This window comes from Gossypium raimondii, chromosome 3 (assembly GCF_025698545.1).
Source record: "Gossypium raimondii isolate GPD5lz chromosome 3, ASM2569854v1, whole genome shotgun sequence".
Lineage (NCBI taxonomy): Eukaryota > Viridiplantae > Streptophyta > Magnoliopsida > Malvales > Malvaceae > Gossypium > Gossypium raimondii.
The window spans coordinates 46232029-46304117 of record NC_068567.1 but is presented as its reverse complement, the minus strand read 5'-3'; the positions used below and the strand labels follow the sequence as shown (position 1 = coordinate 46304117).

Genomic DNA, 72089 nt, shown 5'->3' with positions numbered 1-72089 from the left:
AGAATTAAGTGACTGAATCCTTATTTAAATCAAATACGGTGGTAAAATAAAATAAAAGTAAAATCCTATAGAATTATAATTCTTTTATTTTATTTTAGAATAAGGTTTTTTTTAAACCTTATTAAACTCCATCTATTTGATATTGATTAGAATAAGGAGTTTCACTCCTATTAGAATAAGGTTTTACAAGCCTATAAATAGACATAGTCTATTTCTCTTGTAATGAATTTGAATTCGACATAGTGAATTTTCTTCTCCTCTATCCGTGGTTTTTTCTCGAAAGGGTTTCTACGTAAAATCTCTGTGTTCTTTATTTTTCTATTTCTAATTTCTTTGGAATATATTGTCATTATCGATATTCTATTTTCACAAACTGGTATCCGAGCTTCTGAGTTGTTTATTTCAATCACGGTAATGACATCTTTGAAGTATGAAATTCCGTTGCTGGATCGCAACACCAGATTTACGTTGTGGCAGATAAATATGCAGGCAGTTCTTGAACAGATGGACTTAGAGGAAGCCCTACTAGGGGTAGATAAGATGCCTTCAATATTGACGGAGGAAGAAAAGAAGCGCAATGATCAAAAGGCGTTAACATAGTTACATCTGCATTTGTCTAACAAAATTTTACAGGATGTGATGAAGGAGAAGACCGCTGTTGGATTATGGAAGAGGTTGGAACAGATATGTATGTCGAAAACTCTAACTAGCAATTTGCATATTAACCAACGTCTTTATGCTCATCGTTTGGAGGAAGGTGCATCTGTGCACGAACACTTAACAGTGTTCAAAGAAATTCTCTCAAACTTGAAGGCCATGGAGGTTCAGTATGATAAGGAAGATCTAGGGTTGATTCTACTTTGTTCGTTGCCCCCGTCTTATTCAACCTTTAGAGATACAATTTTATATAGCCGCGAGTCTCTCACAGTTGATGAGGTTTATGATTCTTTAACCTCGTATGATAAGATGAAACATCCTGTGGTTAAAACTGACTCTCAGGGAGAGGGTCTTATTATTCGTGGGAGACAAGATCGAAATGCTGATGATGATCATGAAAGGATACAGGAACGGAATCCTCGCAGTAAATCTAAAGGTAGATCGAAATCTTCAAACAGAGGTAAAACTTGTAACTTCTGTAAGAAGAAATGGCACATTAAATCTTAGTGCTATAAGCTACAGAACAAGATCAAAAGGGAGGCTACGAATCAAAATGGAAAACAACTAGAAAATTTTGGTAAAGCTGATGTTGTAGAAGACTACAACGATAGTGAACTTCTAGTCACTTCTGTCAATAATTCTAAAGCGAGTGAGGAGTAGATCCTTAATTCGGGTTGCACCTTCTACATAACTCCCAATAGGGATTGGTTTACAACTTACGAAATAGTGTCTGAAGGTGTTGTTTTGATGGGAAATAATGCTTCATGTAGAATTACAGGTGTTGGAAAATTTAAAGTTAAGATGTTTGATGGAGTTGTCAGAACACTTAGTGACGTACGACATGTTCTAGAATCGAAAAGAAATTTAATTTCATTGAGTACTCTTGATTCAAAAGGGTACAAATACACAGCTGAAAGTGGTGTTTTGAAGTTTTCTAAAGGTTCCCTCGTTGTGATGAAAGGGCAGAGAAAGACTGCCAAGTTATATGTTTTGCAGGGTTCTACTGTTACTGGTGATGCAACTGTCGCATCCTCTTCCTTATCAGATGATGATATTACTAAACTTTGGCATATGCGCCTAGGGCATATGAGTGAGAATGGTATGGCAGAATTAAGCAAAAGAGGACTTCTTGATGGGCAAGGAATTTGCAAACTGAAGTTCTGTGAGCACTGTATTTTTGGGAAGCAAAAGAGAGTTCGATTTACCAGAGGAATCCATAACACGAAGGGAACATTGGAATATATTCATTCTAATCTGTGGGGGCCATCCAAAGTACCTTCGAGAGGTGAAGCTAATTATATGCTAACTTTTATTAATGATTTTTCTAGAAAAGTGCGGGAGTTCTTCCAAAAGCATAAAAGTGATGTGTTTTTCACATTTAAGTCTTGGAAAACCATGATTGAAAAATAGACGGGAAATGAAATAAAATATCTCTGCACAGACAATGGCTTAGAGTTTTGTTCTGATGAGTTTAATAAATTGTGCAAGTTAGAAGGGATCGTGAGACACTTGACAGTTCGTCATACTCCACAGCAAAACGGTAGAATGAATGAATAGAACGATCATGGAGAAGGTTTGATGTATGTTGTCAAATGCCAACTTACCAAAGTCATTTTGGGCCGAAGCAGCGTCTACTGCATTTTTTTGATCAACCGATCTTCATCCGTTGCCATTGAGAAGAATACTCCACAAGAGGTATGGTCTGATAATCCTGCTGACTATTCTGATTTGAAGGTTTTTGGTAGTCCTGCATATGCTTATGTTGATAATGGAAAATTGGAACCGAGATCCATTAAATGTGTTTTTCTTGGTTATAAAACTGGTGTAAAAGGGTATAAGTTGTGGTGTCCTAAAAATATAAAAGTTGTAATTAGCAGAAATGTTGTTTTTGATGAAACTACTATGCTATCTAACTTATCTCTTAAAGACTCTTTCAATAAAGAAAATCAAAAGCAGGTGGAGCATCAGATTAATACAGAATCTACAATAGAGTCGATTACTGAAGTCAGTACAAAAATTCAAAATATAGTTACTTCTTCACCACAATACTCTATCGCCAAAAACAGAACTAGAAGAGAAATTAAACCTCCAAAGAAGTATGTTGAGGTTGACCTAGTTGCTTCCATCTAATTATTCTGAGGCGGTTAGTTGTGAGAACTCAGAAAAGTAGATATTTGCTATGCAAGAGGAGATTGAATCACTCCACAGAAATAAAACGTGGGATCTTGTGAAACTTCCTGAAGGTAAAAAGGTTGTTCGTTGTAAATGGGTGTTTAAATAGAAATAGGGGACTCTAGGAGTTGAAGAACCCAGATATAAAGCAAGGCTTGCTGCAAAAGATTACAGTCAAATTCCAAGAGTGGACTTCACAGATGTGTTCTCCCCAGTTGTGAAGCATAGTTCGATTTAAGCTTTGCTTGGTATTGTGGCCATGCATAATTTGGAGCTTGAGCAGTTAGATGTAAAAACTGCATTTTTGCATGGTGAACTTGAGGAAGATATTTACATGCAACAACCAGAGGGTTTTACAGTCTCAGAAAAAGAGAACTATGTTTGCTTGCTGAAAAAGTCCCTTTACGGTTTGAAACAGTCACCAAGACAGTGGTATAAAAGGTTTGATTCCTTTATGACTTCTCATGATTTTAAAAGAAGTATCTTTGACAGTTATGTTTACTTTAAGAAAAACAGTGATGGTTCTTTTGTGTATCTACTCCTTTACGTTGATGACTTGTTGATAGTAGCAAAAGATAAAGGAGAGATAAGAAAGGTCAAAGGCCAGCTAAGTAAAGAATTTGAGATGAAAGATTTGGGACCAGCAAAGAAGATACTTCGTATGGAGATTCTCAGAGATAAAAAAGCAAGTAAATTGTACTTAAGTTAGAAGGGGTACATTGAGAAAGTTCTTTGCAGATTCAATATGCATAATACTAAGCTTGTTAGTACTCCTTTAGCAGCCCATTTTAGACTTTCATCGGCTTTGTCTCTACAATTAGATATAAGATTGAGTACATGTCACATGTTCCATACTCTAGTGCAGTGGGATCTCTCATGTATGCTATGGTTTGTTCTCGTCCAGATTTATCATATGCAGTCAGTGCAGTTAGTAGATACATGGCGAATCCCGATAAAGAACATTGGAAAGCAGTTCAGTGGATTTTAAGATCCTTACGAGGTACTACTGATGTTTGCTTACAGTTTGGAATATAGAGATAGGATCATTGGGTATGTTGATGCTGATTTTGCTGGAGACCTTGGTAGAAGAAAATTTCTCACAGGTTATGCCTTTACAATTGGAGGTTGTGCAATTAGTTGAAAAGCCACTTTGCAAACTACAGTTGCTTTGTCTACCACTGAAGCTGAGTACATGGCGATTAGTGAGGCTTGTAAAAAAGCTATTTGGTTGAAATGACTCTTTGGTGAACTCAATGAAGACCTTCAAATCAATACAGTATTTTGTGACAGTCAGAGTGCCATCTTCCTTATAAAAGATCAAATGTTTCATGAGAGAACAAAACTCATTGATGTTCGGTATCATTTTGTTCGCGATATTATTGCTCGTGGTGATATTGTTGTGAGCAAAATTAGTACTCATGAAAATCTTGCAGATAGGATGACTAGGTCACTTCCTATAACCAAGTTTGAGCATTGCTTAGACTTGGTTGGTGTTCATTGTTGAAGTTAAACCCTTAAGGGGTTTTATGGAAGAGGTGGAGAAATTGTTCGTTGAGAGTTCGAGATGAAGAATTTGTTCATTAAAAATTCGTGTCAAGGTGGAGATTGTTAGAATTAAGTGACCTGAATCCTTATTTAAATCAAATACTGTGGTAAACTAAAATAAAAGTAAAATCCCTATAGAATTATAGTTCTTTTATTTTATTTTAGAATAAGGTTTTTTTAAACCTTATTAAACTCCATCTATTTGATATTGATTAGAATAATGAGTTTCACTGCTATTAAAATAATGTTTTACAAGCCTATAAATAGACATAGTCTATTTCTCTTGTAATGAATTTGAATTCGACATAGTGAATTTTCTTCTCCTCTGCCCGTGATTTTTTCCCGAAAGGGTTTTCACGTAAAATCTTTGTGTTCTTTATTTTTTTATTTTTAATTTTTTTAAGATATATTATCATTATCGATATTTTATTTTAACAATTTGGTTTAATGATAATGACATGTCAGACCTGGTGTTTCATTAAGGCATTTTTTGGGTGGAAAATAGCGTATTCTCATATTAGAACTAAAGGTGCTCATGGTAAGGCGGCCTTACCTACCAAATATGGGAGGGTTTGGGTAAAAATATAGACCCAAAATATGGGCTTGGGCAAAAAAAGAGGCCGTTTAGAAAGCGGGTCAGACCTCGAGCACCACTTTTTCGGCAAGGCCCGGCCCTACCGATATAATAAATATATTTATTTTTTAATTTTAAAATATTTTTTACATATTAATTTTTTTTAATTTTAAAATATTTTAAAATACTTTTTAATTTTTTTATTTTTAAAATATTTTTAAAATACTTTTTTAATTTTTTAAATTTTAAAATATTTTTAAAATACTTTTTTAATTTTTAAAATTTTTAAAATAAAAATGGGCCGGGCCGGGCCCGAACTTATGATTTTTTTCCCGGGCCGGGCCTGGACAAAATCTTAAGCCCATATTTCGTGCCGGGCAGGGCCCGAACCTAGGACCCGGACCGAAATTTTTTTATGGGCCCGGCTCATGAGCACCTCTAATTAAAACCAATCCAGGGTTTTAGGCTAACATCACGTTCATTATTTCCCATATTTACTGAGCATTGGAAATCATAAACCTACTTTACAGGGTTATCATTAAACTGACGGTGCATTAAATTGATAGTCGATTCGTTGGAAGTAACCATTTAGGTTGGTTGTATCCTCTCCAAAATAGTTTCCTGTTTCCACCCTTTCTCTTGTTTCCTGCGTCATTTCTTAGTTCTCTACTCTCTCTCTCTCTCTCTCTAACTTGTCTTCTTTGTCTTTCATGGCAGTTACCACCTCTCTTTTTTCCACACGATTCCCTATGTTTTTCTCTCTATGATGGCTTTTGAATCGGTCGCGCCTTTTCATGTTGATTCACTTGGTGAAGGGGACGTCGGGGTTGAAATCAACTCCTTTAACGATGAATTGGAGAGAAGGTTGCAAGAAAATATTTGTTGACATTCTTTTGTTGGGAGAACAATATTAGATACTCCATTGTAGTTGGACTGATGGTACACATTCTGGGAAAAGCCTCGTTGAATCAGGTAGGGTTTGAATGCCATGAGCTGGATACAAACTTCTTCCTCTTCATCTTCGAAGACAAAAATGATGTTAAGGAAGTTCTGAAGGTGGCGTCGATATCAGTTTTGGATTCTCATATTATACTGAAATAATGGCTTGCGAATAATAAAGCTGAGGACACTAACCTCTGAACTTCTGATTTTTGGGTTCAAATACATAATGTTCCCAAGGATTTATGGAATGGACCAGGCAAAACTTGAGATTATTTTCCAAGGTTTTTTACAGTGTTTCGGAGTTTGACATGAGAGATTCTGATTTTGAGGCTAGTTTCAGTGAACATGGGTTTATGAGACTTAAAGCCATTCTCAAAGTTGATAAGCCTGTAACAAGAGGCTTCAAACTGATAATGCAAGGTAAGCCTGACTTGTTCATAATCTTAAAATATGAAAGTGCTTCGAAAATTTGTTATGCCTGTGGCTGTCTTGGCCATTTTTCTAATGCACGGCGCTTGATTGAGGAAATTAAGCGACAAAAACGTTATGGCTGCGAACTACATGCATCACCCATTTCCTTGGAGACCCCAAACCCCGGTACATACAAGAGGAAAAGAACTGATCCTCTATCTGTTGGCCCCATCATTCATGCAATTTGATTCATCGATCGTGATACATAAATCGATTTGGAAGCAAATATAGGTGAGGTCAAACCAGGTGTTTGGAAATTGCCATAGACTTTGTGTGATGCAGATTATGGATTTCTTAAAATAATTTTTTCGAACCGAACCACTGCTGGATAGTCGCCAATTACTGATGAACTTGAGTTTGAGGTAAAGGTACATTAATACTTATTAGTGCTATTTTTCTTTCTTAATTTTATACTAAATCGTTATTTTATGTATAGATTATGTTCGAAGCTTAGAGATTTATAATTGCAGGCATTGATCCTAAAAAGGAAGGAAAGTTGGGTAAAATGTTCAGGTACACTCCCTAATGATTTATTTAAGGACGATGATACCGAGACACCTGAAGAAAATGAAGAAGAAAATACAGATGATGAAGTTCATATGTCAAGTCAAGTAGGACATGACATTGATGGGGACAACCAAACTCATAAACTTCAACTTGAGCCTCAAGAACATGTGCAACAGCTACATCAGAAAAGAAAACCCGTGGAATCGAGATCTTTTCCTATTAAGACTAGAAAAAAGTAATCCTTAAAGCAAATTAGAAGGGACACAGAATTAGCAAGACAAACTGATAAATTATGCAGTGCTGCAGACAAAATGAGATTCAGTCGAACTCCTATCATGGATCCATATAAAATTCCACAAAGGAGAAAGTTTCAAGAACTAGTTAACTTTATTTTATCTCGTTGAAGTTGTTAGTGAACTATGTTTTTATCAATATCTCTTGATAGAAGAGTTTGGTGGTTTATGATGAAAATAGAGGATAGTTTTAAATTTTCTAGTCTCCATGGCCATTAACTAATACGTGTTATCATACGTTTCGAAGTTCCTTTTATTTTCAATAGTTATGTTTAGGTGCTAAATGTCATCTGACACTTATTAGTTTATTTAATCTCAAAAGTTGTTGCTTCATAATTTGGTGGAAATTTTGGAGGTTCATTTATTTTAGTATATTTTCCCTTTTATCGTAGCCACTAATAATTTTGAAGAATTTACCTTCAAAAAAAAAATGTTTAACATTATTAGGAAGTTTTGAAATATTTAGCATTAATCATTATATTATATAAATAGCATAAATATTTTGGGTATTTATAGGTAAAAAAAAAAGACCATTAGCTCTTTTAAAATTTTTTACCTGTGCAACGGTCGTTTGAACGTTGAGGATAAACGCCGTCCAACTTGATATGCTTTCCGTTTCCCTTTTCAAAATTTTTTATATTGTTTTAAAATAAGGTCTAAAAAATTTTCTTTCTCACATAGATTTAAAGATATATTTATTATGTTTCCCTTTCCAATAAACTGAATTCAACATCTATTAGCCAACTTATCTTTTCTCTCTTTAAACTCACTTTATTACTTTTCACAATTCTAATATAAATTTTCTAATTTCTCATTTTGAATATCCTATTTCTTCTTCTTCTTTTTTCTTCTTATATAAACATAAGACTATTTCTCTCTACATGACAACATGGGATGGGAGTTATAAAATTATTTCACAATTTTGAAAAAATTCTATTCAATAAGTCTATTTTTTTTCTAAACAAAATAGTTATAAACATTAACATTTTCAAAATGATAAATTTTAAAAATCAGTATTCTTTTTAAATTTTATAATAATTTCATCTAAAACAACGTAAGAGTGCAACATTTTCAAAAATTAATTAAAATAAAATAAAAACGTCATTTAATCTTAAATTATTATAAACATCTTTGATTAATCTTAAAATTTATATTAACAAAACTTTAAATTCAATGATAAAAATTAAAATAAAATATATTGATCTACATTAACTTTATTAATATTGATTACATTGATTGTTCCTATACTGTAATTTTTTATTAATAATTTTAATTTAATCTTATATAGGTTATTTATTAATATAGATTTAGTATGTCTATAAGATATATAAAGTATATATGATATTTTTGGTACTTGATTTTAGTATATATATTTGGCATAAAAGATAGATATAATTCTTAATTTCTTCCCTATACTTTATTAAGTTAGTCTCTTTAATTTTTTAAAGATCCTCATACCTTAAATTCAATAAGTTAGCCCAATTAATAAATTTTATTGTTAAATTATTAATTTAGGAATTAACAATTCAACCATTTCTATGTAACGAATTAACAAAAAATAATATTTCAATAATTTATATGCAATAGACTAACAAAATAAGTAGTTAAAGTTTATGCATTTACCACCAACTAAACTAATTTTTGAATTTTGATAAAATAAAGAAATATAATTCATAATTAAAAAATTGAAACTTATGTAATGTTAAAAGTCACGAATAAAGTCAAACTAAATATTTAAGGCAATGAAAATTAAAATTTTAATTTGATTCACAATTTAATAATTTTACACAATATTGTCGATTGAGTTTTAGCTCGGTTGGTATAGGCATTGTTACTAATGTAGGAGAACATGAGTTCAATGCGTTGAAACGCATTTATCCTCCTATTTAAGAGTTAGGGAAGGGCTATTGATAGTTCTAGACATTGTATCAAAAAAATCTTACACAGCATTAATAAATAAAATAGAAATATCTTATATAACGAATCAAATAAACCTAATTTGCAAAGCATGAATAAGATCAAATGCACAAATTGTGTTAACTAAGGGTTTTATTTTCTGTTTGAAATTTAGAATCAAGAGAGTATTCTTCTTTTCATCTTTTTATTTGGTGATAATATATACATAATAATGGGCGTTGAAACCATCAAATATAAATTCCTACGATAAAATAACAGTAATTAGCAGTATAGAGCAGTAGGGTCCAATCCAGAGAGACTGGCTATCTAATTTCACATTTTTCCGTTACCAGAATCGCTGTCGCGGTCACAATCGTGCCCACGACAATAAAAAAGGGGGTTTAAATTGAATAAGATAATAAAATAAGGAAATATGAAAAATAAAAACATATTCGAAAATGCAAAAATAAATTTAAGAAAATAAAATAAATTGATAAATAAAATATTTTTTAAGCTTAGCATTAGCCTCGGTGTACTCCAATTTTAAATCGATCCTTAAAATAGATCTTCTCTTCCAAGTAGTAAGCTAGTTATAGCGACCAAGAACGTCCCAACCGCCAACTTTTCCTTATGTAGTCGATCTCAGTACGACCTACAAACCGACTCTTGCCAAATTTCTAACTACGATACACATGTTTGCAATGTAAGATTTCGACGGCCTTGCGATCTAAAAAGTCCAACTCGAATCAACGGCCTCAATCGTGTGGGTGATTTAAATTCGATCTCTATCTCCATTGATGGAATCCAATTGACTTTTTCCACCTAGACACCCCAATTTGTTCGCGGGAATTCGAACACAGCACGGTTGATTCATCTTCCCAACTGTACACCAAACAACTCCAACCCAACGTACGTTGTTTTAATCGAAGCTGAATCAACTTTAAGGGACGAATTTGTACTATCCCATATACTGGAGAGATAGAAATTACTACGTTTAGAGGTTTTTTGAGCGGGTTTGTATCTCACGATTGTTTTGTTGGAGCAATTTTTGGGCTAAAGCTAAAAAAGGTTTAGTTAATCATGAAAAGAATCATGCTTGAAAGTAAATGGTTCAAGTGGAATTGTGGAAAATGGAAAGGGAAAGGGCCTTGGAAGGTAATGAAACCAAAAAGTTGAAAGTAAAAGAAAAAGAATTGAAAATGGTAAAATGAAAAGTGACGCAGGTAATGAAAAGGAAAAAAGAAAAGAATTTATTAAAGCCTAAAGCCAAGTGTGTGTAATTGGTTGTAGCCACTAGGTATTTATATACACTTTTAATGCTAAAATTTAGCTAAATTTTTCCTAAATATTACCACTAAATAATTCAAAATTTAAAAATCAAATTTAAACTAGAGATTAAATTTAAACTAATTACGAGTTGTAACAATATAAAAATCTTTCAATCTTTATCTAACCACTTTTGAATCTTCAATTTTTAATCAAGCCTTCCTCTTTCCTTTTATTCCAATTTAGCCCTTTTTGTAAAAGTTTGAATTCAACACACCACTTCATTCTTGATAAGAAAAATCTAAATTTAATAGCATTTTATTTTGATAATTAGTCAAAATAAATATATAAAAAATAAAATTTATCTTGCTAACAAATTCCCCTTTCTTAGCCAATGCTTGTCTTCAAGCATGATATCCATTAAAAATAATTCAACAATCCCTTTCAAAATCAAAACCCCTTTTTCTAATCAAGCATACTTCAAAAAATTAGGTGAATAAAAAATAAACAATTGCTAAACTCAATCAAAAAACATTTTATAAAATCTCGAACTGTATGTCAAATTCAACTATTTCATTAAATTTAGGCTTAATTAAACATGCGAAACGATCATACCCAATATATACTTTTATTTATATATTTTTATTATTTATATATATTTTATTTTTTTCAAACACAATCAAGTCTTTTGACGTGAAGTGAGATGACAACCCAAACACCTCACCCCGGTTACTCAACCCGACACGTTCCCTTTATTTAATTATTTCCAACGAATTCGAGATATAATCAAATCTTTTGACGTGAAACGAGATGACAACCCAAGCACCTCGTCACAGTTACTCAATTTCATATGTCCCTAATCGATTTATTTCTCAAGGCAGCTCGATTAGCGAAGTGTTACAAGCTTCGGCTCGTCACGAAATCTTTTGGCGCAAAATGAGATGATAACCTAAGCACCTCAGCCCGGTTACTCAACTTGGTCACATTTCCGAATCTTCACTCTTAACCAAACTATTAGCAAATTTATTTATTTATTTATTTAAATGAGTGCTCTCATTAGGCAAGTTCAAAAGAGCCAAAAATTTTCATGAAATATTGACTAAAGCATAACAATTTCAATTCTACAAAATATTCATTGATCAAGCAAGCAATAGTTATTCATGGTTCACCCACTTATTTAAATAAACTAAACATAAGAATTAGAGGTTTATTTCCGAAACGAATTAAGGAATTATTTAGCGAAACACATGCAAAGAAGAAATAGCATGACACATCCTACGAACCCCACTACTTAGACTACATTGCCCTCAATATGCAATTATAAAACAATAATGAATAGAAGGGTTAAGTGTACTCCCCGTGTTAATTTGGCGGAAGGTGGTTTAGGCAGTTCAGGTTGGTTCTGGTCGGTCTGGTATTGAGTGTATGTTTCAACAAATGGCAGTATTGAAATTTGACAAGGCATGTTCATGCCATGAATTAATTCTGACCTCCTAAAAAATGACTGTCTTCGTCCATGTTCCTGGAAAATAACACAATTAAACGAATTAAAATGATACTTTATTTAATTTTCAAACTAAACTAGAATTCAAAATTAAATAAAATAAATAAAAATAAATGTGGGTTGCCCCCCATAAAGTGCTTTTGTTTAACGTCGTTAGCTCGACGACCTGAATGTTATTCGTTTGGTTTTTCAACAATTAATTCTTCCATTATATGCACTTGGAAATCCTTCATTATTGGTGGATTAAGGCGTCTTTGAGCTTTCCCGTTCGGGTTTTCCTTTTCCTCTATCGAAATCTTTAAATGTTCCGGTTACGGTTTGAGTTCTAGTTTTGAAGCCTGCAAAATAAAAAGTAAGAGTTTAGTTTTAGAAGGAAAAATTTCAAAATATTTACCTTGACTTCTAGGAAATTGTGGAGTCTCCAATAGAATAACAGTTTCACGAATTGGTTTTTTGAACGTCATTAACTTCTCTAATTTATCCATCATATCGAGGTCTAAACTCTTGCAAAGTACAGTTTGTAACTCATTCTCTTCATGATACTCAAAATGAAATTTCGTTAGTGACTAATAATATCAACACTAGAAATATTCGACATTGTGTTGGGTTGGTGTATCTCCTCATAAACATTAAATTCCATAATGAGGGTTCCACTACGAACATCAATCTTTGAACGTGCGGTACTTAAGAATGATCTCCCGTGTAAAATATCAGAAGCATTTTTTGAGTGGTCGTCCTCCATATCAATGCTATAAAAGTCTGTAGGAAAAATTAGTTCATTTAACCTTACGAGGACATCTTCTAGTACCCCTTCTAGACATACGCATGACCTGTCTGCCAATTGAATAATCACCCCTATTTCTTTCAAAAGACCCATGTTTAGCAATTTAAAAATAGATAAAGTTATTACATTAATAGATGCTACTAAATCACACATTTTTTATACCAATATTACCTATTTTGCAGGATATAGAAAACATACCTTGATCCTTACACTTAGATGAAATTTTCCTTTGTAGTACTATAGAAACGTTTTCTCTCACATTTACCCATTCTTTTCCTCGGAGCTTCTTTTTGCCGGTGCACAATTCTTTTAAAAATTTTGCATAGCATGGAACCTGTTTAATTGCATCAAGGATTATTAATTTCTACCTTTCGGATTGTCTCAAGGATTTTTTTGCCTCTCGTTCCCTTTTAACTTGTGCGAGCCTTCTAGGGTATGGGGGAGGTACAACAAATTATTTATGAGGTGTCGTCTTATTCGGAGCTACTAGTTCGGCTTCTTGTTCAATGTCGTGGTCACAACTCGTGCCAAGCACTAGTTCTAACTCTATTTCTTCGTTTATAGTTATAGCATTCGTATTTGGACTTGATTTCGGCTCGGTTTGATATGGTAATTTTCCTTCGTTCTCCAAACGACTAACCGTGAGTGCTAGCTTACTTATTAGCTAATCCATTTCTTGGAGATGCACTTCGATATTTTGTTGGAACTTTTCGATACTAATGGCTAACCTTTCTACTGTGGTTTTGAGAAATGAATTTGGAGGTTGATACTGCTGAGGTGAAGGTTGTCTTGGTTGATATGTTTGATTGTATCGAGGGTTCGATTCATAGCTTAGATGTGGGTGGTCTCTTCACCCTACATTGTACGTGTTTGAGTATGGATCATAACGCCTTTGAGGTGGCCCAGGAAAGTTCCTAACGTCATCTACTTTTGTAGTTGTATCCCCAAGTAAAATTGGTCACGAGTCAGTAGGATGATCAAGCTTAGTACAAATCCTACACAACTGAGCTATACCAACTCAGTTTTTAGTGGTAAAAGAATAATGGTTTTGGAACCACAAATTTTGTCATTTCGACTTGTAAATATTATTTTTAGAATATTTATAAAGTCATTATAGTCGTATTAAAATTTGGTTAAGATATATTAATGTTTAGATAGTTAATTAAAGAAAAAGGACTAAATTGAAAAAGGTGCAAAACTTGCTAATTATAGAAATTAGGTGATGAAATGGTGTAATTATTAATTGAGGAAGGAATTAAGTGATAATTAAGCCCCAAATAATATAGTTGGAAGGAAAATTGATGGAAAATGACAAAATAATGAAATTATAATGGCAAACTTGTAATTTAGTTAAAATTAAAACAAAATTAAGTAAAAAGAAATAGGTTTCTTTTTCATTTTACATTTCCATAGCCAAAATTCATGGTTTTTCAAGCTAGAGGAATCATTCAAGTCTTTTACCTTTCATGTGAGTGTTTTTTATACCCATTTTTTGTAATTTTTATGTTTTTGAGATTGTTGCAACTAGGTCCAACTAGCCCGTACCTTTTTTTTTATTCTGTTAAAATTTTTGAAAGTTTTCATTGATGAATATTAGATTTTTTTGATGAATATCATGTACTTGGAGCTTTGATTGTGTTGTGTGATGATTTTGTAAAGTGATTTTTGTTAAATTTTGATTTTAGGATTAAATTGTGAAAGTGTCAAAATATTAGGGTTTGATAGCGAATTTTAGGTTTATTAAGGGATTTTTGAGGGCCTAGAATATTTGGATTGATCATTTATTTGAGAAAAATAGTTAATTTGATGACTTTCAAGTTAAGGGACTAAATTGCAAAAATAGCAAAAGTTTGGGGTAATTATGTAAATTCAAAAATTAAAAGGGTATTAATTGTAAAATGGATTGGAAATTAAATGTATGCTAATAAATAAGTAATTTTATATTTTAGATCAAGATCCCGTAGATACTCGTAGAAAAAGAAAAATAGTGGAATAGTCCCTGAACTTCTGCAATTACTATAATTCATTCCAGGTAAGTTCGTATGATTAAATTTTAACATTTGTATAAATTGGTGATTGGTATTATGTATATATTCTATTGTTGGAAATTAATTATTGTTTGAATTATAATATTGAATTGGATATTCGGTTTGATTTGAACGCAGGATTTGAGTACATTCGTGATTTGGTGTATGATGGGGTTTTGGAGTGGAGATGGTATTGGAGGTAGATATTGATATTTTACCCAAGTAAACCAAGGTTCAACATTTTTTGTGAACTCTCGTGTTTTACTTTCTATTTGGTGTGATTGGGTGGATCATCTCTTACGAGCTTCTGTTTAGCTTTCGAGCTTCTATTGGCTTATTCGGGAGGACTAGCTCCTATGAGCTTTTGTTGACTATGTAATCTTACCCGTAAGTCATTCTTATAATGGAAAATCTCGGTAATGTAACTTGTTTAATGCATTTGAAAAACATGTTAGTTGTTTTTATATTGATTTGAATACGGATGTATTTATCAGTTGAAGTTGTGAATGACAGGGAGTTCGCTTTGATGATTTTTATTGTTTGAATTATTATAGTTAGTTCGGTAAGATTTATCATTTAACTCATCGAACTTACTAAGCTCTATTAAGCTTACTTAAATTGTTTAATGTCATTTTGATTTGGTATTTTGGTTAGTATTTGAGTTTTTTAAGGTCCAAACAATTTGAAATGGTAAACTTGTGTTTCAAGGTTCATTTTGAGGCCACACGGCCTGAGACACGGGCGTGTGTCTCAGCCGTGTGTGACACACAACCATGCGACACGACCGTGTGTCCCTTGTTGGTTCAATGCATACAAGTCAGGCAGTTACACAGCCTAATACATGGCCTGGCACACGGGCGTGTGGCTTGGCCGTGTGACCCAAGTCAGTTAGTTACACGGGTATGGACATGGGTTAGGACACGACTGTGTGTCCCTATTTCTAATGTCCACACGACCTGAGACACGGATGTGTGACCCCTATAGTTTAAAATTTTTAACTCTTTTCCTAAAATTTCCAAATGTTTTCGATTTAGTCCCGGACTATTTTCAATGTATTTTTAGGGCCTCGAAGGGTCGATTAATGGAGATTATGAATGTATTTGAATGTAATTAGATTATGTTTGTATTGATGTATGAATTGAATTGTTTACTATTTTATTAGTCTAGTAATGCTCTATAACCCTGTTTCGGTGACGGATACAGGTTAGGGGTGTTACATTTAATGGTATCAAAGCTATGGTTTAGTCGATTCTCAAACTGAATGTAGCGTGTGAAACGTCTAGAAATACATGCCACATAATTTGCGATAATGTGATGTGTTTGATCCGATCTAACCTTTGTTTTCTTATAGATTGTAAAGATGTCAGACGGGTCTGCTTGTGCTGACAATGATGAGGTTAATAGTAACATACCAACTTCTGATTATGGGACGAGTAGTAATGTCTCGATTCTTCTAGCTCAGGAACATGAGCTTAAAAATATGTTATTTGGGTATATGAACCAGTGGTTCAACGAGTTTATGCAAGTGAAAAATCTAGCTCAACGACCTCCACCCCCTATTGACCTCCACCTCCTCTAGTGATTGAACCTAATAGACGCATTCCGATTGAGAAACATAGAAAGTGTGGTGCTAAAGAATTTCGGGGTAGATCAGAGGATGATATGGTTAAAGCTGAGTACTGGCTTCAAAACATATTACGAGTTTTTGAAGAAATGGCTTGCTCTCCTAATGACTTTCTTAGATGTGATGTTTCGTTATTAAAAGAGGAAGTGTATAATTGGTGGTCGACAATAATAGCTATGGTACCGAGGGAAAATTTTTTTTGGGAATTCTTTCAGACCGAGTTTAAAAAAAATATGTTGGGAAAAGGTAACTGGACAAGAAAAAGAGAGAATTTCTTGAGTTACGTTATGGAAATAGATTAGTAGCTGAATACGAGAGAGAATTTGTGCATATCAGCAAATATGCCAAAGAAATTGTGCCTACTGAAGAATAAATGTGTATTCGATTTTAAGATGGCCTAAATGATGAAATCTAAATGATGGTTAGAGGTAACGAAATACGAAAATTTGTTGTCTTGTCTGATCGTGCACAGAAAACAGAAGACGTGTACAACTGCAAGATACAATGGGATAGACAGATTCGAGAATTTCACAAGAGAGGTTCTTTCAAGTCGTTTTCTGCATCACTGGTGAAGAAGACTAAAGATGATTTTAGCCGAGCTACCTTAGTGTCTGAGTATTCGAACAAAAACAAGATGATTCAACATGAATTCAGAATACCTACTAAATCAGCTAATAGCGTAGGTAGTGTACAAAATACTCCGAAGCCCAATTGTAGATATTGCGGGAAATATCATCTTGGCGAGTGTAGAGGTAAATCGAGAGCCTGTTATAGATGTGGTTCAATTGATGATTTTATTCGTAGTTCTCCTAAAGAGCCAAAAGAGGATAAAAATTAGAAAGAAAAGTAAATGTCTACCTCTTAGAAAAGTAAACGTCCAGGCCAAAATAGTGCTACCGGGACTACTTGTATGGGAATGAAAGACACTGTCGTTTGGTCAGAGGCTATAGCACCTACGCCATTCGAGCCAAAGAGGAAGCTATTACTCCAGATGTGATTGCTTGTATATTCTATCTCTTTGATGTTACTATGAATGCATTGGTTGACCCTGGGTCAACTCATTCTGATATTTGCACTGCATTAGTAATGGAAAAAAAGTTACCTATTGAATCTATTGATTATGATGTTCAAGTTACTAATCTACTAGGTCAGAGTGTGATAGTTAATTTAGTTTCTTGTAATTGTCCACTGAAAGTTAAGGGCTGTGGATTCCTTGCTGATTTGATGTTGTTATCGTTTCGAGAATTTGATGTTACTCTAGGCATGGATTGGTTATCTTTACATGATGTTGTGGTAAACTGTAGACAGAAACAAACCAATTTGAAATGTCAGACAGGAGAGATGATTTCAGTTGAGTTTGAGAATCCAAAAGATGTTAAAATTATTTAAGCTTTTTCTACTTAGAGATTTATACGAAAAGGTAGCGAAGCATTTCTAGCATATATCTTTGATACCCAAGATTTAGAATCAAAGCTAGACTAGTTACCAGTTGTTAGTGAGTTCATTGATGTATTTCTTGAAGAGTTACCGGGTTTACCTCCTAATCGTGAAGTTGAGTTTGTGATTGATTTGGTTCCTGGAATTGCACCGATATCAATATCACCGTACCGTATGGCACCAGCTAAACAAAAAGAATTGAAAGCACAGTTGCAAAAGTTATTAGATCGAGGGTTTATTCGACCGAGCATGTTTATTCGACCGAGCATGTCTCCCTGGGTGCACCTGTATTGTTTGTGAAAAAGAAAGATGGCTCTTTAAGATTTTGTATAGACTATAGACAGTTGAACAGAGTCATGGTAAAAAATAAATACCATTTGCCACGTATCGACGATTTATTTGATCAATTGAAAGTTGTCATAATGTTTTTGAAGATAGATCTCAGATCCGTGTATTATCAATTGAAGGTTAAAGACTGCGATGTGTCAAAGACTGCTTTTAGAACTCGTTACTGTCATTATGAGTTTCTGGTAATGCCAGTTGGTTTGACTAATTCCCTTGCTGCTTTTATGGATTTGATGAATCGGGTTTTTCAACCTCATTTAGATAGATTCATTGTTGTGTTTATTGACAATATATTGATCTATTCCAAGACAGAATCCGAGCATGCTCAACATTTGAGATTCGTACTACAGACTTTGAGAGAAAAGTAGTTGTACGCAAAATTTAGTAAATGTGAATTTTGGCTTCACGAGGATGGATTTTGGGTAACATAGCATCGCCCGATGGGATTCGAGTTGATTCGAGTAAAGTTTCTACTGTGATGAATTGGAAGACTCCGAAAAATGTTTCAAAAGTGTGAAGTTTTTTAGGTTTAGCAAGTTATTATCGACGTTTTGTTAAAAACTTTTCGATTATTGTTTCGCCAATGACCAGATTATTATAGAAAAATGTTGAGTTTTTTTGCTCCGATAAGTGCCAACTTAGTTTTTATCAGTTGAAGAACATGTTGATGGAAGCTTCAATATTGACTCAGCCTGAATCTGGAGTAGCGTATGTTGTTTATAGTGATGCGTCTCTTAATGGTTTAGGCTGTGTACTGATGCAATTAGGGAAAGTAGTATCGTATGCTTCTCGGCAGTTAAAGTTCCATGAAAAGAATTATCCTACTCATGATCTCAAGCTAGCTACGATTGTATTCACTTTGAAGATTTGGAGACATTATTTATACGGCGAGAAATGTCACGTGTTTACATATCACAGAAGTTTAAAGTATTTGATGACTCAGAAAGAATTGAATTTTAGACAGAGACGGTGGTTAGAGTTACTGAAAGGTTACGATTTGGTTATTGATTATCATCCGGGAAAGGCTAATGTAGTTGCGGATGCACTTAGTCGAAAGTTGTCATTGTTTGCACTTCGAGCGTTGAACGTTCATTTAACTCTAAATGAAGATGGTTCTGTATTAGTGGATTTGAGAACGAAACCTCTGTTTCTACAACGAATTCGAGAATTGCAAAACAAAGATTTGAGTTTGATAATGACATGATAGTTGATTCAGAATCATTTGAGTTCGGAGTACAGTATTGATGATACTGATATATTGCGTTATCGTGGTAGAATTTGTGTTCCGAATAATCTAGAATTGAAATATGATATTATTTTTGAAGCTCATAGTAGTACTATTCTATTCATCCGGGTAGTACAAAGATGTATTGTGACTTGAAATAGATGTATTGGTGGCCAGGTATGAAACGAGAAATTTGTGAATTTGTACCTAAATGTTTGATTTGTTAGTAGGTGAAGGCAGAAAATTAAGTACTTTCGGGTTTACTACAATCGGTTATGATTTTGGAATAGAAGTGGAAGGGAGTCACGATGGATTTCGTATCTGGTTTACCTATAACTCAAAGAAAGAAAGATTCGATCTGGGTGATTGTCGACAAATTGACTAAATCGACACATTTTATTCCATTCAGAATAGACTTCACACTTGAGAAATTAGTGGAACTATATGCATCTGAGATTGTGAGATTACACAGAGTTTCGACATCTAGTATTTCAGATCGAGATCTAAGATTTACATCGAGATTTTGGAGCAAACTTCATGAGGCTTTAGGCACTAAGCTTAATTTCAGCATGACATTTCATCCTCAGAATGACGGGTAATCAGAACGAGTGATTCAAATTTTGGAAGATATGCTGAGATGTTGTATACTCGAATTTGAAAGTAACTGGGAAAAGTACTTATCGTTACCAGAATTTGCTTATAATAACAGTTATCAATCCAGTATAAAAATGGCACCGTTTGTAGCTCTTTACGGGAGAAAATGTAAAACACCGTTGTATTAGTCTCAACTGAGTGAATCCAAAATGGTGGGACTTTATTTGATCTTAGAAACATAAGATAAAGTTTGGATTATTCGGGATAGTTTGAAAGCTTCATCTAATCGTCAGAAATCGTACGCAGATCTGAAAAGAAAAGATATACAATTTGCTATTGGTGATCGAGTATTCTTAAAAGTCTCTCCTTGGAAGAAAGTGTTACGGTTCGACAGGAAAGGAAAGCTGAATCCGAGATTTATCGAACCGTATGAAATTGTTGAAAGAATCAACCATATAGCTTATAGATTAGCTTTGCCCTCTGAACTTCATAAAATCCATAATGTGTTCCACGTATCGATGCTGAGACGGTACAGATCTAATCCTTCACATGTGCTTCCTAATAGTGAGATTGAATTACAGTCAAATTTGACGTATTCGGAGGAACTAGTGAGAATTTTAGCTCGGGAAGTTAAAGAACTGCGGAATAAATGAGTACTGTTAGTAAAAGTCTTGTGGCGTAAATATGGGTCAGAAAAAGCTACTTGGGAAACCGAGGAATCAATGCCACTACAATATTCGAATCTGTTTTCAGGTAATAATTTCGAGGACGAAATTTCCTAAGGCGGAGAGTTGTAATAGCCCGATTTTCAGTGGTGACGGATTTTGGGACCAAAAATTTCATCGTGCTGACTTGTAAATATTATTTTTAAAATATTTATAGAATCATTATAGTTGTATTAAAATTTGGTTAAGAAATAATAATGTTTAGATAGTTAATTAAAGGAAAATGACTAAATTGGAAAAGGTGCAAAACTTGCTAATTATAGCAATTAAGTGATGAAATGGTGTAATTATTAATTGAGGAAGGACTTAAATGATAGTTAATCCCTAAATAATATAGTGGGACGACAATTTGATGGAAAATGACAAAATAATGAAATTATAATGGCAAACTTGTAATTTAGTTGAAATTAAAAGAATTAAGTAAAAAGAACTAGGTTTCTTCTTCATTTTACATTTCCAGAGCTTAAATTCATGGTTTTTAAAGGGGAATTAGCCAAGTCTTTTACCTTTAATGTGAGTGTTTTCTATACTCGTTTCTTGTGATTTTTATGTTTTTGAGATCGTTGCAACTAGGTCCAGCTAGCTCGTACCTTCGTTTTCGATTCTGTTAAAAATTTTGGAAGTTTCCATTAATAAATATTAGATGTTTTTGATGAATATCATGTACTTGGAACTTTGATTGTGTTATATGATGATTTTGTAAAGTGATTTTTGTTAAATTTTGATTTTAGGATTAAATTGTGAAAATGTTAAAATATTAGGGTCTGATAGTGAATTTTAGGTTTATTAAGGGCTATTTGAGGGCCTAGAATATTTGGATTGATCATTGATTTGAGAAAATTAGTTAATTTGATGAATTTCGAGTTAAAGGACTAAATTGCAAAAATGGTAAACATTTAGGGTAATTGTGTAAATTCAAAAAATAAAAGGGTATTAATTTTAAAATGGATTGGAAATGAAATATATGCTAATAAATGAGTAATTTTATATTTTAGATTAAGATCTAGTAGATACTCATGGAAAAGGAAAACTAGCGAAATAGTCCCTAAACTTTTGCACTTACTACAATTCAGTCCAGGTAAGTTCGTACTATTAAAATTTAACATTTTTATAAATTTATTATTGGTATTATGTATATATTCTATTGTTGAAAATGAATTATTGTTTGAATTATAATATTGAATTGGATATTCAGTTTGAATTGAACGCGGGATTTGAGTACATTCGTGATTTGGTGTATGACAGGGGTTTGGAGTGGAGATGGTATTGGAGGGAGATATCGGCATTTTAACCAAGTAAATCAAGGTTCAGTATTTGTTGCGAACTCTCGTGTTTTACTTTTTATTTGGTGTGATTGGGTGGATCAACTATTACGAGCTTCTATTAAGCTCTTATGAGCTTCTGTTGGCATATTCGAGAGGACCAGCTCTTATGAGCTTCTGTTGACAATGGACTCTTACCCATAAGACGTTCTTCGAATGGAAAATCTCGGTAAGGTAACTTGTTTAATGAATTTGAAAGACATGTTAGTTGTTTTTATATTGATTTGAATACAGATGTATTTATCGATTGAACTTGTGAATTACAGGGAGTTCTCTTTGATGATTTTTATTGTCTGAATTATTATAATTAGTTCGGTAAAATTCATCGTTTAACTCGTTGGACTTACTAAACTTCATTAAACTTACTTGTGTTGTTTAATGTCATTGTAGATTTTCGAAAGGTTGGACGATTGGATCGACACTCAAGTCACACTATCCAGTTTATCTAGGTAGTTTTTGAAACATTTAATTCTAATTATATGGCATGTATAGGGTCTTGTGCTATTTTGGTTAATGTTTGGCTTATGTAAATGTTGTGAATAATATTTTGTGCAAATAACCAATTTGCCAATGGTATGAGAATGAGGTTTAATTGCTTTGCTAGCATGTGTGGCTTACATATATTTGAATTGTTCTGGTTGTGATAACTTTGTTAGGTATTTTGATTTGGTATTGCGTGAATGAGTTGATGAATTGAATTAATGTGTATTTTGAGATAAAGTTGTATATAATTGTGGTACCGATGATGGTACATTGGTTAGGCACATATTAGGTTGGTTTTGATGTGTTTTTAACCCGATTAATGTTATTTTGATTTGGTATTTTGGTTAGTATTTTGGTACTTGTGTTTTAATTTTCATTTTGAGGCCACACGGCCTAAGACACAAGTGTGCATTTTAGCCTTGTGTTCCCTGTACATTCAATACATACAAGTCAGGCAGTTACACGACCTAGTACACAGCTTGGCACACGGGCATGTGGCTTGGCCGTGTGACCCAAGTCAATGAGTTACACAGGCATGGACACGGACTGAGACACGACTGTGTGTCCCTATTTCGAGTGTCTACATGGCTTAAGACACGGGCTTGTGTCTCAGCCGTGTGAGTCACATAGGCCTTGCAGTTTAAAATTTTCAACTCTTTTCCTAAAATTTCTAAATGTTTCCCATTTAGTCTCAGACTATTTTCAAAGTATTTTTAGGGTCTCGAAGGCTCGATTAAGGGACATTGTGATTGTATTTGAATATATTTAGGTTATGTTTGTATTGATGTATGAATTGAATAGTTTACTATTCCGTTAGTCTAGTAATGCTCCATAATCTTGTTCCAGCAACGGATACGAGTTAGGGGTGTTACACGAGCTGGGTTTGTCTGTCCTGCAAGCATGTTTTTAACCACATTAGTAAGTTCATCAATCTTATTTACTATGGAAGGAGTACTTAGCTCATGAACCCTTCTCATAGGTTCCATAGGTGGTCGATACTGTTGAGAATTTGAAGCAATGGTCGAAATTAATTCCCTAGCTCTTTGAAGAGTTATGTTTACAAGAGTCCCTCCACTAGCGGCACCAATCATCTTCATTTCCATTGGGAGTAACCCCTCGTAGAAATATTGTAAGTGCGACTGTTCAGACAGACCATATTGTGGGCAACTTGCGCACAACTTCTTGTATCGCTCGCAATATTCATAGAGTGATTTTGCTTCTTTTTGTTGTATTTCGACTATTCTCATCCTTAACTCGGCTTCTCGAGCTACTGGGAAAAACTTGTCAAGAAACAATCGAGACATATCAGTCCAAGTATTAACAAATCCTGAAGGTAAATAGAACAATCATTCTCTAGCAGAGTCAACTAATGAAAAAGGGAAAACTCATAGTTTTATTTGATCCTCAGTTACTCCTTCTGGTTACATGCTTAGACAAACAATGTGGAACTCTTTCAGATGAGTATGGGGGTTCTCATTTTTCAAACAACAGAAAGTAGTCAATAAATGTATTAATCCCAACTTCAACTCGAATGGTGTTTCACCCGTCAGATAAGTTATGCATAGCGTTTTTTGTTCATTTGGTGCAACTGCAAGTTGGCATATAGTTTGATCTACCATGTCCTCTGAATCTTCGGATAAGTAAATATCTTCAGTGTAAGTTCCTTCTTTAAAGTTAGGTTGTGGTTTTTTACCGCGCCGAATAGCTTCTCTTCGAAGTGTTTGAGCTAACTTTTCTATTTTCGGTTCAAATGCTAAAGTCCAATTCTGACCTGGTTATAAAGAAAATAATCAAAAATTATAAATTTTTACCAATCCCCAGCAACGGCGCCAAAATTTGATAGGCGTCGAAATCATCAAATATAAATTCCTACGACAAAATTACAGTATAAAGCAGTAGGGTCAAATCCACAGGGATTGACTATCTAATTTTGCCTTTTTTCGTGACCAAAATCGCTATCACGATTACAGTCGTGCCCACGATCTGTGTGTAGAAATGTTGAAAAAAAATAAAAATGAAGGGTTTAAATTGATTAAGATAATAAAATAAGGAAATACAAAAAATAAAATAAAAACATATTCAAAAATGCAAAAATAAATTTAAGAAAATAAATAAAATATTTTTTTAAGCTTAGCCTTAGCCTCGGTGTACTCCAATCTTGAATCGATCCTTGAAATAGATCTTTCCTTCCAAGCAATAAGCTGGTTATAGCGACCAAGAATGCCCCGATCGCGAACTTTTCCTTATGTAGTCGATCTTGATACGACCTGCAAAACGAATCTTGCTAATTTATAACATCGATACACATGTTCACAATTTAAGATTTCAACAGCCTTGCGATCTAAAAAGCCCAACTCAAATCAACGGTCTCAATTGCGTGGGTCATTTAAATCAGATCTCTATCTCCCTTGCCGGAATCCAGCTGGCTTTTTCCACCTAGACACGCAAATTTGTTTGTGGGAATTCGAACACAGCACGACTGATTTGTCTTCCCAACTATACGCCAAACAACTCCAACCCAATGTGCACTTTTTAAATCAAAGCTGAATCAATTTTAAAGGACAAATTTGTACTATCTCATATACCGGAGAGATAAAAAATACTGCGTTGAGAGGTTTTTTGAGCGGGTTCATATCTCACGATTGTTTTGCTAGAGCAATTTCTGGGCTAAAACTAAAAAAGGTTTAATTAATCATGGAAAAAATCATGGTTGAAAGTAAATGGTTCAAGTGGGATTATGGAAAGTGAAAAGGGAACGAGCCTTAGAAGGTAATTAAACCAAAAAGTTGAAAGTAAAAGAAAAAGAATTGAAAATGATAGAATGAAAAGTGAAGCAGGTAATGAAAAGGCAAAAAAAGAAAAAAGAAAAAGAATTTATTAAAGCCTACCAAGTGTGTGCAATTGGCTGTAGCCACTAGGTATTTATACATATTTTTAGTGCTAAAATTTAGTTAGATTTTTCCTAAATATTATCACTAAATAATCCTAAATATTATCACTAAATAATTCAAAATTTAAAAATCAAATTTAAACTAGAGATTAAATTTAAACTAATTATAGAATTATAACAATATAAAAATCCTTCAATCTTTATCCAATCACTTTTTGAATCTTCAATCTTTCAATCAAATTCTCCTCTTTGCTTTTTGTTCCAATTTAGCCCTTTTTTTAAGAGTTTGAATTCAAAGACACTAATTTCATTCCTAATAAGAAAAATCCAAATTTAATAGTATTTTATTCGATAATTAGCCAAAAATAAATACAATACTGAATTTATCTTGCTATCACATAATGATCATGTGAATACATATGGGATAATATGTAATGTTGAAAGGCAAATTGGTCAAACTATTGATTTTCGGTTCATCCAATTGACTTCCAATTCAATTATTGAAAGATTAAAAATTCAAAATTCAAAAATAAAATTAGAAAAATTAAAAATAGGAAAAAATAGAAATATAAATTTTCATTTGATAAATTATAACAACAAAATTAAATATTTAAATTAGCTTTAACCCATTTCAATTGATTTTTAATCTATTCAATCAGCTTTTAGTGGTTCAACCATTTTTTTTACTAATTTTGGTATCGGATGAATCTATTGGACCACCGATTCCTAAGTCAATCGACAATCCGATCCTATTTTAACAATTTTGAGCAAGCGACCATATGTGTACATTGAAATTAACTTAATTGAAAAACTGAATTTGATATATTCAAAAAAGAAAAGAAATTCAAAATAAATCGTTAAAATTAAATTAAAAGGAAATTAAGATAAAATAATAATATATGCTCTACACTTTCATAAAACCTATAATTGAATTAATTAGACACCAATTAAATTGGAAATGACAAAAACAACTTTATTCAATTTCAATATATATAAAGAGAAGTTATAAATATTATTTATAGTAAAATTTTAATATTTTTAGTTATTAACTGGACACCAATTCCGTTGAAAATGACAAAAACAATTTTATTCAATTTCTATAGAGAGAGAAGGTATAAATGTTACTTAAAGTTATTTCATAGGTGTGTATATCTATGTATAAACTAGTTATAATATGTTATATATTTATATGTCAACTAATATTCAAACAGAAGTGTCCATGAGTCAGGTCGAGGCGGGATTATGTAGTGATATTAGCACTTATGTTCGTCTAAGCTCAAAATATTGGCCTCAAGTTTTACTCAAGCTCGCCCATATTTGACTTAAGCCTGTTTTAGATTAGTCCATATTATTTTTTAATTATTTTTGAAAATATATCATGTTTTTAATTTAATATTTTCTGTTATCAATTTTTCCTAATTTCTTTATAAATTTTAAATGTATCTTTTAATGTTTATTTTATAATATTATATATTTAATTTAATTTTATATAAATTACATACTATATAAATATATATATGATAAAATAGAAAATGGGCTAGGCACAGGCCTTTTAGTGTTGGAGCCCAAGCTTGACTCATTTTAAACAAGCTTAATTTTTTTTGCACAAGGTCATTTTTAAAGACTCGTACTTTTTATCTAAACCTTCTTATACTTTTAGCACGCCTTCATGCCTAGGCGATTGGTTCAATCCTTAAACAAATTTATCTCTAAAAAAAATTGTAAAAAACACATAATTAGCAACTAAAATTTGTCACACATGTGAAAGTATATATATTATATATAATTTTAAGTTTTAAAAATAATATTTCATATATAATTTTTTCTTAAAAATGTGGATAGATTTTTTTTCTAATAATTAGAATTTAGTGAACAATGATGGGTGGTTTTAGTTTTTGAGAAAAACAAACTAATAGTTTTATTGAGAAAATGATATTTTTAAGTAGTTAGTTTAAGAGGATTGAAAATTTTAATTTAATTTATAAAGTGTTTAGGTGATATAATTATGATTATATTTAACAAAACAATAGTTTTAGCTTTTTTGTATTTTTATCGATTGAGTTAGTATCACTTGATTTGAGACATCAAGCTTAATTAGATATTTTATTATAGTATAAATAATTATCTTATGATCATATGCATATCTACATATAAAATAGTGATATTATATATATATGAACTAACTTAATTTTTAAATCCATCACCCAATCTTATCTTTTCTCTCTTATAATTATCTTTTTATACCATGTTTTTATAATATATGATATTATAATAAATTAAACTCTTAATTATAGTGATTAAGGTCTAATTTTAGCCACTAAAGTCAACAGAAATAAGTTTAAAAATTATATATTTTTATTGGAAAATATTTTATCTTAATTAATTATGAGAACTTTTTAATGGGGAAGTGCTTAATTTATGATTTGACTCTTGAAATATACTTAATTTTCTATTTTGATACTTAAAATTTTTTATTCTGATGTGGTACTTAAAATATACCACTGTTGAAGTTTTAGTCCAAACTTTGACTTGGCATGTGGCTTTTCTATACTTTTTAAAATTTTTTTAAAAAAAAAGCATAATTCTTTTTTTGTTAAAAAAACAAAGCATACTTTGATAATAAAAACATGTTATTATTCCTAAGTTAACAGTCAACTTGATTCAAAAGTTTGTTTGTAGGATAAAATTAAAGTTATTGTGAGTGGTGATAGCATGGATAATGATTCTTACCCAATTCAAATTTCTTCTCAGTTGTTTGTTTGGTTTAGAAAGGGCTATTTTCAAGAGGTTGATGATGGAAATAGACGACTTTTGAAGGATCATGTCATACCACTTTTGTTGGAGTTGATAACTTTTTTAGGTTTCTTTGAAGGAGTTGATGATTAAAAAAAAGAAAATTTGAACTAAAACCCTTAATAGAGGAAGAGGACAACTTTAGTTGTTAAATTGAAAAAGAAATAAATATTAAAATGGAGAAACCAAATCATCATATTAAGTATATTATGAAAAAATATAAATGGAGGAAAATAAACAAAAAAAAAATGATCAACTAGGGTATCATGTAATTTTATAGGTTCTGGACAGGACAGGACATATAACTGCTTACTTCATGGTTGTTTTCCTCAACAATCAATGATGTTTGAGCATGAGGGGAAAAGAAAGTTCTAACCATGCATTAGTTGGGGAATTCGATGCTAATTTAAGTAGTCAATAACCCACATTAATTGCTTAACCTCTTTTATCAAACTACTCTACAAATCTAAACATGTACAGAATTTATCAATTTGCAAAAACACCATTACAACTTTTCCAGGTTAGTTTTTACCTTCCATGTGTTCCCTCTACTGTCGGCTATCATTGTTAATAGCCATTTGCATGCCTTACTTACATTAATATTCACTATCAAAACCAATTATAGATGAGTGGCATATGCAAAGTCAGCTTACGTTTTTTTTAAATTTTTTTTTCTATTTTGTTCATATCAGTTCTCTATTTTAATTCTAAGTTTTGAAGAGAGTTGATGAAATGGATACTACAAACGAAACAAAAGATAGTGAGAGAGATAATGATGAATGAGGGAAATCGTGATTTGAAGAACCAACAAGTCAAAACCAACACCAAAGCATTGATGTTAGTGAAACATTGAATGTATATCGCTCGGCTTATTTGACGATGATGGACAAATTCGGTTTGAATATAATTTTTTTTATTAAAGTGAAAAATTAAATTTTTGAAAATTGAATTGGTTTGTAATATTTATAGAAACTTTTTTCGAAATGTATATGTGTTTTGTGTGAGGCAGGTCTTTGATGTTCTCAACTTTTAACCAAACGATCTTCTTCGCTATTCTCACACCACGAACCGCTTCGAATGAGAGCTCGAACAATCACGACTAAATCACAAATCCAAATATAATTTTCTTACTTTCAGTAGGAAAGTAAATATCTTTCTCCATAGAAACAAGTAGAATTATTATTCTCAGAAAATAAAATTTATACTTAGGAAATAAATTTTTATTATTTTCAGATAGAATAACAACAATAGGGAGAGATGGAGAATCCTCGTTGAATTAGTAGAATACAAATAATACTTATTTGATAAAAAAAAACTAGTCCCCTAGTTCTACCAGGAGAGGGGTGACACACCCTAGTTAAATATATTAGGGTTGTTGCCCCTCATTTATATTATGAGCGGTTTTGGACCTCTCTTGTATTAGGTCTAATTGTATGTACCTTTTGGACTTTTAACCTAACACTTTATAACTTAATCCAACCCAATACATGTTTTTCTATTTCTCAATTTAAATATTATTTATTAAATTATTTTTCAATTAAATAATTTTCTCAACCCAATTCTACTTACATTAAAGTCATGTCAACTTTATTGTAAAAAACCTATAAGAAAATATATTTAATTTCCATATTCAACAGATTCATGATAACCAATTAATTTCATTTCATTTTTTGAATTTCAATTATTTGATTAAATAATAATTCGAAAACTTAAATTAATTCTCATGTCATTTCCATACTTAGTGAGAAACCACATTAAATTTAGAATGTAACTCATTTCTCTAACTATACAATCTCTATCCATTTCTATTCATTTGATTCTATATGCGATTTAGTTCTAGTTTCACCGAGCTAGCGGAAGGACCGATTGGACACATATAATTGACTTGCCGCCAATTATAGTGGTAGTTTAAGTACATTTCAACACTTAACGACCTTGTTTTCTCGGCATTTTATAATTAATTATTACATTTTTAGTATTAGTCGGTTAGGAACTAAATATTAATAAAATGAGTATTTTTTATGCATTTTCTATTGTTTCGATGACCTGTAAGGCCGACTCAAGCCTTGGGAGTGACTAATAGGCTAATTAAATGTGCCAATTCAATCCCAAGAATACAAGGGATGATGATTGGGCCGCGACACAGAGGAGCCCGATAGATCAACGAAGTTGCCAAGGCCAAAAAAGCATTCCATATCGTGACAAGGAATTTCATCTCGTCACGACGACGAGACGATCATGTGAAGGAATTAACAGCGGCAACGTCGTGACAAGGAGTTTCCCCACGTCACGACAAAGACAGGCCAAAATGAAGTTAATTCCTTGGACGACATTTTGGGGATTTCCTTATTTAGACCCCGAACATTTATTAGAATATTGCATTAATTAGAATCCCAAAGTGTACCTAGGTTAATCAATCACCAAGTAGCCCGTAGCTTATAGAAGTCACCTTAGGGTCACCGAGATTGGTGTGCAGACTTAGACAGACAATTTTTGTTATTAAGTTTTCTTTGTATTTTATTTCTATGTTCATTTAATCGAAACTTGTCTATTCCGATGTGAAGACATTTGGAAGCAGAGATTACTGTGGAACCGCGTTTCAATATATATTCATGAGCATTATCTTTACTATTCTATTTTGTTCTTTTATTTATATTTTGTTAGCCTGATCAACTGATGTTTATATAAGTGTTAGAATAAATTATGTGATTTATTTATATCTAGCATGTTTCAGTTGTGAAACTGATTAATCGATTAAGTAATTATTTATCTAAAATTAGGTGTTTATTCAAGAGTTCTTAGTATATTGGGGGGTGACGCCCCTAGTAGAATACTGATACAGGTGAGATCGAGAGGGGGTAGTCTGTCGAGTTTAACTTGTGCTAAGCGATGAGACCAAAAGGGTATATGTATGCTTAGGAAGAGACCGATATGGTGACTTAGGTGGTAATTCTTAGTTAAGATGAATCTAAGAGGGTATTCATAACTAAGGGTGGTAAACAAATTAATTAAAGATAATTAATAACTTAGTTGATAATTAGGGATTTAATAGGTTATAGGCCGAGAGCTCACATTTTCGACACTAGGAATAAGAAATTCCATTAGGTTAATTTAGGTTTATTAATTTAATTAGTTTAATCACTATTTTTGGGTTTACACTACTAACTTGTAAATCGATTAGATTAGTAATTATTTTTTGTAATTAATTTAATAATAATATCTCCAATCTGTAATCCCTTTGGTATGATCCTTGAAATATTTAATTTGACTTGCATGCTTGCATATCCCACACTTAATTTATATTTATTTATTTGCACAACATTAACTCTAAACGTTCTCCCATTTGGAGGCAGTCAAAATGTAACACCCCTAACCCATATTCATCGTCGAAACAGGGTTAAAAAGTATTACCGGAGTTTACAGACCAAATATAGTTAATTCATAACATTTACTATTCATATCTGAAATCAATCATATTTTCCCTTAAATGGGCTCTCGAGGTCCAAAACATGCATTTAAAACAAGTCGGGACTAAATCAGAAACTCAAATGATTTTTCACAAAATTTCAAAATTATTCCTAGATACAGGGGACACACGCCTGTGTGGCTAGGCCGTGTGGCTCACACGGCCAAGAGACATGCCCGTGTCCTAGGCCGTGTAGGCATTCGAAATAGGGGCACACGGTCATGTCCCAACCCGTATCCAATTTAGGTTTCTTACTGACTTAAGTCACAGGGCCAAGCCACATGCCTGTGGGCTAGGCCGTGTGAATAACTTAATTTATATTAATGAAGTGCAAGGGTTACACGGCCAAAACACACGCTAGTGTGCTAGGCCGTGTGGCACACACGGCTGAGACACATGCCCGTGTCTCTGCCCGTGTGGACAAAAATATGTCATTTCCAAGGCCACATTTCTCACCCAACTTGGCATCAACCTAACCAACCAATTTTGCACCATTACAAGTCATAATAAGACCTTCAATTCAGGCCAATTTCAAGCTCAATACATGTCATAACATCTCATATTTCCAAGTATTCAATCTTACATAATTGGCCATATAAATATATAAGTATATTTTACAAATTCATGCAACCCTTAACATACTTATGTAACTTCTACCATTCAACCATTTCAACACACATCAAGCATGATAAGTCCTTATATAATTACAACAAAATATGTTTAACACTAGCTATTCCAATGGCTAGTTACAACCAAAACATTATCATGCCAACATTGGCTAAATAACTTATACACGTCATTATAACATTAAATTAGTTTTCTAGTTATACCAAAATAAGCCGAGGGATAGTGTGATGATGCTCCAACCAGCTTCCAACCTTTACGAGCTTCTGAGTATTATAAAATAGAGGAAATAAAACAGAGTAAGCAATTAATTCTTAGTAAGTTCGTATAACAAGAAGTTAACTTACCATTCAATTCAATTTAAGATAAGCTCATAAAATACATCTAAAGCAATTTAGCCAATAGCCTAAACACATATTCTCATCAAATTTGTTAGTCATGTAATTCACATGAATTCCAAGAAACAAGGATGAGCTCATCATGTTACAAATCATATAGATGTATTTCAAATATGTTTCCATAATAATTCATCTCAAGTTCAGATTATCCCATGTCGGAACTTTGCCCGTTGAATTTATTTGAAATATCGATGGATACCTAGGTAGTATACTCGAAGTGTACAAAACTATAATTCGTCAATTCATTTTCAGAAGTGCTTATACGAGCACATAAACGCGAACCCTTCTCTCGATCCATATAACGAGAAGCTCATGTGAGCCATGTAACGGGAAGCTTATTTGGACTATATAATGGGAAGCTCATAAGAGTCATAATCAGGAAGCTCATGCGAGCCAATAACGGGTAGCTCCTAATAGCCATTAATCGGGAAGCTCCGGATAGCCATATATCAGGAAGTTCAAGTGAGCCATATCGAGAAGCTCACAAAGAGCCTTTAATCGAGAAGCTTACGAAGAGTCATATAACAGGACGCTCATAAGAGCTACGATGTGTCCGTAACACATGCAGGATCACAACCGATCGGTAGGCTCCGAAGAGCTATTAACAGGAAGCTCGCAAGAACCATATAACGGAAAGCTTGAGAGAGTTTATAGCGGGACGCTCTTTAAAGCTATGGTGTGTCCGCAATATATGCAGGACCACAACCAATACGGGAACCCTGTATCCAATCGAATTTCATTTATTCAAACGGGACTTAATATTTGTCGGGCATTGTCATATATGTAATCAATTTCATGTACATGGAAATTGCACAATTTATATATACAACATTCAATTCAAATATATAAATGTACACAATTTAGTTACACAAACTTACCTCGACAATGTTCGTGTTCGTAGACTACAATTCTGATACTTTTTGTTTTCCCCGATCCAATTCTGAACTAGGTCCATCCAGATCTATACGAGTAAATTTAACTCAATTTAATAAAATTCACATTCAATTCCATCCAATTCACATCTTAGGTAAAATTACCATTTTGCCCCTATACTTTTAATTAATTACGATTTCGTCCCTAAGCTCAGAAAATAAAATTCAAGAAATTTAATCCTTATTCCAAGCCTAGCCAATTTTTACATACAATATTTACAGCCCATGTATTTTACAAAATTAGAATTTTTCCATGAATTTTACATCTTTTCAATTAGTCCTTAAATAATAATTTTATCAAATTTCACTTTACAAAATTGTTTACCTATCAACAACCTTTCAATTTCTACCGTAAATTTCATAATTCATGCATCCTCATCCATAAATAAACCCTATTACTTTAATATCTTTACAAATTAATCCCCGAGATAGCTAGATTAAGCTATTACGATCTCAGAAATGTAAAAATCATTAAAAACGGGCAATGATACATACCTAATTAAGCCAACAAAGTTTGCTTGAACTCTCTTCTCTTAGCTAGGGTTTCCATGGATTTAATTTTGGGAAAGATGATGAAAATGATGATATTTTCTTATTTTATTAATTTATCATATTTTCATATTTTTCTTTCCAATTTAGTCTTTTTCTTTATTAGATTTTTCATGGATGAATCATCATACTTATCTAATAACTCAATTTAATGGTCTAATTGTCATATAAGGACCTCAAGTTTTGAATTCCATAGCTATTTGATACTTTTAGCTAGTAGAACTCAACTTTTGCATTTTATGCAATTTGGTCCTTTTTATCGAATTAGACATAAAATCAGTCAAATATCTTTACGAAATTTTCATGAAATATTTCAATCATAATGCAGATCAAAAAATAATATTAAAATAAATTTTCTTTTAGACTGAGATTTGTGGTCCCGAAACCACTGTTTTGATTTCACTGAAAATGGGTTGTTATACAAAAATTAGGGTTCAAATGATTGATAATTAAGTTCCAACTTTTTGTCGATCAATTATAAACTCATTTAGTCACGAAGTCATTTTACTATAGTATTGTGACCGATCTTTCCCCAATTACATACCATTATGAAAACTACTCGATCAATACTCGTCCAATAACCTTGTCATAATTGTGTTACCCTTATAAGATATCCTTAATCTCTTTGGGATAAATTCATTCTCCCAATATAATCGTATTTTATCTCATGTTAACCATTACATCTTCCTTCATAAAAAATCAATTAATATCAAATAGTAATTAAGTTATTTATGTTGGAAAAAATCCGATTTGAAAACGATTTTCTTGCACAGCAGAAAATTAAAATTTTGAAAATCGGCCCAGTTTATGATATTTATAGCAATAAACCTTAACCAAATACGCACCTAAGTTTCTGATAAGCGGATCCTTGATGTTTTTCGGCTTTCAACCAAATGATCTTTTTCGCTATTCTCGTACCACGAACTGCTTGAAGTGTGAGCTCGAACCAATTGAACCAGAACACAGAAGTAGAAAAAATTTTCTTTTTAGGGTGAAAATGAAAATTCTCTCTTCTTTAAAACAAACCGATAAAATTTTTATTTTGGAAAAATATTTTTAAAAGTTGAGAATAAATTCTCTCTATTTTTCGGCAGAATAATAATCTCTCAAAAGTTATGTTAATAGCTTTACTTGTGCCATCTATTTATAGGAAGAGAAGGTAGAACCCTAGTAGAGTTGTAGAGGTTTATTTTAAATAGAAAAACATCCTACTTAGAGTAAGAGAAGAGTGAATGACTCACCATTGTATTTCTATTAGGGTTGCTGCCCCTTTCATATTATATGAGGGCTTAGGGCCTCTCTTAAACCACCGGTTGGATCGTCGGTTTGGTTTCACATATCGGGCTCGATTCAACCAATTTTTAGATCTCGATTTTGGGCTCCCAGGCCTAATTTATGATCTCAGGTCCAATTTTCAAGTTCAATTACCCATTGGGCCAATTGTCTGACTTGAAAATTAACTTTAAAAAAATATTATATTAATTTTAATTGATTTGATTAATTAAAATTTACTTGATCAAATTATTATTTTTTTCAAAAATCACTTAGATTTTCAAAATTAATTTTTTAAGAAAATTATTTAATCAAATTCTCTAGTTAAAAAATTCTTACGACCACATAATTAAATTCCACATCGAATAAATCGACTCAATTAAATTATTCCCAAAGTCGTAGAATTTTCTTCTGATTCAAATACAATTAGATCAAGCTTTTGTTGAGCTAGCGGAGGGACCAATCGGACATATACAATTAGGCTCTAGTGATTGCAATTATGTCCAGAAGCATCGTTTCGGTAATTCACAATTACTTAATCATGGAGTTAGTCCATAATAAGTACCATGATTGAAAACTCCTTATTGTATACTCTGTATGAAAGTAATTTAGCCAACTGCTTTATCCAATGACTTCGTCATGTGTGTGTTACCCTCATATGGTATCCTTGATTCCTTTGAGTTAAATCTGTTCACTCAATTCAATCCTATTTTATCTCATTGTCACTATTGTGTCTTTTTAATGATTAATATGATCATTGTCAACAAACGACTGTGATAAATTGTTCGTTCGAGAATAAGCAATCCGTGGCCACAACTGATATTTATCAATCCACACAATGCCAATGAGAGGATATCATTAACTCTTTAATTGAACTATGAATTCCACTATTTTTAGCAAAGCCATGTCATACACAAGTCATGTGCCTAACATACCGGCTATGGGCTCGATCATCTTTAGAGCATAAGCCTCTACTTATATCAAAGCACATGAGTTGCATACGCATGGTCAGTGACTAACTCAGGATTTAGTTAAATCACACCATGAACGTCACAAGTGAATTAATTCACAAACAGATTCAAATTTAATCCATTTTGGGTCCAGTCCAATGTATCATTCTACCAGTGAATACATCTGTCTCTACTCGTGGAGTCAACTGCTCCAATAACCAAGATTAACCATCTCCCCAATTGGAATTGTAGATGACATAATAATCCTTCTCAGTATTTGAATAAAATGCTAACTTTGATTCTATTACGGGATTACGGACTCATTTAGATTATCTACTGAAGTAAGTTATCTTTCTTGCAATGTAAACATTATTTACAATGCCACTTATCTTTAGTTTGAACTTTAGACAATCAATGAGCTAATATTTGCTTGTCACAATTTCGCTATGCATGCAAAATATAAAAGATAGAAAATACGAAAGACATAATAGTGAAATGTAAAATTAACTTTATTTAATTATTCATTGTTCAAATAAATAGAAAACAGTTACATGTTTACTACAATATGGGCATATTTCCCAACAGTAATGTCTTTTCCAAAATACACAAGCAAATAATCTCTCGTTCTCTGTAATACTTAAGTATATGCTTAATTGCTTGCTAGTGTCTTGGACTTGGATTCGCCTGATATTGACTTACCAACCCCACTGTAAAACAAATATTCGAACGTGTGCATAACATAGCATACATGAGACTTCCCACTACCGAAGCATAAGAAACCTTTCTCATGTTTTCTCTTTCTTCCACTGCCTTAGGACAATCCTCTAAAGATAATATGAAATCTCGATATGGAATGTTTATTTCCCTTCTTCGAATTGGTTATTGCATAATGCTCCAATATCTTGTCTTTGTATAAAGCATGAAATAGTTTCATCACTTTGTTCTTTTGATCCCTTAGGATTCAAATACATAGAACAAAATTAGCTTCTCCCAAGTCCTTCATACTAAATGTTGGGTTAGCCACAGTTTAACCGTTAACAATTTTCCGACATCATTTCTAATGAGTAGAATGTCATCGACATATAGAACGAGAAAGACCACCTTTTCATCCCCTAAACGTCTGTAAACACAATGTTCATCTATGTTTTGCTCCAATCCAAAAGTGTTGATCACCTGATCAAATCTTTAATTCCATAAGTGGGATGCTTACTTAAGTCCATATATGAATTGAAGTAATTTGCAAACTTCATGCTCGTTCATTTAGTCATATATCTGGTGGGTTGCATCATGTAGATGCTCTCTTCAAGATAGTAATTCAAAAATGCTGTTGTGACATCCATTTACCCATTTCTTGGACTATGAATTCCACTATTGTGAATGATGCTACATACTGCAGAAGTCGTATACCCAACGCATCAGCTTTCAGTTTCTTATATATTTGAACTCAGCTTTTCCTTACATTAAAGTATATGAGTCACGCATACGTGGGTCTTGCGTAATGTACTCTCAATCTAGTCAGTCACATCTATGTCATTATCATCTGAGAGTCATAGCTCCGATGCCCAAGACAAAATATCTCCCCAATTAGGCTTAATAGATGACATATTATTCTTTCAATCAATTTGTTCATTTTTTACTAGACTAAGGACATATTTAGGTTCATCTATTGGTACAAGTTATCTTTCCGTATTACAATCCAACAACGTAATATTTCTTAGTATTAGTTAAATGTTAGATAACCAATTATTCAATATTTGCTTTCATTTTACTTTGTGTGCAAAAACCATTGATAACAATACACAAAGGGTATTAATATAATTTATGGATAATTTTATTAAACCAATTTATTTGAAAACAATACAAGTATACAAACAAATATACTATATTTAGGGCACCAAATCCATTAGATAGTTTATTGAACATAAGATTAGGAAATCATAATTCAATTGATGGTGGCTCTAATGCAAATGCTAGTGGTCCAGGTCTAATAAATGAGAAGAACTTGATGATCAACAAGTTGGTGTTCAAGGTTTTATTCAATCTAATGTAAGAGGATTCAATGCTAGTGAGAATCAGATAGAGGATGAGATAGTTGTTGGGCCAACCGTAGGAATAAGATTTAGAAGCTTTGATGACATGTTCAATTTTTATCAACCGCATGCGAAGTTGAAAGGGTTTAGCGTGGTGAAGAGGTCATTAAGTAAGAAAAAAATCAGGTGTTGCTAATTATGTATGATTAGCTTTTAATAAAAGTGGTAAAGCTAATAAAAGGAAGAAGAGCAGGAAAATTTCTTGTCCTACGAAGGTGAATGTTGTTTTAGGAGTTGATGGAATGTGACATGTTAGTAGTGTAATCAGAAATCATTTACATGAACTAATTCCTAAAATGGCAAGGTTAATGTCTAGACATAGGTATGTGTTTAATCGGTTAAAAAGAACCTTGGAGGCAAATGATATGACTGGCCTTCCAATTTGCAAGAACGTTAAATTGATAAGAGTTTAATCAAGTAGACCAGATCAAATAAAGTGTTTACTAGAGGATTATAGAAATAACATCCATAGCAACATAAGGCTAATCATTTAAGAGAGAGATGTTGAGTATTTGAGGAATTTTTTTGCGAAATGCAAATTAAAGATGGTGAATTCATCCACCAGTTTGGCTGAAATGTATCTGGAAGGTTGAAGAATATTATTTAGATCCATTATTAGAGTAAAGTTGCTTTTGTTCACTTTCATGATGTAGTTAGTTTTGATACTACGTATCTTGTGAACATGTATAGAATGCCTTTTGCTTCATTTGTTGGAGTTAATCACCATGGACAATCTATCTTATTAGGTTTTGCACTGATTTCACGTGAAGATGTGGGGACATTTAAGTGTCTATTTAGTACTTGGATATCTGCTATGGGTGACATTCTTCCTACTTGCATTTTGACAGATCAGAGTGAAAGCATTAGAGCAATGATCAATGAAGTGATGTCAAACACAAAACATAATTCTACATATGGCACATTTATACTAAGCTGCCTAACAAGCTTAAGCATCATGCTCAGTATAAAGTAATTAAAAAGGAATTCAAGGCCATTTTTTAGGAAAGTCTTATTGTTAAAGAGTTCGAGAGCAAGTGGGGTGAGTTTCTGAATAAATATGGCTTGGATGGAAATGAATGGTTGATCAAGTTGTATGCAGGCAAAGTTAGGTTCATGTTTATCTTAGTCATCTCTTTTGGGCAGGAATGAAATCAACACAATGAAGCTAAGGAATGCATGCTTATTTCGATGGTTTTGTGAACAACAAAATTACCCTGTAGAATTTTATTGAACAATACGAGTTGGCTCTCACTAACAAACATAAGAAAGAGTTTCTAGCAGAGTTTTGGTCAAAGAACAATAGGACCAAACGTGAATCTAGGTTGTAATACCCAATTTATGCCCGGCCCACATACATTGCAAAAAAAAAACCAAAAAATAATAATAAAAATAATAAATCAAATTCAGTCCAATAAAAAGAGAGTCCATTTACAATTGACCCAGTACAAGCCCAAATTTTAGCCTAGCCCAGAACCCAACTCAGCCTAAAGTTTTCCCCAAACACCGAAAACCCTAGCAAGGGTTCCCAGCCTTAGCAGATGGACGCCCCTTTGCTCCCCCTCCGCACGTGATGAGCCCTCGTACGCGCGCCTTCGCTTCCGTACGTGCCACGTCCACACCTTTACACACTGTACCTGCAAGATACGAGCAAATGGGTAGAAAAATAGATAACAACGGCACACAAAAAAAGGGGGCAAAGAGAAAAAAGAAAAGATGACAGAGCGGGGGACGATTTGTTGGGATTTTCATTTTTATTTTTTACCTCTTTATTTTTTCTGTAAATAGATGCTATAAAAGGCCAAGAATGTTGTAACAGAAGGACATACAGATATTGTAAAAAAAAAGTATTCAGAGAGAAATAAAAAAAAAAAAGTGGAATTTGGTAAGGTGATTTTCAGATCTTTTTTCGTTTTCCCTATTTTCTTTGATTCTTGAGTTTGTCTTTTAGTGTAGAAATAAAGGAGAAAGCAAGTTTAGAGAAATGGGTACCTCGCTGTCAAATCCTTCCTCTCTCTGTCGTCGTCGGAGCCTGAGTAGGGGTTCAAAGATCCGTTTGAAGGATCGATGAGCAGAGCGGCAAAAAAAAAGAGAAGCTTCAAATTTTTTTATTTCTGATGAAATGTTAGGTTTTTATGGTTTATTTTAGTTTTAATGGTGAGCTTTGAAACGTCGCTGTTTGTAGCTAATGTGATAGCTTCAAAATGGTGCCGTTTAAAGGCCTGTGACCTGCTCGGTGACCCGACCCAGGGAGGATCCGCGCGTTCTGACTTATTGGTTTATTTGCATTGAGAGTCCCTTTATGTTTGCTCAGTTTCAATCGGTTTTCTTTCCATTTTTCTTGATTTGTATTGCATATTTTATTTTATTGAATATGTTATTCTTGAAAATATCTTTTTTTTTGCTAATATACACATTCTCAATCAACTTCTTTGTTATCCTTCTTTCGCTATTGTTGATATTTTATCTCTTTTGAGCTATGCTCAGAACCAACTTTTATCCATAGTTATAATCTTTCAGCAAACATGTTGCATTGGAATAGTGATTAATGGACTATTAAAACTTTAACAAAAGAAGTTTTGCATATTACTCTGAAAAAGTTTCTAAATAATACAGTAACCTGAAACAGGACTATTGTTTAGAACGAACCAGGATTAAAGGTCAGAAATCTAAGAAAAGTCTAATTTTTTTTAAACAATCCCTTTTGGATTTTGTTGACAGAAAGCATCAATTGAACGAAATGTCAGCAATAATCATGAGTTAGAAAGAAGAGATCTCTTTGGAGGAAAATTCTTCGTGCACAAGCATTTGATGTGGCATTTTGAGAATGGTATAAAACCAAAGATTTACACGTTTGGTATCCTTCAATTGCGATGGAAAAGATGGAGAAATGACCAAATCTCTTCTTCTTTTTTTTTGAGTTCATAGCAAACATAACCCAGTGAATCGAGCTTGGAGGTTTACGGTGGAGGCAATTTAATTAAGTGTTTCATTGGAAACACCAGACAAGAAAGAGGGTGTTAAAGCACGGTTGTGACAAAAGCCTTAATAGATTTTGAGTAATACAGCAGCATCTCGCATTCATGCAAATATCATTCACTCATGTCTAGTTAGAAGCATTTGATTCATTCTGATCATGTCATCCTAGTCATTAGGCATAATTAGGTTCATTATACGTGTCATGTTCCCCAGAGAACAGATCAGTAAGGATAGTAGATCTTATCTCCCTAAGCAGTAGCGGAGCAGATCAAAGACGACAAATCTTATCTTTCCAAGATAGTGGGAAGCAGATTTAAGCCATCGAACCTAGTCTCCCTGAGCAGCAGCAGAGTAGGTTGAAGATAGCAGACCTTATCTCCCTAAGCAGTAGTGGAGCAGATCAAAGACGACAAATCTTATCTTTCCAGGATAGTAGGAAGCAGATTTAAGTCACCGAGCCTTGTCCCCCTGGTCAGCAGTGGAATAGGTTGGAAATTACAGATCTTGTCTCCCTAAGTAGTAGCGGAGCAGATTCAAGACGGCAAATCTTATCTTCAAGTGTAAAGAAGCAGATTGAAGCCGATAATCTTATCTCCCTGAAGTTACAGTGGAGCAAATTGGAGCTGATAATCCTATCTCCCTGAAGTCGTAGTGGAGCGGATTAAAGTAATATATCTTATGTCTCTGAAGTTGCAGTAGAGTAGATCACATCAGAATTATCTTTAAAGTTGCAGCAGAACAACTTAAAGTTACAAGTCCTATCTCCCTGATGTTGCAGTGGAGTGGATCGAAGCACCAATTCCTACACCTCTGAAAAGGCAGTAGAGCACCAAGGTCCAAGCACGACCGGGCAAAATTGGTCCTTTTTAGTCTTTGCTCTGTTCCCGTTACACGATAGCGAGCAAAGAGGGGCAGCTGTAATACCCAATTTATGCCCGGCCCACATACATTGTAAAAAAAAAACCAAAAAATAATAATAAAAATAAAAATAATAAATCAAATTCAGTCCAAAAAAAGAGAGTCCATTTACAATTGACCCAGTACAAGCCCAAATTTTAGCCTAGCCCAGAACCCAACTCAGCCCAAAGTTTTCCCCAAACACCGAAAACCCTAGCAAGGATTCCCAGCGCCGCAGCAGTGACGTCCCCTTTGCTCCCCCTCCGCACGTGATGAGCCCTCATACGCGCGCCTTCGCTTTCGTACGTGCCACGTCCGCACCTTTACACACTGTACCTGCAAGAGACGAGTAAATGAGTAGAAAAATAGATAACAACGGCACACAAAAAAAGGGGGCAGAGAGAAAAAAGAAAAGATGACAGAGCGGGGGACGATTTGGTGGGATTTTTATTTTTATTTTTTACCTCTTTATTTTTTCTGTAAATAGATGCTATAAAAGACCAAGAATGTTGTAACAAAAGGACATACAGATATTGTAAAAAAAAAAGTATTCAGAGAGAAATAAAAAAAAAACAGAATTTGGTAAGGTGATTTTCAGATCTTTCTTCGTTTTCCCTATTTTCTTTGATTCTTGAGTTCGTCTTTTAGTGTAGAAATAAAGGAGAAAGCAAGTTTAGAGAAATGGGTACCTCGCCGTCAAATCCTTGCTCTCTCTGTCATCGTTGGAGCCTGAGCAGGGGTTTAGAGATCCGTTTGAAGGATCGATGAGCAGAGCGGTGAAAAAAAAAAAGAGGAGCTTCAGTTTTTTTTATTTCTGATGAAATGTTAGGTTTTTAGGGTTTATTTTAGTTTTAATGGTGAGACTTGAAACGTCGCTGTTTGTAGCTAATGTGATAGCTTCAAAATGGCGCCGTTTAAAAACCGTGTTGTGTGATGACCGGACAGGGGAGGATCCGCGCGTTCTGACTTATTGGTTTATTTGCGTTGAGAGTCCCTTTATGTTTGCTCAGTTTCAATCGGTTTTCTTTCCATTTTTCTTGATTTGTATCGCATATTTAACCTTATTTTCATTTAGATCCATGGTTAGGCGACGTCGTTTTCGTTGGTGAGAATTGAATTTCCAGATCTGGGCGTCTAATTGCTGCATTAGTCCCTTCATTTTCAAATAAGTTTCAAATCGGTTCGATTTTATTTTATTCATTTTCAAATTTACCCCAAACAGTTACTTTAGGACTAATTTAATCCCTTTTATATATACGTTTTTTTAAAAAAAAGGGGAAATTAATTTTATTATTATTAGTATTAATTGTAATATTATTTCTTATTATAGTTTTGATTATAATATAACACTATTTTATATACTTATGCGTATATAATTTATTTTATATATATGTTGTTGACTTCATATTATTGTAATTTTTCTTACTTATTTTAACGCATATGTAATTTATTTCATTAAAATACTTACTCGGTTATATTTCATTATTTTTATTTTTCATGTCTTATTATTTTATTATCCATTTTGAATTTTTTATTTCTACAGGTGTTACTTTTAAATTAATAGATGTATACTATTTTCTTCTATTAATATTTGTTTTAAATTTATTTGGATACTATTATTTCATTTGGTATTTATTTAGACTATAATTTTGAGTTATTTCTAATTTTATATATGTATATATTATTTATTTTAAATTTATTTTAATTATAATTTCCTTCTTTCATTCTTCTTAGGTTATTTTAGAAAAAAACTTGTACAATTTCATGTGTGTTAATTTATTTGGTGCTTTGATTAGCCTTTGAATGTTAACATAATATATGATGTGAGAATTGCTTTTAGGTGTATTGTATTGCTAGTTTGTATTCGCTAATTATTAGTAGTTCATTAGAATGCATTTTGGTTACAAATTATCGTTTAGTATTGTACATTACTCCACTGTGTTTCATTTGCTAAAATTTTGCGTTTAACATGATTTAAGTTTCAAAATCCCTTTTTAGATATTATAATACTCAACTTTCATAATTCGCGAGAGAATTGGGCCATAACTTACTGGGCTTCAATTTTTCTGATGAATTTAGGTAGTCGAGTATCTCTTTTGCAATAAAAACTGTGTGATTTCTAAATAAAATTAATTAAGATTTCAAAATGTTGGATCCTAACTTACTGGATATGACATTTTGTCATCTCAATCTTAAAATAAAGGCCATATTTGACGTTTAGGAATTTCGAGAGATGGAACCCTAACTTACTGGATTCTAACTTCTCGATTGATTTAAGTAATCAAATATCCTTCTTAAAACACATGATTTTTTTAAAAAAAAAGGGACGAATCTAGCTTTGAAGATTGAACTGTTGCACCCTAACTCACTGAGTGTGGCGGTTTATTTCTTTGAAATTTAAACTTGCATTTCAAAGGATTGTATTTTAAAATCTTTTCAAATTTTCAGCACTAAGACATTAAACAATCAATTCGGTACCAATTTTGGGCGTCACGAGGGTGCTAACCCTTCCTCGTGCGTAACCGACTCCCGAACTTATTTTCTCAAAATTCGTAGACCAAAATCATTTTTAATGGTGAACCAGTCACACCTTAATAAAAGATCGGTGGCGACTCCCATTTTATTTTTAAAGTCAATCCCCGTTTTTTAAAAAAAAAACATGAAAATGGTTTCGACATAGGTTTTCATGGGAGGAGCAACTTGAAAGAGCTCTTACTTGCGATATTTTTATTTTAATTTCGCACCTGTTGCCTATGTGTTATTATTATTACTTTCAAACTTTGCGTTTTATTATTTATTGTACGTTATTTTTAAACACACATTTGCTTTCAAAATATGTAGTTTTCACGCACATACGCGTGTGATAAGATTTCCAGTATAGATAATGTCACTGATTGTGTTGGCGTCACAACTCAACTTGATATTTAATTTTTTTAAAATGAAATTTAATATTGATTGTTCTCCTCACTAACTTGATCTTTTTTTAACGTGTTATAAAAAATGGCAACACCATAATAAACAATTGGAGTGTATTTAATATTCTTAATATGATTTATTTACCTATTTCAATTTTCTTTTACTCGTAAATTAATTTTTTTATATTTTAATTGCGTACATATTACATATGTGTTGTTATTATTATTAGTTTTAAACTTTATGTTTCATTATTTATTGTATGTTATTTTTAAACACACATCGTGTTCTAAATCTGTAGTTTCTGCATGCATACACGTGTGGTAGAATTTCCAGTTATATATAAAATTTTAATAAATAAAAATATATAAAATTATTAAATATAAAATTAAAATAATATAAATATATATTTTAGTTTTTTTTTAATATGGGCAGACCTAAAATGAGTTTGAGTTAGTCATTTATTAATATGATAGACTTGACAGAATTTTAGGCTTATATTTCGGGTTGGGTTGGACTTGGGCAAACATAATTGTTAATATCATGCTTAAGCCCAATGTAAATCCGACCCGACCCATTAAAGAGTAACCCCTAAATTTCAATGACACTTGTTTTTTTTGTTCAATATATATGTATTTAAAATTTAATCCATATATTTTAAATATATTTATACATCAAGTTGACATTTTAATCCTAAACTGAAAATTAAATTGATGGAATACAAATATTTTAGAGATTAATTAGAAGAGAACCTCAAATGGAGTGAACCCAAAAAACCTCAAAACTTTGACATCTAGAAGGTTAAAGAGAAGCAGAATGAAGTTTGATATGGATATAGCAGTAGGAAGATGAAAGAAAGACGGCCATCTACCATTATCTAAACCCAAGAGTAGGTCAATTTTCATCATATCATATCACGTCTTTGCTTAGCGCATGCAGGGAGAGTTGATTCAAAGACGCAATCCATATTTTCCCTAAGTTGCGAACTGTGAAAACCACCTTTCTAAAAGGAGTTTAGCGAATCTAGATCTGTACCTTTTAAATTAAGTTAATCCAGGGACTGCCTTCACGGAAGCGCGTTACTTGACGCGCAACTCAGGATCGTGAAATGGTTTTGTGTTTTTGGACCCACCCAAAAGAAGAAAAAACAGAGTTACAATTTTATTTATTTATTTATTTCGTTTCTTTTCATTTTTGGATTTATTTTTAATTCATTTATTTATCACTTAAAATAAATAAATAAATAATTTTAAAGTTAGAGGGTAAAATGGATTATTATACCTTATCAGAAAAAACAAATCAAATCGTACAGATCAGAAGATCCACAGGTTGAAACTTCAAATGTTCTTTCTCCCCAACTAAGCCAAATCTAACCTGAAAGAGAAAAAATAGAATAAAAAACCCTAACCCTAGTTAATTCTTTCACCTCCAAAGAAAAAAAAAATTCATTTCATCATCAAAACAAGCCAAGGATTTGAACATTTTACACAAACAAGCAAGAGCAAAGGACTGAAAAGAAAATGCTATAATCATTTTGATTGGCATTACAGCAAGAGAGAGAGAGAGAGAGAGAGAGAGAGAGAGAGGGAAAGAGAGAATTGAGCAAAAAACAAAAAACAAAAAAGAGCTTTACTGTGCTGATCTAGATTTTATCATCAATGGTTTTCAGTCTTGTGGAACCAGAGATCCGACCTTTCTCCTGTAACATCTTCAAAATCCAAATTCAACCCGGATTTCCTCATTCGATCCTCAACAAAACCATATGCTCAAAAGTCAATCTTTGAATCCAATTTTACCACAATTTTTGAAGACCCTTAAAACACTATTGTTATGGGAGCTGAAAGGAAATGGTTTTTCAGTCTTCTTTCCCTTACATTTCTCTCCGTTCTCCTCCTCGTACTTTACTCGATCTCACCTTTCAGCTCCCCTAGACCTTTCCCTTCACTGGTCCAACTCGGCCTTCCATATCCACCAGCTTTTGGGTATTATATATTTGGTGGAAAAGGCGATAAAGATCGGATCTTTAGGCTACTCCTTGCTGTCTATCACCCCAGGAATCGTTATGTATTGCATCTTGGAGCTGATGCCACTGATGGCGAACGGTATAGTTTGGTTGTGGCTTTGAAATCTGTGCCTGCTATTAGGAGCTTTTCAAATGTAGATGTTATAGGGAACCCTGATCGGTTTTCGTATATGGGTTCTTCGTATATTGCTTCCACTTTGCACGCTGCCGCTATTTTGATGAAGGTTGATCCTGGCTGGGATTGGTTTATTGCTTTGAGTGCTTTGGATTATCCCTTGCTTACTCAAGACGGTAAGCGGTTTGGGTTCATTTTTTAAAATTTATTTATGTTGTTTTTCTCTTATATGGAGTAATTAGGTGAATTCAGAGAACAGTTTGACTTTGGATATACATGATCTTGATTTAATTGGAATTACTTGAAATTTTGATGAATTTGCATTGTCTCAGTTCATAATATACGGTTTGATACGAAATGGGACTTGAGATTTTCTGATTCTGGTGCTCTTTATGATCTAGGATTAGGCAAATGTTCGGAATTGGTTTAGGTTGCTTTTTCTGGGAAATTAGTATAAATTAACCACAATAGATAGTTGACTCCTAGTTGTAGTTGCTCTTTTGCTTGGATTCATTCTGCCAAAATTTGGTGCACCATTTCTAATTCTTAAATCTTTCCTACAGTCTAAAAATTGGATATGATTTGGGAATATTGTATACGATTCAAGGAAAATTCTTGAATTTGATCATGTTTCTGACTAGTTACTATTGATTTTAAGTCGAGTCCTGAAAATAGATTAGACCAGAAAGCAAACACCCTGGCTCTTGAAAAGAAGATTCTCTTTAAGGAACGAATTTGCCGGTACATATCCATATGTAAATGACACTTAGGCTATCAGATTGAGAGACTGGATAGTGGAAAGTGTGCAGTGGGGGATGACTGGCATATTTTTCTCTTAATCAGCGGCTTCAGCAGATTTATGTTGATGATTCATGAGGTTTCAGATCTGCTGATTTTGCTAAAGCTTCTAATTTTAATGAAGGAAACTTTTGGACCAATTTTCTACAGGTTTGCTTATCCTATGCCTGAATGTTTAGATTTCTAGCTAGGCTTGTTTTTGATATGGTCAGATATAGTGGTTGATACATCAGTTTAGCATTTATTGGTTGTTTTACACAGATCCTTAAGCTAATACACTTTAACATTTGGACATGGCAGATTCCCTCGTATCATTTTAACCCGAGATAATGTTAAATAATATAATTTGCTTTTCTAGCAGGAAATAGGTGATGTTTTTTCGTCTGTAGAAACTTTAGCTATAGATTGTATCTGTTTTGGTTAATCACCTACTTAAGGGCCCAAAAAGAAGTTAAATTCGTGGAGCTGAAAGTGCTATGATCGAGTTTCTGATGTTCTTTGCTTGTTTTATTATGCTTGGATGCTGAGTCCGGACAAAGTAACACTTTTGCAACTAGACAAATCAGGTCTATGAATATGGTTAGTGTGTACCTTTTGGCTTAAAGTTCTATTGTTTCAAATACTTAACATGTTGAAACTAATTTCTGAACATATTCAAACTTCTGAAATAATGGGTGTTTATTGCCACATAGTTGGTAGGTTATATTGAAAAACCTGATTTGGTTTTTGGATAGAGAAGCTTTAGAATGAATGAAATAGAAAATCCTAAACTTAATTCCCATGCCACATTCTTTGCTTCTCTGTAGCTCCAAACTTAAAAATATTCTCAAAGGAGGCAGGGGACAACCTATCATGCATTATTGGTGCCAAGCTTCGATGTCATATTGAACAAAAATTATGATGCCCTTCCTTTTACCTGCATTTCTTCTTTCAAATTTCAATGGCAGGAAAACTATTGTTTCACCCTTTGTTTCTTGTCTTATCTTTCTGTTGTTCTTATTGTACTAACCTTTTTTTTTTTTGTTTTTTTTTTTTGTTTTTATTTCATATCACAGATTTGTCCCATGTGTTTTCATCTGTTAGGAGGGACCTCAATTTTATTGATCATAACAATGACCTTGGGTGGAAAGAGTAGGCAAACCCTTCTCATAAGATTTATAGATCAGTCTCCTGTTATTGTAATTAAATCTAATCATATTGGTTCGTTCTTTATGCAGAGATCAACGGTTTCGGCCTATTGTTGTTGACCCGGGGCTTTACCTAGCAAGGAGGACCAAAATTTTTTATGCTACAGAGAAACGGGCAATGCCTGATGCTTTTAAAATATTCACAGGCATAGTTTGCAATCCGTATCATTGTCATCCATTACTTTTCATGAAATAAAAATCTATTTGTGACTGTTTTCTTCTATGGAGATGCTATCACTTACATTTTTGGCATTGGGTTGCAGGTTCGCCGTGGGTTGTGTTAAGCAGATCCTTTCTGGAATTTTGCATCTTTGGGTGGGATAATCTACCCCGGACACTTCTGATGTATTTCAACAATGTTATGTTATCTGAAGAAAGCTATTTTCATACCGTCATTTGCAATTCACCAGAGTTAAAGAACACTACTGTAAACAGTGATTTAAGATATATGATCTGGGACAATCCTCCAAAGATGGAACCCCACTTTCTCAACATTTCTGATTATGATCAAATGGCTCAAAGTGGAGCGGCATTTGCAAGAATGTTTAAAGAAGATGATCCTGTGTTGGACATGGTAGATGAAAAGATCCTCAAGCGCAAGCGAAACCAAGCTGCCCCAGGGGCATGGTGCACTGGCCGAAAGAGCTGGTGGAGTGATACTTGCTCACAGTGGGGTGATGTAAATGTCTTGAAACCCGGACCTCAAGCGAAGAAGTTTGCAGAAACCATAACGAACCTTCTTGATGACTGGAATTCACAGTCCAATCAGTGCAGGTTAAGCAGGTGAATATTACATTACATAGACTCACTGCATTGACCTTGGTTCAAAAGATAGATACATTCTTTTGGTCTGTATGTCTATTTTTCTGGGGGGTTTCCTCTGAAACACGGTTGAGAGAGAAACAAGTGATTTCATTTGAGGTTTTGGTCCACAATGTTGGCTTCCATTATTTTAATGGTGAAAAGCCACCCAGAAGTCATTGTTAGGAGGACTTTCCTCTTTGAGCTGCCATTTGCATGCTGTTGTAAGGTCTACCCCCTCCTTTCATTTGGCTGGCTGATGTTAGAAAGACAAATTCTTTAATTAAAATCTCTTCTCTGCCTCTGTTATTCTTCTTCATACCAGTAATTGGGCTACGGTAATTGGTGGAAAGAAGAGTGTAAACTAAAGAAATCAAGCTGAGAAAAGCCTACTCTTAAGCTTAGTTATGCTAATCACCTATTCCGAACATCATGAATGTTGAGTGGGAGAAATTTATTTCTTTATTTAAGCAAAATGTTGAAAGGGTTAGCAACAAATAGGGTGATTAAAGTCATTCGAGCATTGTTAAAACTGCCAAAGATACTACTACAATAACAGCAAATTTCATAAAAGGTCACTCGGGTTGCCATTTAGAAATTAGGATTCAGAATTGTCAAAATGATATACATGCCCCTTTGTAAACTTTGGCAGTTTATGCGTATGTATTTCCTTCCCTCCCAAACCAACAGTTTTTTTCCCAATGCAAAGGCGATTAGTGTGTGCTGCCTTTAACTAAATTTTACACTTCCAAGATTAACATTGCTAGCTGCAACGAAGTCTCCCTCCCATAGTCTTTACTAAGTTTAAACTTTCGAAGATTAACATAATTATCCTTGCAAGCATATGAAGAGTCTCCCTTATTGTGTATCAAATTAAAATTTGCTAATTACAGATTTGACTTCCTCTTATTGTGTATAAAGGACGAATGAAAAATTGAAACAAGAATAGAAGCAGAGAAGGATCGCATTCAAAAGCCATTCTGACGTTAAGGCATCTAATGAAACAAGGAAGTAATGATTCATGCAATAATTCAAACACAATGGCCGAAGCTACTAATTTTCGAAATTATCAGAGAATAAATAGATATTTACTACAATACATTTTAAAAGGTGAATGATTTTTTAAGATGTCCCAAAAAAAAAAAAAAACACACACACACACACACCCCAAAGCGTCATAACCCATTATGAATCATTACGTTATTCCACAAACCATTATGTTCGTTCATTGAAACCATGCACCATCTCTAACTTCCTATCTTTAATGCCGAAATTTCCCTTATTCTTCCTTAAAGCCATTTCATTGTCTATTCTTTGCAAGCTTTTAACTCTACTTCTCTTCCAATTATTAACAGAGACAGAGAAAAATCATTTAACGATATTGTCATGAGAGACATTGAAAACGAAATTGTACTGCACAGCTTTAACCCCAATGATATGATAGAATAAGAAGATTAGATTGTTATCTATAATCAAAAAAATTATTTCTGATATGGCAATACTGATAAGACCTATTATCCATATGTTGACAATGGTCCGATTAATCAAATACTTTTTTGAGGTTCATGAGCTTGATGATAATCTATTCATGTTCCTGTTCATATGTGGATCTTAACGTAAACCCTTGCTGAATTACCATCTTCTCCTTAAAAAATAGGGAAGCATTAATATGATAACATTTGAATTCGAGGTAGAAATTCATAACATTCCTTTTCCACTACCGAAATAAGGAAAACCATCAACTGATTAGTGAGACTAATGTTTCAATGTTTCACTTTGAATCGTTTAGTTGAAAGAGTTTATGAGACTTAAATTGCTTAAACCTCTACTTTATAGCTTTGATATACTTCAATTTGTACGTGTACACTTGGACGTAGGGGTGGTCAAGTCATCTTCCCGAGTAATCAAAGTTGAGAATATCTACTCCTAATTGCTTTTTAGCTTATGTGCTTCTTAGTTTCTCTTTGAGAATAAATTGCAAGTTAATGACTCTGTAATTTCTTTTGTCATAAACAGGTAGGAGGTGAGCCCTCAAACATGAAAATGAGTCTCCTTCGATTTCTGAATTTTTTGTCAAAAACCCACAGAAAACCCATTGCTGCAGCTCTTTTCACACGATCACTCACTACCTACTCAAAGCAATCCATCGAACGTCGAATTTTCAATCGTAACTCACTTCCAGGCCATGAAACCTCATTTGGGTATTCCTCAACTCTTCACCGTATCATCTATAGATCGATCCATGAGGATTTAACGCCGAAACATTTGTCTGTCGAACACTATGAAAAGAACCCTGCAGAAACCAAACTCGAACAAGATGCTGCTAGAATTTGCACACTCCTCTCCACCCACTCTGGTTCTCATGCCGATAAATTGCTCGAAGATGCTTCAATTAAAGTTTCTCCTTCACTTGTTGTAGAGGTTTTGAAGAGGCTAAGCAATGCGGGTGTCATTGCTTTGTCATTTTTTACATGGGCAGAGAAGCAAAAAGGGTTTAAATATAACACAGAAAGCTACAATGCTTTGATTGAAGCTTTGGGTAAGATTAAGCAGTTCAAATTAATATGGAGTTTGGTGAATGAAATGAAGAGGAGAAAATTACTGAATAAAGATACTTTTGCATTGATCTCAAGGCGGCACGCAAGAGCCCGGAAGGTTGAAGAGGCTATAGAGGCTTTTGAGAGGATGGAGGAGTTCGGTTTCAAGCTTGAAACATCGGATTTCAATAGATTACTTGATACTCTGTGTAAGTCCAGACATGTTGAGAAAGCAAACAAAGTGTTTGATAAAATGAAAAAGAGAAGGTTTGTTCCCGATATAAAGTCTTACACGATTTTGTTGGAAGGGTGGGGAAAAGAACACAACTTGTTGAGGTTAGACGAGGTTTACCTAGAGATGAAATATGACGGTTTCGAGCCAGATGTTGTGACTTATGGTATTTTGATCAGTGCGTATTGTAAGGCGAAGAAGTATGATGCAGCCATCGAGTTATTTCATGAGATGGAGGCAAAGAATTGCAAGCCAACACCCCATGTTTATTGTACTTTGATTAATGGATTAGGTTCAGAGAAGAGGTTAAGTGAAGCTCTGGAGTTTTTTGAACGTTTCAAGAGTTGCGGTTTTACTCCAGAAGCACCTACTTATAATTCCCTTGTTGGGGCTTATTGTTGGTCAATGCGAATAGATGATGCATTTCAAGTGATAGATGAAATGAGAAAACATTCGGCTGGTCCGAATTCGAGAACTTACGATATAATTCTTCATCACTTAATAAAGGCTCGGAGGACGAATGAGGCTTACTTTAGATTCCAGAAAATGTTGAATGAGCCGGGCTGTGAGCCAACTGTGAGTACTTACGAAATTATAGTAAGGATGTTCTGCAACGAGGATCGAGTGGATTTGGCAAAGCAGGTTTGGGATCAGATGAAGGCCAAGGGAGTGCTTCCAGGGATGCATATGTACTCTGATTTAATTACCAGCTTGTGTCACAAGAACAAGTTAGGTGAAGCTTGCAAATATTTTCAGGAAATGTTGGATGCGGGTATTCGACCTCCGGCCAAGATGTTTAGTAATCTGAAACAGGCTCTACTTGGTGAGGGGAAGAAGGATGAAGCTTTAAATTTGGCTCGGAAAATCAATAAGCTGAGGGGAACTCCGTTAGTTGTTAGAGACCAGAAGTGAGAAAGAATGTGAGCTATATGCTGGTGCCCTTCAGGTTCATACAGCACCTTCAATGTTATCATCTTTTCCTAGTGACAGAATCTGGGCTACTATTTGGTATCTGGTAGCTTTGATAAGAATCAAAACGTGCGACTTTGTGGCAATTTCTTTTATTCTTCAATATTAGACCCCATTTCATTAAATGTATGTTTCTTTAAGGATTATATTGAAAACTAAAATTCATGCATTAATTACTTAATCAAATTCAGATGTAGCCTTATTTGATTTTAAGCCCTTTCATTTTTTACATAAAACTAAAACAAAGCTAAAACTGGCTAGAATAAAAACCAAGAGAGCTACTTTGATCAAATAATAATGTGAAACTTGCTGCTTCTATCTCCATCACAACCATATATCCTCCCCAAAATAAATACCAACAAAGACAACAGAAGCAGTAGTTCACACATTTTGCTTCGAAGATTGCGCTCAAAATCAGGTGAATTCAACCGGTCAAATCTACGACTTACAAAAATCCACACTATATATTTGAATTGAACTACATGTAAATGAAAATAAGATACTTGGCTAATTAAAACATGAGGCCTAATGTCTACACAATTGGTTGATAGTTAGATATTTAAAGCTAGAAAAAGGATAGTTACATGGCATAAGCTAGGTGTCAATTGAAGGCTTAGTGTGGCAATTGAAGGGGTTATGCGTCGATACAACTTTCACTTCATGCTTGGTCTTTGACCAGCTAGGAAAAGGGACAAAAATAAATTGCTTTTAAATTTTTGAAACTTAGCTACTGAATGAGTAGCTTGCACCGAACTAAGTAAAACAATAATATAGTTTCTAATATTTCTGTCAACTTCTAGCATTTTTATGCCGTGAGTTGCTACCACTATTCTTAAAGCTACTACTGGAACCGATCATAGCAACTGATTGTTGCAGCCTCCACAGAATACAACAGGCGTTTGTTGCTCTGTTTTGGTATATTTTGTTGTTTAAAATTGTAGCTTTATTAATTGAATTAATGTTGCCCATCTGGTGAATTCTTCAGTTGTCAAGAGGATGGGGAAAGAAAGGAGAAAGCATAGGAAACATTTGCATTTTCTTTTCACCGTATATCATACACCGCATAGGAGTTTTATGTTTTATAGATCTTGGTCTTAACCTTGCCTGCGTGATTTGGCCTGGACATTCTCATATATAATGGTAGGCAAATTTAAGAGATTACTAATACCTTTGTTGTAAGATTGTTCTCCATTGTTTTATGTGAACATCTTTGTCTATTATGAACTCCATTGTAAGGAGTTCTGTATTGGTGTTATGTCAGGTTTGGAGTTCTAAACTGGTCTTGGGTTGTTAATGGTCCTTGACTGCTGATAGTCTTGAAATCTCTTACGAGGTGATCTTTGTGGAAGGTTGCTTTGGCCAATGTCGGGTTTGGAGTTCTCAACTAGTCCTTGGTTGTTGATGGTCCTTGGCTGCTGATAGTCTTGAAATCTCTTACGAGGTGATCTTTGTGGAAGGTTGCTTTGGCCAAATGCTAATGTGGAAAAATTAGCACGGATTTTTCTAATCTCATCTCCTTCTTAGAGTTTGTGCACCATTTTATAGAGACGGGAGAGTTTGGATAGAGGGTTCCCAATGATGATGTATCTTAGGTACTGATGAGAGGTCCCAACAATAGAGGCTTGAATGGCCCATTCATCGGTGACTTCCTTTGTCGTCATGCTGGTAGCACGAAATATTTTAACATAATCACGTAGGGATTCATTCGCTCCTTATCGAATGATTATCAAATATGTCGAGTATTGTTGGAGTGTCTTGTTGGCTAAAAAAAGGGTCATGACCTGTTCAACCAACTGATCAAAAGAATGGATTGATCTTCAACGTAGTGATAGGTACCATTGTTGGGCCATTTGTGAAAAAGTCATGGAAAGGGCTCTGCATTTCACTCCATCAGATGCTTCTAGTATATTCATGTAGTTATTATACCGGGCTAGGTGGGTTTTCGGATCTCCCAGTTCGTTATATAGGAACTTCATAAACTTGAAAGGGAGATGCGATTTTCTAAAACTTTGGGTGCCAATGGTCCATCGGAGTAATTCCTGATAGATTTGTTTAATCTTCCCCTTTTACCTCTTATGTTAGCTTTGCCTTGAAAACTTTGAGTTGGTTTTCCAAGGAGCTTAGGATGCCATCGAGAGGTCGACATTTTACTTGTGAAGTCATTCCAAATTGTTGTGCTTGTTACCCTCTTAGAGCACAAATTGAGTTTCCTGCTCTTGAAGTTTTAGATTTTCTCTCCTCGAGTGCGACTCAGTTCCGCAATAAGTTGCTCATTCTAAGCATTCTTTTGGTTGTTGTTCCTGCTACTTCTTGAATTAGCGTTTTTGCTAAAAGAATTGCTTTTCCAAATGTCGTAGTTTCTCTTGAGTCTCTAAGTCATGAGGCTGTGGTCCTGATGCTTGTTGGTGAGACCACTATTTAGTGGAATAGGAGTCACGGTTGGGGGATGAGGTGTGGCTGTAAGATAGGTTACAACTTCTTACAGATAGCGGGCTATATGGTCAAAAGGCCTAGGAGGAGTTACACTAGGCTGTGACAGAGGCACTACAGCTGTTGAGGGAATCAAAGTGCTGGAAAAGCATTTCCTATTGGTGCAATGTGAATGGTAGGGTTTGAGACTGATGGATCTTTTAGAACTTTCACCAGTTGCTTTAATGTAGAGAGGATGACACTTGTAATTGCAAATGAGTTTCAACAAGAATGGAGGCAGAAGGAAGGCCTGTGTAGAGTTCAAACTAGTAGAAATACTTGAGATAGGTGAGATGAGAGCGTTGAGTGGAGTGAAAGAGTTGACTTGGTCAGCCGGATTGTTGGTCTGGTTGGGTTGATCACTTGGGGTGCCACTTTGAAAGTGTGACGCCATGTCTTCAACACTCACCACACCAATTGTTGATACAATGATACAAGAAGAGAAGAATACAGAGGAGAGAAGAGTTATTATTGTGGATGCCATTCACCCAGTCATGGCAGATAGCCGAAGGTTCTGGAAAGTGATGGTGGAGAGAACTTGAAGGCTGAATGCTAAAAGGGTGTTGGCAAGATGTAATCTTGGTGCTTTTGAAGGGTCAATCCATCTTCATCATTCTTGAAGGTATTTATAGGAAAAGATCAAGTGTAATATGGTGTTAACATGTTGGACTTGCCATCTAGTCATCATTATGGAGTGTGTAGGAAGAGATGTCTTTGATGGGATGAGGATGTTTATGAAAGGATAAAACCCTTCATTCATTCTGACTCTGATGAAATAAAGCAGTTGAGACCATGTGATTTTCAGTGACCAATGACTTCATGTTCCCAATAAATATTAGGCCATTTGTGGACCGGGTAATCATCTCGGGAGGGTGAGCTTGCAAGTGATTTTCCTACTTGCTAAAGGCAAACTTACTATTCAAGCATCTTTTTGGCCTGTCACGTGTCCTAATGCAAATGGAAGTATAGCCGAGCCGAACAATGGACATTTTAACAATGTGAGAATTTCTAAAGAAGAGTTAGCAAAGTTAAACAGGCAATAATAATAACACTTCTTGGTGTCAGAGTTTATGACTTATCTAGTAAATAATAGGCTTTGTACAATATGAAGGGCGCAGTAGGGCTATACTTGTATACGTAGGGATACGTGAACACTAAATACTTTCATTCTAATTTTTTAATATAATTTTCCTGTTGTTTTTAAAATTAAAGTATCTTTTTATAAGGTTAACATATACAAATGTATCTAAATTTGGAAATTTATATCTCTTTGATACTTAAATGGTTTTTACTTAATTGGTACCTAAATAAACTTGATACTTTTTTAGGTACTGATTAACATTGTAAAAATACGTTAATGTGGCGTTGATGACCAATAGTGTAGCGACATGTGATAGCCTCAAATTTTGATACATGGTAAAAAAAATTTATAGTTTTTTAATATTATTTGTTTTTAAATTTTTTTGCCACCTATCAAAATATAAGGTTATCATGTGTCATCAAAATAATGGCAATAAGAATGATCGCAAAGTAATAAGAAAGAAAAATAAGAACACACATATTTTACGTAAAAAACCCTTATCGAGAAAAACCATGGGCAAAGAAGGAAAAATTCACTAATGTTGAAAAACCACATGATACAAGAAGAGTTTGACTATATCTATTTAAGGGTTAAACAACGCTGTTATAATCAATGTCTAATAGAAGAAGTTTAGTCCTATACAGATTCAACTTGTGTGGCATGGTCCGTATAGCAAGGGCTCCGCCCTTGCATCCCCAGTCCAGTTTGGTGCTTAATGGGGATCTGTGGTGAGCTACAATATTTCGCCCCCACAAATCCCCCTATTTTGCCTTTGTATTTTATTTCTTTAACAAGTGATGGGATTCGATCACACAACTCTAACAAAACATCAATGTCATGTTAGTGCATTTTAACGACATTAGTCAAGTACCTAAAAAAATACTAAGTTGATTTGCGGTTTCCAAGTTTATGTACCAAGTAGATATAAATTGTCAAGTTCAGGTGTCTCCATATATGTTAACCTTTTTTTATATTCATTTTAGGTTCTGTAAATATATTTTTTAGAGATTCGTGACTATCTTTCCAATAATGTCATCTTTATAGTTCAAAATTGATTTTTTTCTCAAACATTAGAATGCATCTTACTACTACTTTCAACATTTGTTGATTAAAATCTTATAAAAACACAAATTTATTTTTTAAAATGGGAATATGTGTTCAATCTTCATCTTGTGCTCGAATCTAATTGCGCTCCTGTAATTTCAAAACTTCATTCTAGTTTGGATGATATTTCTTTCTTGGGCTCTTACATGTATGAGGCTCATCTGTATAAACATTTATTTTTATCTTTTGATTTTCTTATGTAGTCCGTTTGGGTAATAGGATTGTCGATCGTTTAAGTTAGCCAGGACTTGAGACTTTTGATGATTTTACTTTTAATGTGGATTTTCTTGATGAGATCCATGAATTTGTGATTGTTGATACTAGCAGTTTTTGGCTGTTTCGGCCTTTTACCCTAAAAGATATCCAAAGATAAGGTAGGCTAGAAAGGAATTTTATAGATTGAACCAATATTTTATTATCTAATATTTTTATCAAACTAAAATTTCATTATCCAACTATCAACATATGCCAAAATGAAATATTTTAACCAATTTTTCAAAATCGAACCAATGGTCGAATCGATCATGTAACCTCCCTAACTCGGCATAGATAGTAGACTCGAATTCAAGAGATTACATTAACCATCGAAGTGGCTTGGCCTTTATCAAAATCAATTTTCATTTAAAACTCTAGTTTATTAAGGTGATTTAAAATTTATATTCTAGTTAAACTTATTAGAGTTGGTAGAGAAATTAAAACGTAAGTCTTTTTAATAAAACAATGCGGTATTAATAACCTAAATCTTGTAACATATACTGAATGGGATGAATCTAACAATTAAATTAAAACTAAACCCAAACCACGGTTCATAATAACAGAAAACGGAAAATAACTATACCTCCGAAGGAATTAAAAATAATAACATTAACGAAAATAAAGATGAAACAAAAGTTGAGACCTTCCGAGTGTTGTGTCTGTGTCCTAGCCTAAAGGGTTATCTGTAAAGATGGATATTAGGGGGAATGAGCTATGGAAGCTCAATGTGAGTCCTTTTACAATAAACCAAATCATACATTTATTTTTTAAAACATTAAATAACATCGTACCTCATTATCAAGAATAGTAATCGGTTATAATTATTTTTCAATTTCAAATACGATAATTCGATGCTGCTACTTTAGTCAACTAATAGTAATATCCTCAAACATAGACAATCAACTAAATCAATTTCAAATTTATTCATACTGTTCACAAAAGATATATGCACATAAATCAGTTCAACCGTTTCATCAAGTAAATTCAGTCATGTATGCAAAATTGTCAAATATGTCGTACAAAAATCGGTTGTCCTACCCCTAACCACTAGCGCTCCAAAATTGGGAGTTCCCTCAAACTCCCTCCACCATCACTCCAGTTTGTGGACTTAATACCACATTCTGATTCGGGTAATTGCAGATAAAAGCTGCCAGTAACTGCGGAAACAAGACCATTTTGCTGATAAGAGTTGTTAGAGGGATCGTGAGAGCACAGTGAAAACGTCTCAGTTAGGGTCTGCAATAACTGTGGGTACACAGCGAGACCGTCGCAGTTGGAATTTGCTGAAACTGTGAGTACACAACGAACGATTAAATACAAATATGCTGCCAGTTCTTCCTCCAATCATATCAACTCAACCCATGCAAATGTAATATAAATACATTCCAAGACATTCAATCAATATATCGTTTACTTTTTATCTCAAAACCAATCAATGACCATCATGAATAAATTAGGCATCCAATTTTGCCAACAATTTAGGCATTCGGATCATTCAATTGGGTATTCATAAAGTACATGTAACATTATTCACTATTCAAGCAATCAATCAAGAGGAATTCAATTAGTAAATTCGATCATCCATATATCTCGTTGTTCTATTCCTAATCCAGGGCTTAATTGCATAATCTTAATTGCATAATCTAGTTCTCTAAATGTCATTAAAAATTAATCAGCAACTAATTTGAACAAAATAATAAAGAATATGACAAATCCGTAATTTTGTGATTCAGGGGCCACACAGGCCGTGTGACCAAACCGTATGGAGAGCTCTAGACCATGTGCGATACGTCGTGCAGAGGAAAAATAAAACGCAAGGGCCACACGGCCGTGTGGGGAGACTCAGACCGTGTGAGAAGTGGAGTTTTGGGATTTTAAGGGGGACATGGCCGTGTGTGAGGCTGTGTGATCTACACGGACTAGCCACACACCCATGTGTAGAGGTGAGCAAAACTCGATTCGACTGAAAAAATTATGAATTTCGAGTTAAACGAATTGAGTTATTCGAGTCAACTCATTTTGTTTTCAAAAATTTTGAGTTGAATTGAGTTGAATTTTCGAATTCAAATAACTTGAATAAGTCGAATAAACCGAATATCAAACTATAATATTTTACATTTTAACCCCAAACCCCCAAACTTTTTTACTTTCCCCACTAAACTTTTACTCCCCTCCCATCTCACCCCCATCTACCCCAAACTCATCCCCCCTCAAATTTTTTTTTGAATATTTTCCCTCCAAGATTCTACTCCTCCCATTTACCTTCACCCAAAATTTTACTCTCCAAAAACTTTTTATTTTCACCCTAAACTTTTACTTCTCACCCTTTACCCCCAAAAAAGCAAAATAATCCAAAAAAATCTTTAAGCCTAAATAGTAATAATTTTATTTATATCTACTATTTATATTATTAAATTAAATTTCACATTTTGTATTATTTATATTATTGAATTGTTTAATCATATTGACACTTTATAAATATGTTAAAATTGAATTATTGATGATTCCATAAAATTTTCGTGTTAAAATTTTATGTTGGTGTCAATTTCACATTTTATCTTTAAAATAACTTTTATTAAAAAATCACATTTTACATTTAATATATTTTTAATTTCAAAATACATAGTCACAAGAATCATAAGATAATTTAAGCAACTAAGCAAGCAAAGAAGCTAACTTGTATATAAAAGATTAATAAATAAATTATGAGGTGGTGAAAGTTAATAACAAATTTGATTACGCTGGACAAATTTGATTACGGTGGGTGATAGTGGTTACAAGAACCCAAAGTAATTTTTTTAATTTAACTTGAACAAATATATTTGATTCGAATTCCATCTCAATCGACTTAATTCGAAAAAATTTCAAATTGAGTTAAGATAATAAAATAGGATTGGTCAACTTGATTAACTTGAAATTTTTTGATTTGATTCAATCGAACGCTCACCCCTACCCGTGTGGTAGGCCGTGAGCGATCGAACAGTTCTGAATTTTGACTTGTTTTTTTGTAAAAGAACACACACCTGACTTCTGGTTTCTCGTACGATGGTCCCACTACACCAAAACAGGCTTTTAGCGGCGTTTTTTGCGGCGTTTGGACAAAAAATGCCACTAAAAATCGAGCATTAGCGGCGCTTTACGTAAAACGCCGCTAAAGATCAAGCATTAGCGGCGTTTCTAGGAAAGCGCCGCTAAAAATTAGCATTAGCGGCATTTTTTGGAAAAACGCCGCAAAAAACCTAAGCCGAACGACATCGTTTTGTACCTTTCAGATCTTTAGTGGCGTTTTTAAAAAAGCGCCGCTAATGCTCAGATCTTTAGCGGCGTTTTTAAAAAAGCGCCGCTAGTGCTCAGATCTTTAGCGGCGTTTTCCAAGAAGCGCCACTAATGTTCAGGGCTTTAGCAGTGTTTTTGAAAAAGCGCTGCAAAAACATTTTATTTGCTATTTACTATTTAATTTATTTTTAATTGAATATTTGATAAAAATGGATAAATTTGAAATAAAAAAAAACATAGAAAAATATTTTTAAAATACTATTATTTAAAATAATTTTAAATTTTTTTGTGTACATGATTGATTGATTTTTAATTTATATATTAAATAATTTCAAATATAATTGTAAAAGATACGATAGTATTAATTTTAAAATATTTAATTTAATTATCATTATAGTTTAGGGTTTAATATATATGGTTTAGGGTATATATATATAGTTAATTTAGGATTTAGGCTGGTTTAAGAGTTGCAATTTTAAGGTTTATAAATTATGGAATTAGGGATTATGGATCAGGGATTCTGATTTAAGGATTGTGATTTAAGGTTTATGGGTTAGGGGTTAAGGGTTAGAGATTAAGAGTTAAGGATTTAGGGTTTATAGATTCAGTGTCAAGTTAGGGTTTAGGATTTAGATTAATTAGTGTGTTTTAATTTATATATTAAATAATGTTTAGGGGTTAGGGATTTGGGATCAGGTTAGGGTTTATGATTTAGATTAATTAGTATTTTTTAATTTCTATATTAATTAAGGATTAGAGGTTTAGGGTTTGGGGTTTGGGGTTAAGAGTTAGTGATTTAGGGTTTAGAGATTCGGGGTCGAGTTAGGGTTTAAGGTTTAGATTAATTAGTATTTTTTAATTTATATATTAAATAAGTTCTTATATAATTGTAAAAGAGAAATAATAAATTGTAAAGATTATTAGTTTAAGATTGATATGCAATATACAATAATTGAATGTAAAAAATTGTAAAATATGCGAGCTTTGGCGGCGTTTATAGCCAAAACGCCGCTAATATGATTTAGAATTTTTCAAAATGGTGTCGTTTTATTACAAGAATTTAATTTATTAGTGGCGTTTCTTCTGTAAACGCCGGAAAAGGTAACATTAGCTGTGTTTGTGACTAAAAAATATTTCATTTAAACCATTTGATATATTTAAATATTAGATTTAAAAAAAATTAATAAATAAAAAAAATGTAACAAATTGATACGGATAGGTAACTATCTATTTTAGATATATAGGACCAAATTATAACAAATAAAAATAAAATACAAAAACTAAAATCATTCCACATCGAACATCTAGCAAAATAATTATATTTTAGTTAGGAAGAAATATCTCTAATAAAATGGAGATTAGATCAGAAATGAACAATATAAAATCATAATTAACGTTTCAATCTTTAATAGAAATTTGATGTGTGAGAGATTATTTGATAGTAAAATAATTTTACTTTAAAAAAATAGCACCATTTTATATACCAAAACATTTAGCGCCGTTTTTATAAAAACGTCGCAAAAGGTAAGCAATAGCGGCGTTTTTATAAAAAAACGCCACAAAAAATAATTTTACTTTAAAAAATAGCCATTTTATATAGCAAAACATTTAGCGGCGTTTTCATAAAAAATGCTACAAAAAACAATCAATTTATAAAAAACAAAATAAAAAATTTTAAGATAGTAAAACGACATCATTTTGTTCAAAATGAAAATAATTTTTTTGCGATGTTTTTATAAAAACACCACAAAAGATAAACAATAGCGACACTTTTATAAAAAGACGCCATAAAAATTATTTCACTTTTACCGCTTTTATTCCAAAATTCCCCCTGAAACCCCTAAATTTTCACCCCTAATGTTGGTATCCTCAAAACACCCAAGGGTTTCTCTCTGCCACCACCGTCTTCATCATCATCTTCCCCTCTCTCCCTCTTTTTGCATACATCTCAGAAGAGCTCATACTTTATCTGTTTCTTATGTGACTCTGAAGCCTCTTTCTTTCCTTCAACATACCCAAGGTAAAGTTTTCTCAACTTCTTCTCAATCATTTATTTCCTTCTTTTTCTGTTTTAATTCATGTGACTTTGCTTTTCTCAACTTATTCTCAATCATTTATTTCCATTTCCTTCAACATTCAACTTCTTTATCTGTTTTAATTTTTCACTTTCTCTTCTGCATTTCAGTTACGTTTTCTGTTCGTTTACTCAGAAAATGATACCACTTTTTTCTCTCTGTTATCATTTACTTCGAAGGATGTTTTATCATTCTATTATCATGTTCCCTCCTGGCCCAAAAGTAACAGGGTTTATGAAATATTTTCAAATTGTCTTCACCCCTGGGCAAGATAAATACTTCACATGCGATCAGATGGGCCATATAGCGGCAAATTGTGAAGGAAAGGCAAAGAGGAAGGAAGGAGAATTTGATGAGAAAGCTGATGGAAAAACTGTGGCCAGAAAGCCATATCAGGTTACTTTGCAATTGAATTTACAGCTGGAATTATTATAATGAATTCTTTGGAAAAATTAGAACTTGTTATTTGCTTCATCTTTGCAGTTCTTGAACATATGGACCCTTAGGGAGTATCTGGAATGTGAGATGAGAATCCCCAATCCTCCTTTTGAAATTGACTTGGAACGCGTTTAATTCTCTGTTTTAATTCTCTATTTTTTCCTTCATTTTTTAATGTTAAATTTATCCTTTCAGCCCCATCGATTTTGGATCTCATAATTTATTTTTGGTTCTTAGGTTCAGTGAGCTATATTGGGTGCTTTTCGGGAGATTTTCTTTCATTTTCCTTTCTCTTATTTCAGTGGATTTATTTTTGGTTCTCCTACTGCGTATGTTGATTCACGAATTCTAAAAGCTGTTGCTATCGAGAACTCTAAGGATGTGGACGCAGCTGCGGAGATTGTTCTGTCTGAGACTCTGCCTTACCTATCTAAATGAACCGTGGCTGGTAGTTCTTCCTCATGGAATCGGAGCCCTCCTGTGCAAGAAAATGAAGGTAGCTGTCCGTTGCAAAGTCGCTTTTGCGGACTCGGCTTCGGCTCAAACTTGATCCAGCTAATAAGCTATATTTTCCATGTATGTACTTCCCTTTTTAAAAAATTATCTTTCCAGACCTTCAAAAATTATCTTTCCGTCGCTTTTGTGCATGCTTGATGGGATGAGAATTTATTTTTTCTCAAAGCTGATCTTGGGCCAATTTTGAAAGAGGCATGCACGGTTTTTTCAATAATATTTAGCATGATGCACAATTGTAAATTTCACCATCTATACTATTGATTGATTGCTTCTCTACCTATCTGTATTTCTTCCTCTTGTGGTTGGATATTTGTAATTTTGTTGAGTAATTAATCTTAGGTGCTTGGTTTTTGCAGTTTGATGAGCAGAAGGATCAAGTTGCAATAGAACAAATACTACGGGTTGTTTTCCTAGATCCTAAGCGTCCTTGTCTTGTAAGTCCCATTAGCTTGTTACTCCCGTTTCCACAACTATATGTGCCTTCATTCACGTTTGCTTCTGCTTTTAGACATTTGCTTTGTTTGCTTTGTTTCTTGCTTGGGACCAGCTGCTAATAAGAAGCCTGTCACTGATCAGCAGTATCAGAAAGGTAGACTCTTGTGGTTTATTTCAAGTTATACTTTATCTTGATTGCCTTACGAAGTTTGTTTGGTTGTGTATAGTTTTTATTTGCAATGATTTATGCGTGAGTGCTTTGACCTGACAAGTTGACTGCTAGTTGGTTATTGTGTTTTTGTTTATTGGTTTTAATTTTCTGAGGTGGATCTGTTACAGTCTTCTTAAAATTCAAGTTCTTTCAGTTATTCACTTGAAGATATGGCGGAATTTATACAAAGTCGTTTCCTTCCAGATTAACGTTTTGTCTCAGATTAACGTTTGAAAAACAGAAATATGGATCTGCTGCTGTTTGATTTCAGAGAAAATAAGGAAACTACAAAAAGGTATGTTTTATATTATTGCTCCTTTTGATTATTTATATTATAAGAACTACATTTGTTCATTCATATGGAGGTTTTGCAGGCGCTGCTATGGCTATTATTTCATTCTTCACGGCTTGAAACTGAAATTGCAAACTTTGAATAATATGATCTTAATTATGGTTAACAAGATAAAGTTTTAGCTATCAATTTTGGTAAGGATTAATATGCAATTTATACCTCAACTTGTCTCAACTTATATTTTGTTTCCCACCTAAACACACTAACGTCATTAATTTACACTTACATGAAATGTAATAGCTTCTCAAATTTTTATTCTTTTAAATTTTGTTGTTTCAAAATTGCAGGAACTTAGAGAAGCTTCAGCTAATATTGAACCAAAGCATCAAAACGACGTTGCAGATTTAATAAATAGTTACATAAGTTTATACCCAAAATGGGTTTTTGATCTCAGGTAATTTAAAACTCTTATTTACTTAATGGTGTAATTTTGAATTTCATTGGAAACTTTAATTTGTTAGAATTTGATCCTCTTAATTTGCAAAATTGGAAATTTGATCTTATTTTTTGTGCATACATGCTCTTGAACAGTTGGTTTTGCTAATTTGTTTTGATCTCCGATAGTTTAAAACTCTTATTTACTTAATGGTGTAAGTCTGAATTTCATTGGAAACTTTAATTTGTTAGACTTCCATCCTCTCATTTTATAAAATTGAAAATTTAGTCTGGTTTTTGGTGAATATATGAACTTGTATTGTTAATTTGTGTTAATTTGTTGCATTTAAAATGTTATAAAATTGACAAGTTGGTCCGTTTTTGGTAAATACATTATACATGAATTGTTAATTTTTGCTAATTTTTGCATGTAAATACATTATACATGATTTGTGTTAATTTCTTGCATATAAATTATTGAAATGTTGATTTTGATAATTCCTTACATATTAAATATTGAAGTGTTGATGTTCAAGCTAGTAATTTAACAGTGAGGTTTACTAATGTTATCCAATTGGACTAACTTATCAGGTTTTGTAAATTAAGGGGATAAAATTCATAATTAGACCTTTACTTATTTAGTTTTATTCCAAAGTGTTACCTTGAAAGTTAGTATTGGCTTAATTTTCCAGTACTTATGTGTATGTCTTGCTTGAAGGCCTCTCCTTTAGGCATGTGATAAAAGGCTAGCACTTTTTGGTAGCAAGGATGAAAAGTGGAAAGACAAAAAAAGTATTAATTTAATGATTACAAATATCTTTGTTATAAATTTCTACCATTAGATTAAATAGTTTGCCATCCTTACTGCACAGAACCGAAAGGATTTTAAGTGTTGATTTAACTCTCTCTCTCTCTCTCTTATATTTATTTGGTTTTGATCTTGTTAATTTGCTTGTTTAGACCATATGACGAGCATTTGGATTATCTTCCATTGAATGTTTTTTTTTTTTTGTATAAAGTTATTTATGCTTGCATCTGCTTTTTTCTTTTTAGGCACTTAGATTAAGGTCGAATGAGCTAAAATTGGAGAGGCAATTGGAGAACACAGAGGCTGAAATTTCTTCTTTCAGGTATGCTGTAATTTTTCTTTTTTTTTGTTCTTGTGGTTATTGCTGCCCCTGTTTCTGGGAGGTGATTGTGTAAACATTTTAGTGTGCTTTAGTTATTGTAAGAATATTTTTAACATTGTTAATTTTAATATTATTGTAAGAATATTTTGAATTATAATTCAGTTATCAATTTATATCATTTATCTTTCATTGAATTTGAAGTATCATTTAAATTTGTTGTTTTTGGTTGGATTTTATGTTATAGGAAGGATTGTATATGGATGAAAATCGGGTGTTACAAATTTGTTAAAATTAGTGGCGTTTTTCTATAAACGCCGCTAAAGAGTTGTATTTTTAGCTGCGTTTGTGATAAAAGCGTCGCTAAAGATCATGTTCTTTAGCGGCGTTTGTGGGAAAAGCGCCGCTAAAGCTCATGTTCTATAGCGGCGTTTGTGGGAAAAGCGCCGCTAAAGCTCATGTTCTATAGCGGCGTTTGTGGTTAAAGCGCCGCTAAAGGTCTTGGTCTTTAGCGGCATTTGTGAGAAAAGCGCCGCTAAAGGTCTTGGTCTTTAATGGCGTTTGTGGTTAAAGCGCTGCTAAAGGTCTTGGTCTTTAGCGGCGTTTGTGAGAAATGCGCCGCTAAAGGTCATGATCTTTAGCGACATTATTTATAAAAATGCCGCTAAAGTTAGCAACGCTGTCATTAGCGGCGTTTCTTGCGGCGCTTTCGAAAGCGCCGCTAAAAGTATTTGTGGCGCTAAAAAGCGCCGCTAAAAGCCTGTTTTGGTATAGTATCCTCACATCCAAGTATGATCCAGATTATCTACACGGGTCATTCTGTTGACAAAACGAAAGAATTAATGATGGATTTCAAGATTTAGGGGGTTTTCGACAAGATCGTAAAAGATCTGTAACGGATGAAAGATCTATCGAAAACAATAATTTTCCAGAATTGATGAGATTTAGCTATTAAGAAACGAGAAAAAAACTTACCGATATTGATAGAAATTTAGAAATTGATGGCACAAAATTCAATGATTGATGATAAACGATTTGATTTTAACTTGATTGCAAAGTTAAGATTTAAGAACTAAATTTCCTACAATAACTTTGAGAGAGTTTTGCGAAAGAGGATTTGTAGAGAAAATTGAGAAGAAATAGGGAGAATGGGAGGGGGGTTTCAATTTGGGTTAGAATAAAATAGGAAATCCTAATTGTGCTAGGAAGTGGTTTATTAGTTGGACTTTGGTAAAAAGAAATAAGGGTTGTTTGGCAATTAACCATTTTTGGCCAAAATCAAGGGAAAAAAATAAAGGAAAGGAAATGAAACTAACATAACTTAAATCTCTACTCAAGGGAATGGAAATGATAAAGCTTGGCCATCGGGCTATGCCCATTCTATGGCCATAATTTACCACAAATAATACATAATTTACTTTAACTATGGTTCCTTAAGTGCAGAAAAATAAAAGGGAAAAATGGAAAAAGTGGAATTTGAACCTTGGTTCTCTAGAGATTTTACAAAAAAAACTTTTAACCACTAATGCTAGGATTTAGTTTATGTAAATTTTAAAATTCTAACCTCCTAATTTTTGGAGTGTTACAGATCAGGCCACCGATTTATCAATTCAACTGATCTGTCCAGTTCAATTAGATAAAACATAAAAAAAATTATATATTAAAAAAATAAAAAAATTGGTTCAACCATCTGCTTTCCAGGTCAACTGGTCTAATGGTTTTCTCCGGACCAATACCTTTGTCGATTTCGGTCTAATAATTCCAACCAACTGATCTGATCCAGTTTTTATGATTTTTTTTATATTTTTATAAGTTTACATCAATTTAAATGTTTTTAATAACTTTTAAAAATATTAATTAAAGTTTAAAATTTCAAAAAATTAAAAATTAATAAAATTATTTAAAAGTTAAGTTTAGAATGTAGGCATATGGACAACCATATGTTTAGTATGTTTAAAATCATTCAAGATAAATTTTTAAACCATATAAAGTTTAAAATATTATATATGTATATCAATGTTTTAATTTTATTGGTATCTTTTCATTTATATAAAATATAAAAATATTTTAGAAAATAAGTAAATTTTATTTATTTATTTTGGACTTAATTTTAAATGATTTTATATTAATTTTTAATTTATTTTTTAAAATTTTAATAATTTTTTAAAAATTTATAAAAATTAATTATTTTAAAATATATATTAATTGACTTAATGACAAATTTGGCCACTAACGTTTACATCCAACCACTTGCACCGATTTTCTAGTTGTTTTGGTAATTCTACTCTTGCTCTATCCATTTCCGCCATATCGTCTAAATCTAGAACAACGGGGTTGGTCGGGTTATCTCCAGGATTGAACTTGAACGTGCTGGGTAATTCACCAGTCTTGAGGTACCGGCCTGGTATTGTTGTGGTATTATGGTAACAGGTACTCTTCGTGGATATGTATCTAGTTGGGCTTAGACATTCACTGGGGTAAAGCCTGGGGGGTATGTAAGGTCTTCATTATCATCCCTAGAGTTAATTACAGTACTCTTCCATTTTTCAATCCCTCCGGCCAGTAACTGAGTCAACTGGCTTATTATGCTTCGTTAGGACTCTTGTATTTTGTCCTTCATGTCTTGTTGTACCTTAGCTAATTGGTCCTATAGCTACGCTTGCAACTAATCTTGCATGTCTTTCTGAATTTGTTCTAGTCTCTCTAACCTTTAATCCATAGCTTTGGTTTTACTGAGGGTATCGTAACGATATTCGGTTGGTAGATTCTTGTTGGTTTCTGAGGTAATTGTTATAATTTCGATTAATTAGGGTCTTTTTATGAAATTTAATGCATGTAATGAAATGTAATGCTAATGAATGAATGCAAAAAAGAGGCATTGATTCTGGTTCAACTCTATTAGAACAACTTTATTAGAAAACAAATTTCTTTACATAAAACATATACATTTTACATATACAGCCTTACCCTAATACTCAAAGCCTTGACTTTCTTAAAAAGCCAAGCTAATTCTCGGCCCTGATCTGATTCCAATTCGTATCTCAAGCTTAGCATGTCAGCTTGAACCGCTAGGGTCTACAAATGGTCGGCTACTTCCCATACTTGAATTAAAGCTTTTCCCATGATGTGATCTTTATCCCTGATCTGACATTGAGAGCGTTGGAGTTGCTCTTTCCAATGTTCATTGTTTATTTCGAGAAGCTCAACTTGAAGTTCACAATTTTGTAGTGCGTCCTCGAGCTCTTCTATCTTTCCCTTCAACTCTTCAATCTTAGTCAGGCTTGCTTTCAACTCAATCACAGAGTTATGACTACGATATTGATGCAGAGACCTTTCTAATTCTGTTATTCGGGCTTTTAATCTAACTTTTTCATCTCGGCTTTGTAACAAATCCCTTTTTAGAGCATCTTCTCAGACTCGAGTATCTTGGAATTTCCTTTCCCACTGATAAGTTCTAATATTTTCTTCTTGGATTACTTACTGCCATTGTTTAGATGTTTTACCCAATTCGACAGTCCTCATTGACAGACGCAGTTTCTTATAATCTGTTTTTAAACTGTCCAAGTCTTCCTCAGTCTTGTTTTTTTCCTTTCCTCATTTTCTCGGCTTCTAGCTTTTGGATGTCGACATCTAATCCTAGCTGAATCTTTTCCTCTTCTAATTTTTCTATCATTTTCCCTAGCTCTGAACTCTTCTTTTCAAATTTTTACTTTACGATATCTAATTCAGACGGGATTACTTGCAAGCGCTCTTCTATTGCCCGAGTATTTTCTTGACTCGATCAAGGGACATTGTCATTGATTCATTTGCCCCACCACCAATCATATTCGGGGGTCGTCATGAGACTTGCAGAAAATCTCTTCATTTTTTGAGTTTGGTTCCATGCATTTAAAATTTCGCGAACCTTCTTTTTGTAATTCTCACCTTTGTATGCAAACTCACATTGAGCTAACCTTTGCATTACCGGTATAAATTACGTTGACCTATACTATCTTAGTACAAGTAGAGGGGCATATCCAATAGCTCCCCATATCCCGAGTAGAGGGACCTAGTCAAAGTCTCTAGATCGGTACAAAATTTCATTACGGATCATCCTGGGGGCCCTCCATTCAACGTCTTTATCTTGGAGACTCTGAAGAATTGCCATCCACTTTTCTTCAGAAATGTTGTCTTGTATTGGGATAGCCACAAATTCTTTCAATGGAGAGTAGTCCTCGGAGAACACTCGATAAGAGACTTTTTCTACCTTCCAAAAGTGGCCATGGAACCATGCTAGCAATAGTTGTGCACATCCAATAAATCTTCCTTCACCCGCTCTCTGGCATGCACTTTAAGATCTAAAAGTTTTAGCCAAAATTACCGGGATAGGTGTGACCCTTATGTCAAGCCGGTCAAATAGATCTAAAACTGCATCGTCAACGTGCCCTAGTACTTTGGGGAAGATTACTAGCTCATAAATACTCAAGGCGAAAATGTTGACTCTTTTCCTCGTATTCGGATGTACCAAGATCAAATCCCGTAAAATTTTCTAAGGGATGCATTTACTATCCCCTTTTTGTTTAATCTGGGC

General features: G+C 33.4%; 2 protein-coding genes and 1 long non-coding RNA gene across 16 annotated transcripts; all 3 read left to right on the top strand.

Moving 5' to 3' along the window:
• Positions 1–46438: 46438 nt before the first annotated feature.
• On the top strand, positions 46439–50369 carry LOC105794449 (beta-glucuronosyltransferase GlcAT14A). The gene is made up of 4 exons (XM_012623625.2): positions 46439–47457; positions 49135–49210; positions 49297–49412; positions 49530–50369. Exons 1-4 carry the CDS (start codon positions 46974–46976, stop codon positions 50051–50053), a joined length of 1200 nt encoding a protein of 399 aa, XP_012479079.1. The 5' UTR covers positions 46439–46973; the 3' UTR covers positions 50054–50369.
• A 1419-nt stretch (positions 50370–51788) lies between these two features.
• LOC105794448 (pentatricopeptide repeat-containing protein At1g71060, mitochondrial) lies at positions 51789–54018 on the top strand. The gene is made up of 2 exons (XM_012623624.2): positions 51789–51976; positions 52084–54018. Exons 1-2 carry the CDS (start codon positions 51869–51871, stop codon positions 53746–53748), a joined length of 1773 nt encoding a protein of 590 aa, XP_012479078.1. The 5' UTR covers positions 51789–51868; the 3' UTR covers positions 53749–54018.
• Positions 54019–63827: 9809 nt separating this feature from the next.
• On the top strand, positions 63828–67700 carry LOC105794446 (uncharacterized). 14 transcript variants are annotated; one of them, XR_008194498.1, is made up of 6 exons: positions 63829–64461; positions 64549–65079; positions 65376–65960; positions 66040–66151; positions 66305–66411; positions 67446–67700. It is a non-coding gene; the product is annotated as an uncharacterized LOC105794446 (long non-coding RNA). The 14 variants fall into 14 exon arrangements; XR_008194499.1 differs by having other exon boundaries at positions 63828–64010; positions 64337–64461; positions 65376–66411; XR_008194497.1 differs by having other exon boundaries at positions 63828–64010; positions 64295–64461; positions 65376–66411.
• Positions 67701–72089: the final 4389 nt, after the last annotated feature.

What these genes read in the sequence shown, in the direction of transcription:
- LOC105794449 (XM_012623625.2), top strand. Translation starts at nt 46,974, where the DNA reads ATGGGAGCTGAAAGGAAATGGTTTTTCAGTCTTCTTTCCCTTACATTT. An exon ending in TCCCTTGCTTACTCAAGACG is followed by an intron (nt 47,458 to 49,134) that starts GTAAGCGGTTTG and finishes TTCATATCACAG; the next exon opens with ATTTGTCCCATGTGTTTTCA. An exon ending in AATGACCTTGGGTGGAAAGA is followed by an intron (nt 49,211 to 49,296) that starts GTAGGCAAACCC and finishes TTCTTTATGCAG; the next exon opens with AGATCAACGGTTTCGGCCTA.
- LOC105794448 (XM_012623624.2), top strand. Translation starts at nt 51,869, where the DNA reads ATGAGACTTAAATTGCTTAAACCTCTACTTTATAGCTTTGATATACTT. An exon ending in CATCTTCCCGAGTAATCAAA is followed by an intron (nt 51,977 to 52,083) that starts GTTGAGAATATC and finishes TGTCATAAACAG; the next exon opens with GTAGGAGGTGAGCCCTCAAA.